The sequence below is a fragment of the Pongo abelii genome, chromosome 6 (genome assembly GCF_028885655.2).
Source record: "Pongo abelii isolate AG06213 chromosome 6, NHGRI_mPonAbe1-v2.0_pri, whole genome shotgun sequence".
Lineage (NCBI taxonomy): Eukaryota > Metazoa > Chordata > Mammalia > Primates > Hominidae > Pongo > Pongo abelii.
In genome coordinates, this window is record NC_071991.2 from 398,195 (window position 1) to 469,122 (window position 70,928).

Here is a 70,928-nt window from a genome sequence, read left to right on the forward strand (position 1 = left end):
TGGTGCAATCATGGCTCACTGCAAGTTGAACTCCCGGACTCAAGCAATCCTCCCATCTCAGCCCCCTGAGTAGCTGGGACTACAGGCACACGCCACCACACCCAGCTAATTTATTTTTTTAATTATGTTGCCCAAGCTGATCTGAAACTCCTGGGCTCAAGTGATCCTCCTGCCTCAGTCTCCCAAAGGGCTGAGATTCTATGCATGAGCCACCATGCCCAGCGGGTTTTACTTTTGATAAAGTTAATTTATCCATTTTTACTGTCTATGGTTTGTGCTTTTGGTGTCGTATCTAAAATATCTGTGCCTAAGTCTATGTCAGGAAACTTTTTCCTCTAGAAGTTTTATGGTTTTAGGTTTTACATTTAGGCCTATAATCTATTTTGAGTTACTTTTTGTATAGGTATGGATGATTGAAGTTCTCTTGCGTCAGTCAATAAACAGATACCGGATTGCTCCGGTGTCCCTGGTTTAAAAAGACTCACCGTGCTTCATGGAATTGCGTTTGCACCTTTGTGGATGATCAGATGCTGCGTACATGGGAGTCTGCTCCTGGGCATTACTCTGCACCACGAATCTATTTGTCTATCTTGACACCTTGTCTTGATTACTGTAACTTTATAATAAGCTTTGAAATCTTGTAATGTCCCCCTTCCAGCTTTGTTTTTCTTTTGTGAAGTTGTTTGAGCTGGTCCAGGGTCTTTGTGATGTTATATGAATTTAAGGATTTTATTTGCAAGTTCAACGTCTTTGACAGATAGACAGTTATTCAGGTTATTTCTTCTTGAGTGAGACTTAGTAGTTTATGTTCTTCAAAGAATTTACTCATTTCTTCTAAGTTATTGAATTTATGACACAAGGTGGTTCTTATTCTTCCTATTATCCCTTTTAATACCTAGGAGGGCGTCACCTAACATTTTTGATATTGGTAATTTGTGTCGTCTCTCTTTTCTCACCAGTCTATCTCAATGTTCATATAAGTGCTCTTAATCTTCTCAAAGAGCCAGCTTTTGTTTCATTTATTTTCTCCATTGCTCTTCTGATTCCCACTTCTTGGCTTCACTCTGATCTTTATTTTGCTCTTTTCCTTTCTTCATGTTTAATTTGCTCTTTTTCTAGTTTCCCCATGTGGAAGCTGAGGCCACTGACTCGACTCCTTTTTTCTCTGCTAACACAGGCATTCACTGCAGGGTCAGCGAACCTTTCTGCAAAGGGCCTGAGAATGAATATTTCAGGCTTTGTTTCTAGTTACAGTTTTTGTCTTGAAGTACACGTTGTTTGATGTCAGTAAAAGCACCATGACTTTCTCGCAGCCACTCTTGACGTGGTACATCATTTTCCATCCTGTTTTACTTTCAATGTATTTGCACCTTTGAACCTAAAGTGTGTCTCCTGTGGACAGCGTAGAGCTGGATCTTTTTCCTTTTAATCCGCTGGGACGATCTCTGCTTTTGATTGGATTGTTTAACCCGTTCACGTTTAGTGTTACTACTGATATGGTTGGATTTATGCCTGCCATTTTACTTTCTGTTTTCTATGTCTCATTAATATTTGCTCCTCTGTTCCTCCTTTACTTTTTCCTTTTGTATTTAGTGGAAATTTTTGACAATGTCATTTTAATTCGTTTGATTACTTTTATCTATCTATATATTTTTATATATGTCAAATATATTGTATTTCTATATGTTACAGTTCCAACAGTAAAATTGTATACAAATTGCTTTATTGCAATTGCTTTTTAAATCAGTTAGGAGAAGAAACATGAAATTATACTATCTTTTACAGTCATTTTCACTTTTGTAGTAGTTTCTCTAGGGCTTATCATTTATATCTTAATAGCACTTTTACTTCAGATTTATAGCCATTTATTTCCAGCAAGATCTAGAAATTTTACTACTATATAAGTCCATTCTATCCCCTTTTTATGCTCTTATTGTTACACCTATGCCCAACATGTTATATAATTATTGTTTTAAATGATTTCATGCCAACCTGGGCAACATAGCAATACCTCATCTCTACAAAAAAAAAATACAAAAATTAGCCAGGTTTAGTGGCACATGCCTGTGATCCCAGCTTCTGAGGAGGCTGAGGTGGGAGGATCACTTGAGCCTGGGAGTTCAAGGCTGCAGTGGGCTGTGATCACACCACTGCACTCCAGCCTGGGTGACAGTGAGACTCGGTCTTTAAAAAAGCAAAATTTTTTTAAAAATTAAAATAATGAGGTATGCCTTTCAAAGAAGCAAAAAGAAGAAAATACATTTACAGAGGTTTTTAAGGCATACATGTTAGTTTCCTTATTTGCCACGTCTGGTTCTCTTTGTTGCATCCTGTGGATTCCAGTCACCTCTGAGCACCATTGCCTCACTCTGATACAGCTTCATATCTGCCAGGATCCTCATGTTGTCATTGTCAAATATATTACATTTCTACATGTTATAGGTCCAACGGTAAACTCGTAGAGATATTGCTTTATTGCAATCATTTTTTAAATCAGTTAGGAGAAGAAATGTGAAATTATTCTATCTTTTACAATCACTTTCACTGTCACACTTTGTGTTTTGGTGTGAATTTGAATTTGAATTTGAAATACTCAAGGGAGTTTCTCAGATGCCCCTCCTTTTCACTTGAGAAGCCTCCTTGACTATTTCTGTTAGTCAGGTCTGCTAGCAATACATTTGCTTGTTGTTTTCTGTTTGTTTGTTTGTTTACTAGGAATATCTTTATTTCACCTCTGTTCTTGAAAAATCATTTCCCTGGCTATAGAATTCTTGGTTAGCAGGGTTTTTTGTTCGTTTGTTTGTTTGTTTTTTCCAGCACTTTGAATTGCCATCCCACTGCCTCTGGCCTCCATTGTTTCAGATGAGAAGTCTGCTGTTAATTTTCTCGAGGTTCCTTTGCACACCAGGAGTCATTTTTCTCTTGCTGCTTTCAGGATTTTTCTCTTAATCTCTGGATTTCAACATTTTGGCTGTGATATGCCTGGGTGTGCATCTGTTTGCATTTATCCTACTTGGAGCTTGTTGAACTTCCTGGAAGTAGACTGTTGTCATCCATCAAATTTGGGAAGTTTTCAGCCATTATTTCTTCAAATATTTTTCTCCTCTCCTTCTATATTTCAATCATGCAAATGCACATGTTGGTGTGCTTAATGGTGTCCCACACTTCCCCTTGGCTCTGTTCATTTTTCTTCATTCTTCTTTCTTTTCTTCAGGTTATATAATCTCTATTGAACTATCTCAAGTTCAATGATTTTTCTAGCCCAAATCTACTGTTGAGCCCCTCGAGCAGATTTTTTATTTAGGCTATTGTACTTTAAACCCCAGAATTTCCATTTGATTCTTTTTATAATTCATCCTTTTTTATAGTCTCTATTTGACAACTCATTATCCTCGTGCCTTTGTTTTACTCTTTCAACATGGCTTCCTTTAGTTCTTTGACATTCTTTTGTTTGGTTTTCTTTAGTTCTTTCATATTTTCAATAGCTTCTTTGAAGTCTTTGTCTGCTAAGCTCAACATCTGGGCCCCTTTGAAGGCAACTTCTATTGCCTGTTGTTGTTTTTTTTTTTTTTTTCCTGTGTATGAAGCACACTTTTCTGTTTCTTTGCACATCTTAATATTTCATTGAAAATTGAACACTTGAGGTAACATGATATTGCAGCAAGTCTGAATCCTCATCTGCTCTGCCAGCCAGGGGCTTATTATCATTGTTATTTGTTTGTTCACCTTTTGTTTAGTGATTTGACTGAAAGAATTCTGTGAAGTCGATATCTCCTGCAGTATGCACCCTACTCACACTTTTCCCCTCATTTTTATCTTTAAGCCGGTCCTAAGTGTCACCCCTTGATTTAACACAATTTAGTGGTCAGCCACTAATTGGTCAGAGTTTGTTCTTAAGCCTATGAGGCCCCCCAACCCTTTGCTGTTGGATCTATCTGTGGTTGGAAACTGCTCACAGACTGTGTATTAATTTACCCCACATTCAGGCAGGGATTAGAGGTTCCAATGTTCCTCCCATCACTCCTCAAAGAGTGCAGTCTTAGGCATGCACACAGTCTAACGGACCGCCAGGGATGATGGTGTTAGCTGGAGTCTCTGCCACTTCCCGTGATAAGCTTCTGGTTGTTCTGCCTCTATTGGCATCGCCCCATGTTGATAATACCTGATTGCTCTATTGTTTTCAACAATGCCCTGGAGCATTGTTGCTCCACAGCCCACAGTCTGATCCAAACAAAGTAGAATCACTTGGCCAGAAAAGGTGTTGCTTTGAAGCTTGCTATGACCCTCCCCTGAGCAGAAGCTCTGTGCTATGGAGCAGGAGCTGGGAAGTGGGGGACCTCACTCTTCACCAGTCACCCCACCTGTATCTCACTATGGAGCAAGGGTTTAGGAAAGGCAGGAGCAGTAACTGATGTACCACCTGGCTGCCTCCACCACCCAAGACATATTTTTAGCAGCAGAGAGCCAAGGAGGATGGGATTCCCAATGTTCACTGGTTGCCAAATACACCCTAAGTAGCTCTTCTACACTAGGACGCTGGAAGATGGGAGCTGCCACATTGCTGCTGAACCCACCAGCATAGCTCTTCTGCAGCACAGAGCCTGGGGGAGGAGGAGTGTTGTGTTATCTTCTCTGCCTAGATCTTTCCTATGGAGCAGTTGCTGGGATGGGGGAAAAAATAATTCCGCCCAGCTGCCTGCTCAGTATAGCTCTTCTGCAGCATGTTGCTGATAGAGACTATTAGGAGAGAAATCTACCAATAGCGTCTGGCCATTGGATACACCCATGGAATGGCTCTTCCATTTCAGGGAGCTGGAAAGGTGGAAGCTTTGCACTCAGCCACCAAGCCTTCTGGAATAGCTCCTTTGCAGCAGAGCCGTAGGGGGATGTGTGCAACCCATGGCTTAGATGCCAAGGCCTTCTACCATGCTTGGCAAATTTCACAGATTTTATTGAATAAATGCTTCTCAATTTTTCTGTGAACCTTTTGATCAGTCTCCAGAGACTTCAAACGATTGTCTTTGTTTATTTTGATTAATCTAACAGATGTCTGTCTGGGGAATTGGTGTTGCCAAACTCCTCACACTGCCATTTCTAAAGCCCAATTATCTTTTAAGGAGACTTAAATAATAAGAGTAAATCTAGAATTCGGTGTGGCGGCTCATGCCTGTAACCCCAGCAACTCAGGAGCCTGAGGCAGGAGGATCACTAGAAACCAGGAGTTTGAGACCAGCTGGTACAACATTATGAGACTCATTTTTAAAAATAAAAATAAAAAACTTAGCCATGTGTGAGGGCACCTGCCTGTAATCCCAGCAACTCAAGAGGCTGAGGCAGGAGGAACACTAGAAACCAGGAGTTCATGGCTGCAGTGAGCCATGATTGTACCACTGCACTCCAGCCTGAGTAACAGAGTGAGATCATGACTCTAAACATAAAAAAAGAGTAAATCTTACAGATTTACCCCGTGTCTACCATTTGTGGTGTTTTGTGTGTGTGTGTGTGTGTAGATAAAGGCTTTCTTATTATACAAGTCTGCTATGGTGATGGATTCTTTCAGCTTTTGCATGTCTGAATAGTCTTTAGTTCACCTTAAAAAAAAAGATATTATTATTGGGTATAAAATTCTAGACTTACAAGATTTTCCTCTATCAATAGTTTAAAGACACCATTCTCCTGTCTTCTAGCTTGTATTGTTTCTGGTGGAAGATCTGCCATCACCCTCACATTGCTGTCCCCGTGGGAGACCTGCCGTCACCCTCACATTTGCTGTCTCGGTGGGAGATCTGCCGTCACCCTCACATTTGCTGTCTCAGTGGGAGATCTGCTGTCACCCTCACATTTGCTGTCTTGGTGGGAGATGTGCCGTCACCCTCACATTGCTGTCTCAGTGGAAGATCTATCGTCACCCTCACATTTGCTGTCTCTGCGCATGGAGCATCAGTGCTTTCTCTCCAGCTGCTTTTAAGATTTTCCATTTATTACTAGTTTTGAGCAATTTATGATGTATGTTGGTGTGCTTTTCTTTGTGTTTCTTGCACTTGTATGTTATTGCGTTCTTGGATCTGTGGATTTCTATCTTTTATCAAATTTGGAAACATTTCAGTCATTATTTTTTCTAATATTTTTTGTCCCCTTCTCCCCATCTATCCATTCTTTCAGGAACTCCACTTACACTTCTATTAAGCCATATATATTATGTATTGTCCCAAAGCTCACTGATGCTTTGTTCATGCTTAAACTTTTTTCTCTGTGTGTTTGATTTTGGATAGTTTCTATTGATACGTCTTCAAGTTTGCTAATCTTTTTTTCAATAACATCTAATCTGCCATTTTTCACTCCAGTGAATTTTTCATCACAGACATTGTGTTTTTTTTTTCATCTCTAAAAGTTTGGTTTGATTGTTTTTCCTATACTTTCTATACCTCTATTTAACTTTGCACATGTGGAATAACATACTAATAACAATTCTAATGTCTTTGTCTACTAATCCTAACAGCCATGTCAGCTCTCAGTCAGTTTCAGTTGATTGATTTTTCTCCTTTCAAGAGTCAGACTTTCCTGCATCTTTATATGGCTGCTATTTTTGTTGGGTGCCACACATTGTAAAATTTGCTTTGTTGACAACATGGTCCACGCTTGAGGCTAGACCTTCTGAATAATCTCCCCCATTCCATGAATCCTGAGATGTTCCAGTATGGCAGATAAAAAACAGCCTCAATTCCTGACTCTGTGTGTGCTACATACTGTTCCCTCTAATAATTTCAGGTAGGTTTTCTTCCCCTTGCCTTGAACACCCAAGCACCAATCAGTCCTCTCTTAAATATTTAAGGACCATACACAATTTTATGGAGTTTCCTTTCATGCAATTATGTGTCCTAAGAACTCAGCCGCTGTGGTCTCCCCACACTCTCTGCTGTATCTCCTCCACACAAGGGGTCTGCTGGGCTCCATCTCATTTCCCGCTCCCTACCTCACAGCCCAGAAAGTGTCCTCAGGCAGTGACTATAGAAGATGAGGATTCTTCAGGGCTTGTCTCATTGCTTCCCTTCTCTCCGGGATCACCACCCTTCACTTTCTGATGCCCAGTTTCTTGAAGACCATGATTTCATATATTTTGTCTGTTTTTAGATTGTTTCTGGTAGGAGGGTAAATCTGGTCCTCTTGTCAATGCATCTTGATGACACAAGTTCTCACATATAGATTTAGTTGTGTAGAAGAAATATGGTTGCTCTAGTTTTCTGTAACTCAATGATCTCAGGGCCAAGCATTACACCTATTCTATTTCCTCCCGTCTTCCCAGCACCTAGAGCAGTACTTGCTACATAGTAGGTGCTCAGTAAATGATCAACCCACTGTGTGATTGAGAGTTTTCTCCCTCATTTAATTTCCCTCCTTTTCTCCTGTTATACGTGTGTAATGGAACGGCCCTCAGGGTGTTGGGACCCTGGCCAGGGGTGACAGACAGAGGTGTTGGGGCCCTGGCCACGGGCAGCAGATAGGACAAGGGAGATAGAAGCGGTGAGATAAGCTCACCCACTGCCAGGGCTGTGGGTACAGATCAGGCAATGGCTGTGAGGACATGGGGAGGGGGGTACGGGGGAAGAGGATAAACCCCACCCAGGTGTATCAGTGGAGGGGGCTTCTCAAGGGAGTCCAGGCCTGCGAGGAGGAGGCAGAGGACTTAGCCAGGGACAAAGGAAGAGGAAAGACAGCAGACCCATCAGCGCGTGGCCCCACGAGAAGCCATCAGGTGAGCCAATGATTCCATATGCTCCAGCCTCATGTGAACGATGACATTTAACAGCACAGACATGGTATGCTCTGCTGTGTTTTTGTGTTTCTTGACATGCAGCTTACATGAAGTGCACAAATCTCAAGTGTGCAGCTCAGGGTGGCACCCAACGTGGCACTGAGGGGCCGTAGGGGTGGGAGATGAGGGGCTTCTGCTCCCAGGGCCAGGGTGGGACACCCAACTCAAAGGAGCAGGAAACAGATGGGCTGACCACAGTGGCATCAGCCCCTGGAGCAGGCACCCAGCCTCTGCAAAGAAGGGGTGGAGGATCCGGAAGTGAGGTCGACCTAGAACCCCCTGTCACAGCCCCACCTAGGCCCAGCAAGGCCACCTCCAGCCCAGCCACACCCCAAGTGCCCCCATCAGCACAGCGAGGATGGCAAGTCCAAGGCCGGGCACACACACAAAAAAAAGCCGAGGGGAGCAGGGCTGGGTGGGCCCCTGGGGATCCTCCCTCTCCTGAGCTCAGCAGAAAGCATGGGCATCAGGCTTCCATCCACACTCCACCCACCCCAGCCTGACCCTCCTGCCAGGGATACAGAGAACTCTGGCCAAGTCCAAGCCAAGGGCTCATGCCTGGGGTGAAGGAGGGTGGGTCAGAGACTCTTCGCCAAAAAAATCCCACAGAATGAGCAAAGCAATGTTGGGGGGGCAGTGGTGGCCTCCCCGAGATGCGTGCAGGGCAAGCAGATGCATTCTGCCACCTCAGTCGCCTGGAGCAAGTCTGGTGGCCTCTCTGGGCCTCAGTTTCCCTCTCTGTAGAGGACGATGGTGAGACAGTTCCATCCATAGGTGCAGGGTGGACAAGGGTGGGCAAGGTTATGGGCCTCACTCTGAATCCTGGAACACCGTCCTCGGGGTCCCGTGCACACTCCCTCCCACCGAGGGACTTAGAAATGTTGACAAGGGAACGTCTGAGCAGTTTAAAGGAGACAGCAGTGGCTGGCAGGGATGGGGGTGGGGAGGGGTGGGGAGGCCCAGCAACGCTCAAGACGTCACAGTGCCACTGGAGGAAGCGGGTCCTCACACCTGCAGAGGAGACAGACACCGTGAGCTTTCGAGGACGCCAGTTCCCTGTGATGCCGGCCTCAGGGCCACGCTGTGCTGGGTGGCTCAGGAAAAAGGCCTCGGGGAGTACAGAACGCACCGTGTGATGGTTCCCTAAAAAGTTCAATAGGCGTCGGCCCCAGCCCATCGATCTCACTCCTGGATATCTGACCGAAACAAACAAAGACAGACAGCCACAAAAACAGCTGCAGGAGAATGTTTATAGGAGCTCTGAGGTAGGAGGTGAGCCTCAGACACTGGACCAGATGGAGGACTAACTAAAACAGGGCCAGAGCAGAAGCAGCTTTCCCTAAGAAACCTCCACTAATGTGCCACATCAATTCACCATTGCAATGGCAACACCTGGGAGTCACCGTGCTTTTCTGTGGCAATGATCCAATGACCCAAAAGTTCCTACCCCTTCCCTAGAAAGGTCTGCATAAATGGCCTTTTCATCTGGGTGACATTAAATGTGGATATAAACATGGCTGCAAAACTGCCCTGAGCTGCTACTCTCTACCTGCGGGGTACCCCTGCTCTGCAGAAGCAGCCACGGAGCTGTAACACTGCCACTTCCATAAAGCTGTTTTCTTCTCTCTACCACCAGCTGACTCTTGAATTCTTTCCTAGGTGGAGCCAAGAACCCTCACAGGCTAAGCCCCACGTTGGGGTTCACCCGTCCTGCATCAGCTTCGCTTACAGGAGCCAAAGCCAGGAAAAAACACACATGTCTGACAACAGGAGAACGCGTTCATACACTAGAGGAGCACAGGAGAAATTACCCAACAGGAGAACGAGTTCATGTACTAGATGAGCACAGGATGAAATTACCCAAGAAGAGAACGAGTTCATACACTAGATGAGCACAGGAGAAATTATCCAACAGGAGAACGAGTTCATACACTAGATGAGCACAGAGTGAAATTATCCAACAGGAGAACGAGTTCATACACTAGATGAGCACAGGAGAAATTACCCAACAGGAGAACAAGTTCATATACTAGATGAGCACAGGATGAAATTACCCAACAGGAGAACGAGTTCATACACTAGATGAGCACGGGAGAAATTATCCAACAGGAGAACGCGTTCATACACTAGAGGAGCACAGGAGAAATTACCCAACAGGAGAACGAGTTCATGTACTAGATGAGCACAGGATGAAATTACCCAAGAAGAGAACGAGTTCATACACTAGATGAGCACAGGAGAAATTATCCAACAGGAGAACGAGTTCATACACTAGATGAGCACAGAGTGAAATTATCCAACAGGAGAACGAGTTCATACACTAGATGAGCACAGGAGAAATTACCCAACAGGAGAACAAGTTCATATACTAGATGAGCACAGGATGAAATTACCCAACAGGAGAACGAGTTCATACACTAGATGAGCACGGGAGAAATTATCCAACAGGAGAACGCGTTCATACACTAGAGGAGCACAGGAGAAATTACCCAACAGGAGAATGAGTTCATACACTAGATGAGCACAGGATGAAATTACCCAACAGGAGAACGAGTTCATACACTAGATGAGCACACGGTGAAATTACCCAACAGGAGAACAAGTTCATACACTAGATGAGCACAGGAGAAATTACCCAACAGAAGAACGAGTTCATACACGGGATGGAGCGCAGGATGGAATCACCACTCAGCGAGAGAAGGAAGCTGGCCGCGACACATCAACAGACAATGAGTCCCAGAAGCAGCACCCTGCGTGAAGAGCCAGGCACACAGACATGAAATCCTAGCACAAGCAAAACCGGCCAAGCTAAAACTCAGCTCAGTGTTGCTTTGGGAGGGCCGGTGCCGGGGACAGGTTGCCGGGAACCTCTGGGGAACATACATGTTCTGCCTTCGTAGGCTTATGTTGAAACCAGCTGAACGGCACAGCTAAGATCTGAACTCTCTGCTGCATCCAAATTCCACTTCCAGAAAAGACTGCCAAGCAAATGAATGAAATCAAAAATCAAAAGCCTCACAAAAGTAATCAATGGGTAGAAGTGGGGATGACAGCCACCCTGAGTCAGGGAAGGGGCAGGCGGGCTCTGGGTGCTGGCTGTGTTCTGTTTCCCGGCGTGGTGCCACCTGCTTGGACAGGCTCACTTTGTAGTGAAAGGATCGTGCTGCGCACCTGAGATGTGTGCGGTTTTCCACATGCGTGCGATATGTGGGTATTCAAAACCACAGAATTTAAAAGCAGGTTCTGCCTAGACTGGGAGCCACGTATGTCCAGGGTGGAGGCCACACAGCCCCCTGGCCCACAGCACCCTCCTGGCCATGGCCATGCCCCTTCACCACCCCAGGACCACACTATTGACCTGAGTGCAGCTACCTGAGCGGTGAGGGGGGAGTCCACCTGCTGAGGGAAGTGAAGGGAGTCTGTGGGACACCCAGCTCTCCAAGGCATGGCAGGAGCTCCGGACTTGCTTTTGCTTCCCACCTTTCAGGCCCTGAGCCTGAACCCCCACACACCTCCATGAAGGGGCTGTTCCCCTCTGAGGCCGAGCCTGGCCCCCCCAGAGCATCTGTCTCTGAGTCTGTGCCTGTCCCTCTGCGAAGCTGAAGTCCAGACAGCTTTGAAGCCCCCATGCCCCCATGCTCGGGGGAGCCCGGGACCAAAGACGAGGCAGGAGCCAGCTGTCAGAGTCTCTGGAACCCAGCAGGAGAGGGTAAGGGCTGGACTACCAGCTGGTGTTTTGAAAGAATGAGGACCTGCAGCTCCAGGGGGAGGGCCTGGCCTGGCCAGCCGCCGAGCCTCCACCCCCTCACCAGAAACCCCTTGGGCTGCGGGCCACCCCCTGACTCTCCCTCCCTCCTCCAGACCACCCTGGTACTCACTCAACCTGCCTTCGCCGACAGCTGGGGACGGGGAAACTTTTGCATGACCGGCCCTGGGCCTGACTCCTCTGGTGCAGGAAGAACCAGACCCAGCACGGGGGTCCTCCCGTCCCCGGTGGGGACAAACCTTCTCCAACAAGCCCTCAGACAGAGCAGTGTACGGAGGCTTCCTTTGAATGTCGAGGTTTTCCAAAGATCAAAACAGAAAGCAAGGTATTTTGGAAACACCTCATGTGCCAACTAATTAAGTGTCTGGCTGTTAGCAAGCCCCTCACGGTGGAGGGAAGAGCCAGCCGGATCCTCAGCCACCCTCCATAGAAGTCAGATAAGGAGAGAGTTTCTCATCAGAAAAGTACAGGCAAGAAAACCAAAAATAGACAAATGGAATCGCATCAAACCTAGGAGTCTCTGCACAGCAACGGAAGCAACCAGCAGAGTGAAAAGGGAAACACACAGAGTGGGAGAAAATATTTGCAAACCATCTATCTGATAAGGGGTTAATCTCCAGAATAAATAAAGAACTCTTACAACTCAGCAACACCAACAAAACCAAACAACCCAATTAAAAACATGGGCCAAGGACTTGGATAGACATTTATCCAAAGAAGACAGACAAATGGCCACCAACATCTGAAAAGATGTTCAACACCTCTCGTCAGTGGGGAAATGAAAATCAAAACCACAGTTAGATATTGAGAGCTCCATAGATAAGATTTCCACATGATCCAGGAATTGCACTGCTGGGGACACACCCAACAGAATCAAAGGCAGGATCTTGGAGAGACGGTTGGACACCCCTGATCTTGGACAGACAGTCGGACAGCCCTGATCTTGGAGAGACTGTTGGACATCTCTGATCTTGGAGAGACGGTCAGACAGCCCTGATCTTGGAGAGTCGATCAGACAGCCCTGATCTTGGAGAGACGGTCAGACAGCCCTCATCTTGGAGAGATGGTCGGACACCCCTGTTGACAGCATCATGATTCACAATGTAACCCCAGCGTCCATCAAGGCATGAGTGGGGAAGCGCAATGTGGTCCGTCCACACAGTGGGAAATTTTTCAGCCTTAAACAGGAAGGAAGTTCCAACCCCTGCTACAGCCTTGGACGGGCCTTGAGGACGTCATACTCAGTGAAATAAGCCAGACACCAAAGGACAAATACCATCTAATTCCACTTATATCAGGTAGTAGAGAAATGCACATAATAGAGACAGAGAGTGGAATGGTGGGTGCCAGAGGCTGGGGTGAGAGGAATGAGGAGTCCATGTTTAATGGGGACAGAGTTCAGTTTTGGAAGGTGAGAAAGTTCTCGAAATCTGTTGCATAATCATGTCGATATATTTAACACTACTCACCCATACGCTTACAATGGCTAAGGTAGTAAATTTTATGATATGTTTTTACCACAAAAATAAAGAGAGGGAGACACAGAGAGAGAAATAGAGAGATTCTCCTCCCACATCCTGAAACCTGAATTTTCACAAAGGGTCCTGACCATCACAAGAATAAGGTTGTACACTCGTGGTACCCACAGCCACCCTACTGACTTGGATGGGTGCAGAGTGGGCACAAGATTGGGGGATTGGGGGATACCGCATCAGGACCACTCCCCACACCCAGGGCTGTAGCTGCCCCTCCCTGAGCCTCTTTGTCTCTCCTCAAAAACCTGACAACTGCACCCTCTGCTTCACGGAGGGCAACCAGTAAGGGCTAATGAGACGAGGACTCACTGTATGAACCGAGGGTGGCAGCTGAAGCAACTGTGGTCAGAGAGAAGAAACGTCCTGACCCCAGTGGCCCAGGGCTTGTTACCAACAGAACCACAGCTGGAGCTCAAGCCTCCTTCCTCCCTGCTAACAGGTCTCAAAAAAACTGCCAAACATTCATCCATCCACGTACTCATCCATCCACCCACCCATCCATCCACCATCCACCCACCCATCTATGCACCCACCCACCCATCCATCTATCCATTCATCCACCCATCTATCCACAACCCATCCATCCACCCATCTATCCACAACCCATCCATCCACCCATCCATCCATCATCCACCATCCATCCACCCATCTATCCAACCACCCACCCATCCATCCATTCACCCACCCACCCATCCATCTATCCATTCACCCACCCACCCATCCATCTATCCATTCATCCACCCATCTATCCATCATCCACCATCCATCCACCCATCTATCAACCCACCCACCCATCCATCCATTCATCCACCCATCTATTCACAACCCATCCATCCACCCATCCACCCACTCATCAGTCCATTTATCAATCTATTCACCCATCCATCCACCCACCTATCCACCCACCCACTCTTCCATCCATTCATCCATCCATCTATCCACCACCCATCCATGCATCTATCCACCCACCCACCCATCCATCCATCTATCCATTCATCCATCCATCTATCCACCACCCATCCATCCACCCATCTATCCACAACCCATCCCTCCACCCATCTATCCATTCATCCACCCATCCATCTATACATTCATCCATCCATCTATTCACAACCCATCCATCCACCCATCTATCCACCCACCCACCCATCTATCCATCCACCCACCCATCCATCTATCCATTCATCCATCCATCTATCCACAACCCATCCATCACCCATCTATCCACCCACCCACCCATCCATCTATCCACCCACCCACCCATCCATCCATCTATCCACCCACCCATCCATCCATCCATCCATCTATCCACCCACCCACCCATCCATCCATCTATCCACCCACCCATCCATCCATCCATCCATCTATCCACCCACCCACCCATCCATCCATCTATCCACCCACCCACCCATCCATCTATCCATTCATCCATCCATCTATCCACAACCCATCCATCCACCCATCTAACAACCCGTCCATCCACCATCCACCCACCATCCACCATCCATCTATCCATCTTTCCATTCACCCATCCATCCATCCACCCATTCATGAAACAAATATTCATCAAATGCTTCTTCTGTGCTGGAAGCATAGAGAGGATGAGACCAAAAATGCCCCTGCCCTTCTGGCACTCACAGCCTAGGTGGGGAAGATGAATACATGGTAGGTAAATAGGCAGGTGACACAAACAATACCAACCAGGTTACTAGGATCTCAGGAGAAGGCAGCAGTCATTTTACAAAAGTAAAATAGGATACACGAGTGGTGACGGGTGGGGACAGCAGTGGGGGTGGGGGAGTCCCCTGTAGGGAGGGGACCCTGGAGCTGCTACCTGCAGCACCGGTGGCTGTGGGGATGGAGGGAGGAAGCTCCCACCTGGGGAAAAGGCTTGGCCGGGGAGGCAGGCAGAGGACAGCACCTGCGGCTGGAACAGGAAAGGCAAGGGAGGCGCTAGGTGGGAAGAAGTGCTGTGGAAGCTCCTGGAGAGTCAGAAGGAGGCACCACCAGGCCCTGCTCTGCGCCACGCATGGGGTGAGGGAGAAGAGCAGCCCCTATCTAGGGTTTGATGCACCACGTGATCTCGGGTTCAGTGGCAGCAGCTCAGGCCAGACTTCGTGTCCTCTGTCGTACTGACTCCTCCCACACCCCTTCCAGGGTCTGTCCACCCGGACATGAGACATGGGGGGTATCCAGGGCCTTCCCTCTGTGCTGGAGGAGGCACGGGGAGACCTGAAGCCTTTGAAGGCCCCAAGATGAATCCCTTTACCTCAACTAATCCGGGCTCAAAGGCAGCCCTGCCCCCAGGAGGGTGGCCCTGGCAGGGTTGTGGGAGCCCTCACCTGGAGAAGGGGCCGCCGGGCTGGCTAATCCCCACCAGACGATTAGGGCCTGACCAGGTTTCCCAACCCACCACTGAGGCCCGGCTTTCCCAGGGCCCGGATGTGTGCGGGACCTCGGAAGACCAAGTTGCTCTCAGGATCATTCAGACCGCGCTAAGTGCAAAGAAAAGGGAGATGGCTCCATCCTCGAGTGTCCAAAGGGTAATGATCTGGGATTAGCACCACAGCCCAGCTGGCTCACTCTGCCTGCCTGCTCCCTGCCCAGCCCACCTTGCCCCGGCCCCACCCAGCCCCGCCAGGACCTTGGCTGGGGGACTCTGCTGTTCTCTGGGCCCCTCCAACCTCCCCCTCCCTAACGGAGCCTCGTCATGGATGAACGCATGAGTGCCTTCCCAGGAGTGGGCGTTTAAGTCGCACACGCTGTTTTCTCAAACGTCAAGCGATCTCCCCTTTGGCATTGGATAAAACGGGAGCGGGGCCTGTCCTCTTTTCCATCTCCGGGGGCTGGTTTCACACTTGGCCGCCTCTGGTTTGGGATTTTCAAGGCACTTGTCTGCAGAGCTGCAGGTGGCGTCCCAGGAGGGCTGGGGGCTGGCGGGAGGCCTGGGGGGACAGAGTTGCAACCGGCTTTCCCCTCCCTGGCCTCCAAAGACTCCTGCCTCTGCCCCCAAGAATGACACCCGGCCCACTCAGCCCACTCCCTTGCTGTGTTTAGTCTTCCAGATTCAGAAATTCTGAGGCGTGCTGCTTTGGTGTGTGTGAGGCATGACTTGGCCATGCAGAAATGCACCCAGAATTCACGTTGAACCAGGCTTGTCCCACGGTTTCCTGCAGGAGCTCCTCAGGCCACCAGAAATTCGTGTTCTGTGAACAGCTGGGGACCTTGGCCCCACTCGGCTCCCGGGGCCTGGGACGCCTGGGCCTGTGGACGCCCAGGGAGAGGGTTGTCAGCAGTGTGACCCCAGGAGCATGGGTGCAAGCCCAGGAGGGAAGTGGGTGAAGAGGAGGGAGGGGAGGGCTGGGGCAGGAAATGAGGGAATGGAGGGAGAGATGGAACTGGGGGGAGGTTGAGGCTGTGGTCAGGCTGCAGCAGCAACGCACTGACCCTCTGGTCCCCGAGGGGACACTTGGGTGGACATTCCCAAGCTCATGCTGGACACTTTACGCAGGCAGCCGCCTCCCCACCTCAGCAAACCCTGCTCTCTGCAGCAGGTGCCGGCAGGACACAGAGCCACCGGATCTGAGGGCGCTGGGCTGTGCCACAGGCCTTCAACACAGCTTTGGCTGCCTAGCAGGGAAAGGACAAGCCGGGTCACGCGGGGTGTGACTCCTGCAGGGGCAGCCGCACACCCCAGGACAGGGCACCATGTATGGAGACGCAGACCTGCGCAGGTGGCAGGGATGCCTGTGGCGTTTCATGTCTCCACCGCCTTGGAGAGCAGGGGGGTGCCGGTGGGCTGGCCGGCACAAGGACAGGGCATCCTGCAAGGAAGACACAGACACAGACCCTGTGAAGGAGACAGCCACGTGGTGTGCGTGGCCTGGCTGCAGCCCGCAGCAGCATTCCTGCGGGGCAGACCCCACCCGGGTCTGTGACTCTGCGCTGTAGACAGCCTGCCATCATCATCACCATTGTGAAGGACTGGAGGGGTCCTCCCCACGGCCCTCCCCACAGCCCCAGCTCCGAACCACACCTTGCAAAGGTCCAGCGAGCAGACCTGCCCCCAGGACCCGCACACCCGGGGCAGCCTCTCCAGCCCCCAGGACCCGCACACCCGGGGCAGCCTCTCCTGCCCCCAGGACCCGCACACCCGGGGCAGCCTCTCCAGCCCCCAGGACCCGCACACCCGGGGCAGCCTCTCCAGCCCCCAGGACCCGCACACCCAGGGCAGCCTCTCCAGCCGCTGAGGGTTCGTCCACCCAGCCATCCGGGACGGGGACCCACAGTGGGTGCTGGGGGACCATAGCGGGCGATCAGGGAGGGACCCCAGCATGGGGTAGGTGGAGAACAATTAAACGAGTATTTGCAGCCGCCTCCGGGAGGAACGAGGCCCGGGGAGCTGCTGCTGCAGCCACCAGACAGACGCCTGCCTAGGTGCGGTCACTGAAAATCATCGCATTCTGCTGCAGGACAGACGCAGAGAGCTTCAGAACAGGAGAACTCCTCAGAGAGCCTTTGGACAAGCCTTTCAGGTGACCAAACGGAGGCTCAGAGAGGTGACAGCTAACCCAGGGCCTGTGTCAGGCTCAGCATGGCAATCCATACCACGTCACACCACACCACACGCTCACACCACACCACAACATGGCAATCCACACCACGTCACACCACACCACACACCATGCCACGCTGCACCCGGTAAGTGAAACTCGGCTGAGGCAGGACACAGATGCCCCAAGGGGTTTCCACACCCCCCGGAGACGCCTGGTTCAGTGAGACGTGACCCTACCTGTCACAGTGGGGTCTTCGCAGGCCAAGCTTTGTCCGTAACCTCCTCTCCTCGCTACCAAAACAGGTCCTGCCACCCCAGAATTCAGCTGGGACTTGGGGGAATATCTGGAACACCTAGGCTGTTTTTAAGTCGAAATCGGAGCTGCTTCCTTCTTTTCTCTCTGACCTTCTCTGTAGCGTGCAAACATACTCTAGATGAATCCATTGGCCTGCATCAGCGGGAAAGTGGTTAACGGCTTCGCTGTAAACCACAGCCAGGCCGGGGGCGGTGGCTCACGCCTATAATCCCTGCACTTTGGGAGGCCGAGGCGGGCAGACCATGAGGTCAGGAGTTTGAGATCAGCTCGGCCAACGTGGTGAAACCCCATCTCTACTAAAAATACAAAACTTAGCGACTTAGCTGGGCGTGGTGGCGCGTACCTGTAATCCCAGCTGCTCTGGAGGCTGAGGCAGGAGAATTGCTTGAACCGGGACCCGCGAGGTGGAGGTTGCAACGCTGAGCCGAGATTGCGCCATTGCACTCCAGCCTGGGCAACAAGAGTGAAACTCTGTCTTGAAAATAAATAAATAAATAATAAACCACAGCCAGATGCTCAAGGCCTGCAGTCTGCCAAGGGGTCTAGGAGGGAGGGGGATTTTGAAGGAGCCCTTGGATGACGGCCCTGACACCTTTTTTTTTTTTTTTTTTGAGACAGAGTCTCTCGCTCTGTCGCCCAGGCTGGAGTGCAGTGGCGCGATCTCGGCTCACTGCAAGCTCCGCCTCCCGGGTTCACGCCATTCTCCTGCCTCAGCCTCCTGAGTAGCTGGGACTACAGGCGCCTGCCACCACGCCCAGCTAATTTTTTGTATTTTTAGTAGAGACAGGGTTTCACCGTGTTAGCCAGGATGGTCTCAATCTCCTGACCTCATGACCCGCCCGCCTCGGCCTCCCAAAGTGCTGGGATTACAGGCGTGAGCCCCTGCGACTAGACCGACACCTTGTTTTGAAAGAGCTGGTCCACAAGCACTCAGAGCTCGTTCCGCAGCATTTTTCATTCACAGCCCATGTTTTGCTCATCAGCGTCTCCAACTGCCAAGCAGTGGCCTTGGCCCCCGTGAGCGTCTCCCACAGCCACGCCACGCCATACTGGAGCAGAGGAGCTCGAAGCCTCAATGGTCGGGCCTTTCCTGACACACCCCGGCCATTCAAGCCCCTGGCAACCTTGAGAACGTGCCCTTGCCGGGTGGCTGAAATGCTCCTCGAACTTGTCTAGCAGCAGTAACGGAGTCCCCAGCCTGGGCGGGGTCCCAGCCCTGACCCCTCTAAGCCACATCAACACGAGCACGTCTGGTCAGCTCTCCACACCTCGGCTTCCTCGGCCGGGGAGTGGAGCCCACAGAGGCTGCCTTTGGGCTCTAGGAGGCCTGTATTTTCAACCACTGAAGACCCCTCCTCCCCTCCTCTTCCCCCTTCCTCCCTGTCCCCCTCCTCCTCCCCCACTCTTCCTTCCTCCTCCCCCTTCCTCCCTCACCCCCTTCTCCTCCCTCCTCCCCCCTCCTCCTGGATCCTCTCCCTCCTTCTCCTCCTTCCCCTCCTCCCCCCTTCCTCTCCTTCCCCTACCCCTTCCCTTCTTCTTTCCCCTCCTCCCCCTCCTCCCTCCTCCCCCTCCTCCTCTCTCCTCCCCCTCCTCCTCTCTCCTCCCCCTCCTCCTCTCTCCTCCCCCTCCTCCTCCCTCTCCCCCTCCTCCCTCCCTCCTCCCCCTCCTCCCTCCTCCCCCTCCTCCCTCCTCCCCCTCCTCCCTCCTCCCCCTCCCCCTCCCTCCTCCCCCTCCCCCTCCTCCTCCCCCTCCTCCTCCCTCCTCCCCCTCCTCCCCCTCCTCCCCCCGCCCCCTCCTCCTCCCCCCACCCCCTCCTCCCCCTCCCCCTCCTCCTCCCCCCTCTCCCTCCTCCTCCCCCCTCCCCCTCCTCCCCCTCCTCTCTCCTCCCCCTCCTCCTCCCTCCTCCCCCTCCTCCTCCCTCCTCCCCCTCCTCCTCCCTCCTCCCCCTCCTCCTCCCTCCTCCCCCTCCTCCTCTCTCCTCCCCCTCCTCTTTCCTCCCCCTCCTCCTCCCTCCTCCCCCTCTTCCTCCCTCCTTCCCCTCGTCCTCTATCCTTCTCCCCATCCCCCTTCTTTCCCCTCCTCCTCCTTTTTTCTTCCCCCTCCCTCTCTTCCCCCTCCTCCCCCTTCTCCTCCCTCCTCTCCATCTCCCTTCCTCCTTCCTCCCCTCCTCCTCCCCCACTCCCCTTCCTCCTCTTCCTCCTACCCCACTGTTGTCACCGTCACCACCATCTCGTCATCACTGTGAAGCACCTGGGCCACCCAGCACCCCGTGTGTGAGACATGGGTGGGGCTCCCACCTGTCACCCCTGGCCAGAGCCGTGGTGTGAAAGGAGCTGATTTGCCACTTTCCACAGACAGAGGGGACCCCAGTCACTTTGTAGCCAGGCAGGCAAAGCAAACGTGACTTGAGTGTTCCTGACCCCATGAGGGTCACTGAGACACTGAGGCTGGGAGGGAGTGAGCACACCCTGAAAACGGGGGTCTCCTCTCCCCCCGGAACAGGCCTCATGCTGGGTAAAGGCTCTGGATTCCTGGGCGCCTGCCGTGTCCTGAGTTCTCGTGTTATATAACCCGGCACTGGCATCTGTTTTCATCCTCACTTCACACAAGGGAAACCAAGGCATGGAGAGGTTGTGCGGCTCACCCTGGGTCACACGGCCAGCTCGTGGGGGACGCAGCCTGCACTGTCCTCCAGGCTCACCCTGGGTCACGCGGCCAGCTCGCGGGGGACGCAGCCTGCACTGTCCTCCAGGCTCACCCTGGGTCACGCGGCTAGCTCGCGGGGGACGCAGCCTGCGGTGTCCTCCAGGCTCACCCTGGGTCACGCGGCCAGCTCGTGGGGGCCATGTCCTGCAGTGTCCTCCAGGCTCACCCTGGGTCACGCGGCCAGCTCGCGGGGGACGCAGCCTGCAGTGTCCCCCAGGCTCACCCTGGGTCACGTGGCCAGTTCACGGGGGACAGCGGCCTGTGATGTCCTCCAGGCTCACCCTGGGTCACACGGCCAGCTTGCGGGGGCCATGTCCTACAGTGTCCTCCAGGCTCACCCTGGGTCACGTGGCCAGTTCGCGGGGGATGCAGCCTGCAGTGCCTTCCAGGGAAGCGGGGCCCTGTGGGTGGGATGGGACGAGACCTTGGGCAATTGTGGGAGGAGGGGAGTGGGGGTCAGAGAGAGGCACCAGCCAGCTGTGAGGGGTGAATTGTGTCCCCCAAAAAGATGCACTGGGTTCTGGCTCCAGCACTGCAGAATCTGGCCTTACCTGGAGACGAGGCCTTCACAGAGGTGATTAAGTTAAGATGAGGTCATCAGAAAGGCCCTAACCTGGCATGACACGTGTCCTCACAAACGGGAGCTTTGGACACAGGCACGCGGGGCGAGCGCTGGGTGAAGACTGCAGCGACGCCGTTGCTAGCCAAGCAGCCGCCGAGCCGCCGGGAGCTCGGAGGACCTGGCGCCTTCCGGAAACTCCTCACGCTGGTGTTGGGGACACAGAGGTGGGTCCCACAGGGTGGGTCTGCTCTCGAGGGGCACCAAGCAGGGGAGAGAAGACACAGCAGAAATCGGTGAGGAACTGCACGCCGACCCCGGGCCAGACCCCAACTTTCACAAGGAGACACACGTCGGGGATGGCGGGAGGCGGGAAAACGTTCCCAGACACTCAGCAGGGCCCACAGGCTGCCCAGGAGCAGAGACTCCAGAGGTTCGCACCACAGAGGCAGATGGGGAGAGGAGGCACTGGGGCCCCCGAGGCTGAGAGGGGCACAGAGAGCAGCCTGCCCACCCCGGGGCTGGGCCTCACCTGCACCTGTGCTCTCAGCATGGAGGCTGAGACTGGGAACCTGTCCAGGGAAAACCAGCAGCTCCCCCAGGAGACCTCACAGTGGCCGCTTGGCAAAGACACCCCTGTCCACCCCTGTGTTCTGGCAAACCCCCCACAGGGTCACCCTAACCCCCTCGAAGCCAAGCACTACAAAACCCACGCCTGCCTGGAGAGTTCTTGCCCTCTTTCTCACGTGATGTTTTATTTTTAAAAAAAAAGAAAAAAAAACGGTGTAAAGGATATTAGAACTATTAGAACTGAGGCCTGACCTCAGAGGGTAGTGAGCACTAAAGGGAAAAGGAAAATGATGGTCAAAATCATTTTAAGGCCAGGACAATATAGTGAGACCCCACCTCTGTAAAAAATAGAAAAATTAGCTGGGCGTGGTGTTGTGCACCTGTAGCCCCAGCTACTCGGGAGGCTGAGGTGGGAAGATCACTCAAGCCCAGGAGGTTGAGGCTGCAGTGAGCCAAGATCACACCACTGCACTCCAGCCTGGGTGGCAGAGCCAGACCCTGTCTCCAAAAAAATCATTTTGGTTGGAAGAAGGTAGCTGATGAAAAGTCCTAGTTTGGGTTGACTGCTGGGAAGATGCTGATCTTAAGCACTGAGATGGCCCAGCTGGGCACCAAGCCAGATTCCCCACCGGAGCCGCCTTCCTCCGCGGTGTGGTGTCCAACGCAGTGGCAGGTCACCACCCGGGGGGGAGCGGACCGCCAAGGCCATCTCCAGGGTTTCCGGGAAACTGCAGAATGGGTTGTTCTCAGGGTGCAAGTCCCTAGGTGGCGCCGGGGGGCGGGAAGAGGAAGGAGTGGGGTCCCGTGGGGCCTGTGGGCTCCCCCGTTGCCCCCCAGCTCCTGGCTTCCTCAGCTGTCTTTGTGGCAAGTCAGAGCCCCTGGGGTTTGCTCCCCGGGCTCCTGAGCCAACCTGAAATCAACAGGAAGACGCTGAGCTGGGCGGGTGCCTCTGGTCTCAGAAGCAGCCAGCGGCCACTGCTGAAATATAATGCTGGAGTGATGCAGGCCTCAGACTGGCTCCAAGGACTGAACCACAACCCAGGCTGCAAAGGTGATTTTGTGAGAACCCATGAAGTCCTCACCCAGCATCCCCTGGGCTTCAGCCTTTACCTGTCTGCCAGGTGCAGGCTGGCCGCGGAGCCCAACCTCGCCCAGCAGGCCCAGTCCCCATCCTGGACCCTCCCCTGCTCCCAGGATCCTCCCAGCAGTCGTCTGACAGGCCACCTATGCCCATTCTACAGATGTGGAAACAGGCCCAGCCACTGAACTCAGCCACAAACCTAGGAGGTGAGCGAGCTGAGCCTCTCGGCCAGGTTAGGGTTAGACACTGACTCAGGAGTGTTACGCCCTCCCCAAGGCACAGTCTTGTAACAACCTGGAGTTCTGATTGACGAGACACTTCCAAAACAGCATCCTGAGGACTGACATGTGAGACAGGCGGTGTCCTCGAGCCAAGAGGGCCTGAGCTCGCTGCCTCCATTCAGCCTCCCCTTTTGGGTCTTTCACCCCCACCCCTGGGCCTCAGTTTTTTCATCTGTAAAAGAGAGCATGTGAGATGCTCTAGACAAACCCTGTGACCCACCTCTACGGAATTAGACTCATCGAATGCCGGTTGATGATCCAGGTGAGCCTGTTTTCACACCTGTGCACTATCTGAGACAGGATAAAAACCCAGAGGTCCAGCTCTCAGTGTGGTTGCAAAGAGACTAAGTGAGATGCCTGGGGAAGGTGTTGAACAAATATCACCAGTGCTTGGAAGGAAGAGGGTCTCCGAGGCCAGGTTGTAACCCACTAGACCATGAGTCCTCAAGTGGAGACCATCTTTGAATCATCTTTAGCTCCCCAAGGCCTATACAAAGCCCAGCATATAAGGGCTCAAAATATATTTGAGGTAAAAAAAAACAGCAGGGAAAAGCACGTTTTCCTAAAGATGATGTCTCCAGCCACACACCAGGGTGCCTGACATTCCACTATTAGAGGTGCTTCCCTTCCCCAAAGGGCTGGCAGGGCAGCAGGGTTTAGTCCATTTACGTTTATTGTAAATATCAAAATAGTTGAATTGAAGTGTGTCATTTTGCTGCTTGTTTCCTATCTGTATCATACATATTTTTGTTCTTCTGGTTTTTCTTCTTCTCCTTTCCCGCCTTCTTTGGTGTTAATCAAATATCTTACATCATCAGTTCTCAAAGTGTAACCTGGGAACCCTTGAGGCATCCCGAGACCCTTTCAGGGGATCCATGGTGTCCAAACCATCAGATGCATATGAATAATACTAAGCTGTCATTTGTCCTTCTGGCTCTCACTTTCTCATTGGTCTAATGCAAACGCAGGTATGAGAACCCAGCTGCTCTCTTGCAACTTCAAACATTAGAGAAATTTGCAAAAATGTAAAACAATGCTATTCATTTTGTACTTTGGAGAATATAGTTCTTTCTTTAGAAATGTTATTTATGTCAATGTGTCATGGGCTTGTTATTGTGAATAATTATTTTACTGAGATTTAGTAAAAAAGACTTAGTTTTCATTCCCATTTCGGGGATGAGCACACAGCAGTTCCCCTCCTTCACCTTGATGTGACCTTGGGCTGAGCTGGCTGTCAGCTTTGGCCTCAATCCTTGATTCCAGGACAGAAGTGCTTTCTCTGCCCACTTGACCTCTTCTGGTCCTGGCAGGAAAGGTCCTTGCTGACACCTTCCCTCCCCACCCTCAGTCTGTAGGAGGCCGTGTGGGCAGTCCAGCCAGGACGGCCAGGAGAGCAGGATGTTTTTTTGGAATCGCATCCCAATTGGCCAGAGGCAACTCCGTTTTGTCCAAGGAACCCTTGGCTCCATCACCCTGGAACCCTGCCCCTCTCTGAAGCTCAAGTCCAGGCCTGGAGGGGCAGCCAGGAGTGAGCGGGAAGGCTCTGGGCCAGGCGCGTGGCCGGGGAGGGGCTGTAGGAGCTGACTCTGGAAGTTGGAGGCCCGGGGGCTCTCTCCACGTCAGTTCCTGTCTTAACTTCCAGTAGCCCCAGGACAGCCCTTCCCATCACCATCCCATGGACAAGCCTGGGGTGTCCGGGGCCCTGGGACTGAAGATGCAGCCCTGCCCAGGGCAGGCAAAACCTTGGCAGCCCTCTCAGTCCCAGCTCCCCCCAGTCACCCCTGAAGCTTCACCCAGGGCAGGCAAAACCTTCGCAGCCCTCTCAGTCCCAGCTCCCCACAGTCACCCCTGAAGCTTCACCCAGGGCAGGCAAAACCTTCGCAGCCCTCTCAGTCCCAGCTCCCCCCAGTCACCCCTGGTGGCCCTAGGCCTGGCCATCTCTGATGGCTTTTAAAGGACAGAGGTGAGAGCTGCAGGAACCCCCAGAGACCCATCCCTGGACCCTCCCTCCAGAAGGCTAGGGCATCTCCTTTAGTGAGACCAGCAATGTCAATCCTGACAAGCACCTGAAGACCCCGGGGCCTGACAAGCGGGCCCGGGCAGCACAGATGGGCTGCCCACCACTGTCTGGGTCTATGATCAGTGTCCCCCGCCCAGGGGCCGCTGCCCACCCCTCACTGCAGCTGTAAAGATGGAGGGTGCTTCCTGTGTCCCTGCCAGTGGCTGGTAGAGGAGGCCCACTATCTCAGCGGCTACTTTCGAGGGCAGGCTGGGCCTCCACCCCTCAAAAACTCGCTGTTTCCCAAGCTCCTGCAGGATACTGTGGAGCCCTTGGTGTTTGTCCTGAGTTTCTGCTTTGGAAGTACTGCCCGACATTGCGAAAAACCCGACACAGAGGAACCCAGGAGCCACGGCCTCCAGCCAGCTCCAGGCTGGCCTGCCCCCTTCAAAAGGGGTGGGAGACACAGCCAGGATGGGGCCCTGAGCAGTTCACAGTGGCAGAAGGCCTGTGCAAGCCTTCTGCACCCAGGCCCTCCTCCAGGAGCACCGGCCCAGGCCCCTGAGGCAGGCGGACAGTGCAGGGGCTTCTCTGCAGGGGCTCCGGGGAGCAGCAGCCCGGGCCACAAGCCCCCTGCCCACTCTCCCCCGTCCCACCCCTCCAACCTCAGTGACTCCACAGTGAAGGTCAAGGGGCCACTTTATGCAGCCTGGCCCAAGAGCAGCTCCCCTGTGCCCATCAAGAAACACCAAGCGGTGGGACCCAGGTGCAAGGGTGTCCTGAAACAGCCACAGAGGGGCCCCCACGGCCTGCAGGAACTTAAGGGCCTCCGAGTGGTGACCAACCTACAACCAGCTCACGAGGAAACGACCCTCCCCACCGGGCACCTGGAAACGACGCTCCCCAACGTGCACCTGGAAACGACGCTCCCCAATGTGCACCTGGAAACGATGCTCTCCACCGTGCACCTGGAAATGACGCTCCCCAATGTGCACCCCAACGTGCACCTAAGAACGATGCTCCCCAATGTGCACCTGGAAACGACGCTCCCCACCGTGCACCTGGAAACGACGCTCCCCAACGTACACCCCAATGTGCACCTGGAAACGACGCTCCCCAATGTGCACCCCAACGTGCACCTGAAAACGATGCTCCCCAACATGCACCTGGAAACGACGCTCCCCAACGTGCGCCTGGAAACGACACTCCCCACCGTGCACCTGGAAACGACGCTCCCCAACGTGCACCTGGAAACGACACTCCCCACCGTGCACCTGGAAACGACGCTCTCCAACGTGCACCTGGAAACGACTCTCCCCACCGTGCACCTGGAAACGACCCTCCCCAACGTGCACCTGGAAACAGCGCTCCCCAACGTGCACCCCATGTGCACCTGCATGACAGCCCACGCATCCCGCCCACCAGCTTACAAGGAAACGATGCTCCCCAACGTGCACCTGGGTGACAGCCTGCGCGTCCCGCCCACCCACCTTCTCTTAAAGGGCCCCGGGAGCCGCTGGCGGCCTCTGCCTGGGAGAAGACGCTACTCCATACTAAGAGAGAGCCAGTCCCCATGAATCCACAGTCCGCAGGCCAGCCTCAGTCTCTGCAGCCCGGGGATGGCCCTCCCTGTCCCGGGACCTGTGGTCATCAGGTGCGGTGCCCAGGATCAGGACAGGGGCAGCCCCAGCCCCCTTTGAACCCTCCTGAGGTCCTGTCTGTCCATCACAGCCAGGGCCCTGCTTGTAGGAGGGGACTCCCAGGCCCATGTACAGGGCCCAGCCATGCCCACCAGAGGCTTCCTGGTGTGGCCAGAGCCACTGCCTCCTCTTTCCCAGTGGACACAGATGCTCCAGGGAGAACGGGCCACCCTGAGTGCTGGGGACCCTAAGCCCTGGATAGGAAGGGTCCCATGCAGCTGCCTTGGAAGCAGGACCCCAGCTGTATACTTTGGGGTCTTTTCAACACAAAGGCTGAAGAAGTGCTGGGGGGCGGTGATGGTGGGAGCCTGAGGCAAGTCGTGGGGAGGGGACCCCATGCCAAAAACAGTTAATTTAGGGAAAGGTGGTCGGAGAAAGGAAAGCTGAGCCCTTGGGGGGGGGGGAATGAGGGAGCTCAGGACCCCACCTCGGGCAAGGGGTTCCCTCCACAGGCTGCAGGGTCCTGCAGGCGGACGGGTGCAGGACAGCGGGTCAGGGCAGGGTCCGGGTGCTGGGCACGCCTCCTTCCCACGGCAGAGGAGTCCTTCTCAGACACTGCGCAGCCTGCAGGGCAGGGGAAGCTCCCACAAGGCGCTGCGTGCCTGACACTCCCCTCACCCTCCGCTCAACTAAGCTCGGGCGTCGGGGAAGGAATAGGAGAGCTTGGAGCTTTGTGAACAGAGGCAGCTCCTTGCCACCTGCCCAGAGGGGAAGGCCTGCCGACTTCGGGGGCCGCATCGTCTGACCCTGTTGGACAAACACCTGCTGGGCTTCAGCCGGGAGCCAGGCCTCTTCCAGCTCTTTATAAATCCGAGCTCATGTGAGGCTCAGGAACCCAGGAACCAGGCACTCTGCATCCTTCCCATGTGACAGATGCAGCTGCTGAGGCTGGAGACCTCCAAGACTCCCCCAATATGCCCAGCATCAGACAGAGACCCCCGAGACTCCCCCAACACTCCCAGCATCAGACGGAGACCCCCAAGACTCCCCCAACAGGCCCAGCATCGGACAGAGACCCCAGAGACTCCCCCAACATGCCCAGCATCGGACGGAGACCCCCGAGACTCCCCTAACATGCCCAGCATCGGAAGGAGACCCCCGACACTCCCCCAACTCCCAGCATCGGACGGAGCCCGGGTGTTGGTTCCAGGGGTTCCCCGTCCTACGCACGGCACCCCCTGCTCAGGCCGGCTTGTCCTCGAGGGAATGAGAAAGCATCATGTCCACCCCAAGACCCCCGCAGACCCAGCGTCCCCAGAGGGCCAGGTGCCCCAGGCCTGGTGAGGAAGGGGCACCCACTGAGGCTGCTGGGAGCTTTCAGGGCGAGGGGTGTGGCGCCGGGGACGGGACGCCCAGCCCAGGTTTCAGGCTGGGATTAAGGGTCCTCCAGACCCTCCTTGAATTTTAGGAGAAGCACGAAGGGGTGCGGGCGTCTCTCTCTTCTCTTAAGAGATCTGGAGGAGACTTCGGGCACCGCACTGGTGGCCTCCATGACAGGCCAAGGAACAAGCCCGTCCACCCCCAAGAAGGGCAGGCGGACCACCCACCGAGGGTCCTAGGGGGCTATGGACTGAATGTTTGTGCCCCAGACTCCTGCTCTGAAATCCTCACTCCAAAGGTGCTGGTGTTCGGAGCAGGGCCTTGGGGAGGCGATGGGGTGAAGCCCCGTGGATGGGTTAGTGCCCTTAGAAAAGAGAGCTCCAAAAGCTTCCTCACCCTTGTCCCATGTGAGGACGCAGCCAGAAGGCACCGTCTATGACCCAGGAAGCCCTCAGCAGACGCTGAACCTGCCACCGCCTGGTCTCCACTTCCAGCCTCTGGAGCTGTGAGTGGTGAATTTCTGCTGCTTATGACCTGCCTAGTGTAGAGTTTTCTGTTCCAGCAGCCAGGAGGGACTAAGATAAGGTCCCACGAACTCCATGTGGAGATGGCCTCATGGGGGCTGTGTGGCCACTCTGGGCCCTGAACGCACCCCCTGCCTGGTCCCCAGCTTCTGTCTGGGACCCTCCTCGACCTCTCATTCTTGTGTCTGGGGGGACCAACCCTGCTCCATCTCAGGTGGGCACCTTCACAGATCCGGCCTACGAGAGGACCAGCGATGGCCAACAGTGAGCAGGAGGCCCTGGGGACCCCCAAACACTGCCCAGGCTGTCCTCGAGAAACACTGGGAGAGCTGTGCCTCTTTAAGCCCAGCAGGGGTGAAGGAGGTCACACCTCCTTTGCACGTGGAATGTGGTTGCCTCCCTGCAGCAGAAACCATCCCAGAGGGCAGCAGGACAGAGAGGGAGGCAGGTGCAACCGTGGCTGAGCGTCCAAGTCCCTGGATCAGGCCGGACCTGAAGCCGTGCATTCCCCCAGACTTTGCAGCCCTGTGACCCATGCGTTCTCATGGAGATGGAGCGAGTTTCCATCACTCGACCCAGCGTCAGTAGCCGCCCACCCCTGTCCATCCCGCCCTGCAGATGCCCCTCAGCCTCCTCCTGGTATGCGTGGTGGCCAGTGATGCCATGCCCACACTGCACCCCCCAGAGAACACACTTCCTTTCTCGCTGTCTACACCGCCCTTAGGATCAGGCATCGGAGGGCCCTGGGGAAGGAGCCCTGGGGAAGGAGCCCAGGAATGTGCTCTGCCCTACCCGGGCCCATGGGACTCAGGCTGAGCTCTCTCCAGCACAGCTGCAAGACCCCGAGTTCCAGGAGAAGCAGCCCAGACCTGCAGCCCCATGGGCAGCCGGCACTGGACATCCTACCCCAGGGGCCTCAGAAGGAGGGGGTTGGGCCGGGGTGGACACACGGGCTGGAGACACCAAGGCCTCTGCCCCACCGAGGCTCTGCTCCAGCCGGGAGTCACCCCAGGAAGTGGAGGTCAGCCTTCTCCCTCCTCCCTCCTTCCTGGTGGGCTCATGGGCTCGGGGCTGGGAGAGGAGAAGGGGGGCCTCGGAGGAGGAAAGCTGTCTGTGCCAGAGCCTGGTCTTTGCACCGAGGCCGCTGACAGGCGGTGTCAGGGAACCTGGGCGCACGTCAGCACCTGCTGTCAGCAGAAGGCAATTCTGCCGAGGGCGTTCAGCTGCCAAGTGGGCAGGGACTGTCCGTTCCCGCGTGGACCCCGTGTATCTGGATGCTGCTCCTTGACTTTGAGGAAGGGGGTCAGGGATGGGGAACACCCTTGGGGCGTGGAAGCAGCCCCCCTACACACATCAGGCCTCCTGCCTGGTGGAAAATATCCCCACAGTGGGTACATCCGGTTGGAGGGTGTTTGGCAGGGCAGGCCCCAGGGGACGTCTCTCAGGGCACGTGAGCCAGCCTGACCCCAGGGCAATGGACGGGAACCTGCCCACTGGGAAACTGAGGCCCCGCAAGGGTAGGCACGCTGGCCAGCGAGGCCATCCATGGGACGGGAGCGGCCCCTTGGACCTTCCCCTGCCCCGTGACTCAGTGTGCCCTGGCACATCAGCGTGCCCTGGCACAGAGCCCCCGGCCCGGTCCCCACTCCCCAGGGGTGGCTGCTGCTTTCTTCTCGGCCCTGGCTCGGTTCACAAACCCCTTTCACTGTGTGCCCAGCCCTGGCCAACAAGGGCTTATTCAGCACCGGCCTGTGTCCCGTTGCTGGGGAGGGCAGGGCCAGAGCGGGAAGAACATTTGTGTAACGTGGAAGGCATGCTTCTCTCAAAGGGCGGGAGCAGGCGAATCCCAGAGAAGGACACGCAGGGAGGCCGTCCGTCGGTGACCAGACGCCCGACCTCATACACCGGCAATGATACACACGTCAGACCCAGCTCGAAGCCGCTCAGCCCACCCGGCGGACGGCACCAGTGCCCAGCGGCAGCCAGCCCTGTGCAGACACAAGAAAAAGGCCTCAGCCCAGGGCGGGGGCTCTGCGGATGCTTCTGAGGTGCAGGTGCCTGTCTGTCATCCGGCAGGAGCCCGAAGGTGCACAGCACCTGGGGACCGGGCGAGGGGTGTGGAGCGCCGTGGGGGCACCCTGCGGCAGAGGACACGGCGCCGGGCACATCTGCGTGTGGACAGCAGGACAGCAAGAGTCAAAATGGTGCGATTAACAAGTTGCAGAACAGAACGGCCATGAACCCATTTTATCTAAACATGGAGCGTGCTGTGTGCGTGTGTGTGCGTGTTCCAGGGTGTGCATGTGTGTGAGAGGGTGCGTGTGCGTGTGCGAGGGGGTGCGTGTGTGTGTGTGTGTTCCAGGGTGTGCATGTGTGTGAGAGGGTGTGTGTGTGAGAGGGTGTGTGTGCGTGTGTATGTGCGTGTTCCAGGGTGTGCATGTGTGTGAGAGGGTGTGTGTGTGTGTGTGAGAGAGGGTGTGTGTGCGTGTGCGAGGGGGTGCGTGTGTGTGTGAGAGTGTGCGTGTGATAGTGTGGACAGAAGCCACTGGGCCTCTGGTCAAGGCAGATGGGGCCACTCCCCTCCAAGCCTGCTCGGGAACTAAGCCCAGGGATGCATTCCCACGCCCAGGGCTTGTTCTAAATGCTCCTCGGGAGGGAGGTCGGTCCCTGGAGGCAGAGATCGTCCTGCTGCTGCTCATGTGAGGACACGGGGAGGGGCTGGGCCCTCAGACCAGGTGGGGAGGGCCCCTCACGGGGCCGGAGTTTGGCCACCTGCCTCTGTACCTGTGTAGCCAAGGAACGCCCTTGCTGGGCCTGCTGAGGAGGAGACAAACTCTAGAGGGTGGCGACCTGATTTGCGAATGGCCCTGAGCTGTCTGATGAATGACCGGCCCTTCGTGGGCCGTCCAGCCGATGGGTTTGGGGCTCAGAAGCCACAGTGAGCTGCCCCAGGAACAAGCACGGCCCCTGTAGGGGTGGAGAAGACAGAAGGAGGGGCACCTCAGTTCCAGGCTTGGAAATATAAGAGGTGTCCGGACCCGCCCTCTCCTCCCCTCCCCTCCCCTCCACCCTCCACTCCCCTCCACCCTGCACCAACACTCACTGTCCTGCACCCATCCTGTTCCCACAGCAAGTCCACACACGAAGGCCAGGCACTCACTCTGGGCCAGGACTTGTGCTGGGTGCAGGCGGCACAGCCGAGTTGAGGCCGCCCTGTCCTCAGAGACTCTCCCTGGGCGCAGGCGGCACAGCCGAGTCGATGCCACCCTGTCCTCAGAGACGCTCCCTGGGCGCAGGCGGCACAGCCGAGTCGATGCCACCCTGTCCTCAGAGACTCTCCCTGGGCGCAGGCGGCACAGCCGAGTCGATGCCACCCTGTCCTCAGAGACTCTCCCTGGGCGCAGGCGGCACAGCCGAGTCGATGCCACCCTGTCCTCAGAGACTCTCCCTGGGTGCAGGTGGCACAGCTAAGTCGATGTCACCCTGTCCTCAGGGACGCTCCCTGGGTGCAGGCTGCACAGCCCAGTCGAGGCCGCCCTGTCCTCAGAGACTTTCCCTGGGTGCAGGTGGCACAGCTAAGTCGATGTTGCCCTGTCCTCAGGGATTCTCCCTGGGGGATAAGGCAGTGCCTCCCTGCCACTCGCCGTGCTGTGCTGGCAAACGTCTAACAATCGGCAACCCAGGAAGACTGTGACTCGCAGCGGCTGCCAATTTCCGAGGTGTAAACGCTGCTGCCACAGCCATCTTCGCGCTGCCCCTGTGATGTCACTGAACATGGTACTGGCGGAAGAGAGAGTGGTGGCCCCCAGGAGCTGGCGAGAGGCAGCCCCACTCCCCACCACCCCCTCCCATTGCTTTCTGATTCTCCTAATGGGGGAAACTTACACCATGACCCGCCCAGAGTAATAAGAGAGCACTCCATCCCTGACTGTATTTGGAGCTTCTTCAGCATTTTATCGTGAAGCCCGGCGCCTCCGCCTGGACTCTACAATCAACGTTGGCTCATTTCTTCACCATAGACCCATTCACCGCTCTGTCCCTCCACCCCTCCATCAACCCATCTTATTTTATTGGATGCATTTCACAGGAAGTTGTAGACAACATTATATTTCAATACAAATATTTCAGAAGTATTAACTGGAGTCCAATATCTGTCAACAGTTCTCATGTTTTAGGTAAAATTTACAGTGGAATTCATAGATCTTAACAGTTCCATGAGATGAGTTCTGAGACGTGCACACACCTGCGTCTCCCAAACCCTCACTGGGAATATTGTCAGCCCCTTGGAGCCCAGTAGGAAGATTTATCAAAGAACTGAAAACAGAACTCATCCAGCAATCCCACTGCTGGGCAGCTACTCAAAGGAAATGATTACATCAAAAAGACACCGGCACGTGCACATTCATCACAGCGCACCGTTCACAATAGCAAAGACACGGAATCAGCCTAGGGCTCCACCAACAGACGGCTGGAGGAAGAGAATGTGGCGCATATACACGATGGAGTACTATTCAGCTGTGAAAAAGCATAAAATCGTGCCTTTTGCAGGAACATGGATGGAACGGGAGAACACAGTGCTGAGTCAAACAATTCAGAAACAGAAGGACAAAGAGCACGTGTCCTCACTTACAGGTGGGAGCCAAATGATGAGTGCACGTGGACACAGAGTGGGGAACACTCACCCGTGGAGACTCGGGAGGGTGGAGCGAGGGATGAGAAAGTTCCCGGTGGGTTCGATGTACAGTCTCTGGTGATGGCTACGCTGACAGCCCCGGCTTCACCACTACACAGTGTTTCCATGTAACTGCACTTGTACCCCTTATATTTACAAATGAAAAATAGGCCAGGCACAGGTGGCTCACGCCTGCAACCCCAACACTTCAAGAAACCAAGACAGGAAGATTAATTGAGCCTAGGAGTTCAAGAGCAGCCTGGGCAACATAGTGAGACCTCATGTCTACAAAAAATAAAAGATTAGCCACGCGTGGTGGCACGTGCCTGTAGTCCCAGGTACTTGGGAGGCTGAGGCGGGAGGATGGCTTGAGCATGGGAAGTTGAGGCTGCAGTGAGCTGTGATTGCCCCACTGCACTGCAGCCTGGGCGACAGAGCAAGACCCTGTCTCAAAAATTAATTAATTAATTTAATTTAATAATAATAACGATACAACCACTTTAAAAAGCCAAAAAAAGAGACAATATTGTCATCAACCTAGACATGGTCCGATATGGTAGCTATTTACATTTACATTTAAATTCATTAAAATTAAATAAAACTTAAAAGCTGGCTCCTCGATTGCACAGGCCACACTTCCTCAATTGCATGAGCCACATTTCAAGGGCTCAGCAGCCACATGTGACCAGTGACCAGCACGTGGCTCACACAGACACGGGCATTCCCATCACCACAGACACTCCCACTGGACAGGCTGCCCTAGGAAGTTCCTGCAGACCACACTTGGTGTTTAAAACTGGGCTTTCTTTCTCCCTGTTACCCAAAGCCTTTTTAAAAGGCTCTTGGTGGTGCGCTGAGCCCCCTGCCCCGGGTGGTTTCCCCGTGGCCTGTGGGTGAAGGTGGAGCTGAGGAGGAACTCGTGGGTCCCAGGGGAAGACCATTCCCTCACTCCCTGGCGAGAGGCGCGGTGTCTGCTGGATCTCCAAGGCACCTTGCACGAGGGACGTTTGGCTCATCCATTGGCAACACGGGCGGCAGGACCGGGGCGCTGACAGCCAGTCGGCTGTGCGAGGACCCCTGCACGGGCGTCGCAAAACTTCCCAGCGGCTTCCCGACGCCATCGTGCATTTTTCATGCAAGGCAAATGGTTTGCGCGCATTATGCTTCCTACGTGGGCCCAATCCTGACACAGCAGCACGGGACCCCTGCAGTATTTCAACCCCATATAAATAAATCACAGGGTGCAGATTGCAAGCCGTCGGTCATGCGTTCCAGGCAGCCCTGGAGAGCCGCCTTCCCGCAGGGAGGCTGCTGCCCTGGGAAGGAAGCACCTTCTGTCCTCAGGCACAACAGGGCCCTGCTCTGCACCCCCTCCCGCACACTTGTGTGGCCTCAGCCACGCTGCCTGGCTCCTCTGAGCACCCGGATCACAGCGAGGAGGTAGGAGGTAGCTGCTGCTTGTTGGCTCCCATCACCCCTGGGGCAGAGTCCGAATTCCTCAACGAAACCTACTGAACCCTGCACAACCTGGGATCCGCTGAGCCCAGGGGCCTCCCATCCTGCACCCTCAACACTCAGTCTGGACCCCTCGGAGACTCCCAGGCAGGGAGAGCTCACTCTTCCCTCCTCCAGCCTTCACCGGGTGTGTTTCCACCCAGAACACGCCTGCACCGTCTTGGGTGGGGCCTAGAGCTCTGTGTGTTTCCACCCAGAACACGCCTGCACCGTCTTGGGTGGGGCCTAGAGCTCTGTGTGTTTCCACCTGGAACAGGCCTGCACCGTCTTGGGCGGGGCCTGGAGCTCTGTGGAGGCCCAGGCACTACATGGGCAAGCATTTAAATACGGCCAACTCAGCTGATGCCCTAACGCAGGCAGGGCCTGGAGACCAAGAGAGGCCCACACACTGCGCGTCCTGGCATTAAATACCCGCCCCGGCTGATGCCCCGTGGAACATGCAGAATAGGCTCCGTGCTCCTGCCGTGACAGACTTCACACCAGCCTGGACGTTCAGACTCAAGGTTAGAAATCTCAGCTTCCTGATGACACACAGCCGTGCCCCCTGCCTCCCTCCATCGCCTCCGGCTTCACTCTCACGGGAAGGGGGCTTCGGGCTCGTGCCGGGCCCGCACTCTGAGTGGACATGCTGGGTCCAGATCCTGCACTGAGTGCCCTTGGCTGCCCCCACACCAGGCCCAGCACCGCAGGCAGAGGACTTGGAAGAGGAAGACACGTGGTGCTCATGGGACCTTTGGGGCAGGAGCCTCAGTAACCCCAGGCCCTTGGGGTACTCAGCAGCTCAGGCCTCAGCGGGGCTGGAGGGGAACACAGGACCCCTCTTGTCTGGGGCTAAGGATGGTGCCGTCTTCGCTGGGGCCTTCACACTCAGACCAAAGCATCGGTCTTGTTGGGATCCGGTGTGAATTGGAGCCGTCCCACAGGTGGTGTGCGGAGCCAGCTCGTAAGAGCTGAGCCTTCATGTCCTGGAATCGGGCGAGCTGGCCGTCATACACAGAACTATTAAAATTAAATCAGCCCGGCGTGGGGACTCATGCTGTAATCCCAGCACGCCAGGAGTCCGAGGAGGGAGGATGGCTTGAGGACAGGAGAGACCAGCCTGGGCAACACAGCAAGACCTCATCTCTACAGATAAAAAAGTAAATAGGTCGGGCACAGTGATTCCCACCTGTAATCCCAGCACTTTGGGAGGCCAAGGCGGGTGGATCACGAGGTCAGGAGATCGAGGCCATCCTGGCTAACACGGTGAAACCCCGTCTCTACTAAAAATACAAAAAAATTAGCTGGGTGTGGTGGCGGGCGCCTGTAGTCCCAGCTACTCAGGAGGCTGAGGCAGGAGAATGGCCTGAACCCGGGAGGCGGAGCTTTCAGTGAGCCGAGATCGCGCCACTGCACTCCAGCCTGGGTGACAGAGCGAGACTCCGTCTCAAAAATAAATAAATAAGCTGGATGCGGTGGCATGTACCTGTGGTCCCAGCTCCTCGGGAGGCTGAGACAGGAGGATCACTTGAGCCCAGGGGGTTGAGGCTGCAGTGAGCTGTGGTTGCGCCACTGCCCTCCAGCCTGAGTGATGGAGCAAAACCATCTCTCAGAAACAAATTAAATCATAAGAACTTACAAATAAAGAAGTCACTAAAAACAGAAGCGCTGAACACAGCACTTGCCACTGCCTCTCGAGCTGCAGCCCTGTGCGCTCCTCCAGGTTCCCGAGGTTGGTCGTGGGTCGTGTCTGTCTGAGGCCGGGTCACGTGGGTGTCACCGCAGGGTGCCCACCCCTGCCTGCAGTGTGTCCCCTTGGCAGCTCGAAGCCAGCCCCGGTGGGAGCATTTGCACCACTGGTATTGGCAGACACTCCCCATCTGGGCCCTTTCTTCCTCGGAGCCAGTGGTCACGGTTGCCAGCCCACCCCGAGCCGCACAGGCCCCAGCAATGTCAGCCTGACCACGTTCCCCCATTCCAGGCTGCCCTCCGTGGAGACGGAGATGCTCCTCGCTGAAAAGCGCTGCTGGGGTGGAGGAAATACTCGCTCTTAGGAAACCCACTCAGCCAGCAGCGGGGAAAAGCTGAGCTTCTTTTCTATAGGATGTTTTCTTTTTTAAGTTCTTATCTGAAAGCAAAGAAGAGGCTGGACACGGGCTGTCCAAGGGCTTCAGCTTGCCTGGGTCCTGGGGGCCTCTGGGCTCGGTACCTCTGACCCTCTGCTCCCTGTAGCCACCCACCTTGGACTGAAAAGGCCACGGTCAGCAAATGCCCCAAACAAAGGAAGAGGAGGTGGGGCCGGGCAGCTGCTGTGAGGTTGGGTGAGGCCTTGGGGCCACAATGGATGTTCTCCTCCAGCCTAGAGCTGGCCGGAGAGTGCTGCCGAGAAGGCCGGCCCCATGGCCGGGGCTGTGGGGGGCAGGGGCTGGAACAAAGGAGCAGCTGGGCCGGACAGGCTTGGCCCTGTCCCCAGCGGCTTCCAGACACATCTCTGGCCCTGAGCTCCAGTGCCTTGTGGCCTTCCAGGGAGGCCGGCGCCCGCTTCCCCAGACTGGGCAGCCTCGCCTGGTCCCGTGGTCCTGGGGAAAGAAAGGCCTGGGCAGGAGACCGGGAGAGAGCTGCGGAGTTGAAAAGGGATGCAGGCCCCTGGGAGCAGCTGTGGGGTGGAGGCGGGGGGTGGGGACCGTGGCCAGCACTCGGTGGGATGGGAGACGGGGGCTAGGGCTGGGGTTCTGGGTTCAGGGCTGGAAGATGGATAGAGGGACCAGCGTTGGCTTGAGAGCAAGGCCCCGCCGTCCTGGGGCTGGGCTGCTGTGAGCCCTCAGGCTGTGCATCTGGGAAGCTGGAGGTGGGGGTGTCCGAAGGACAGGGGACAGTGGGCTGGGCCTACATCAGGAGACTGGCCGGGGCAGCCATCATAGGCAGGTGTGTGTGGGTGGCGGTGAGGCTCAGCCTCGGGACACAGGAGGCCACACATGAGCTGTGACCTGCACAGGCACCCAGACCAAGCTGCCTGGGAGCTGTGGGTCCTCCCAGACAGGCACGAAGGCCCAAGACCATCTTCTTCCTGCATTTCCCAGAGCTCCTCCCACCCAGGGCCCGGGGAGTTCTTGGGGCTGGGAAGCATCATCCGTTCTGCAGGACAGGGCTGAGCACAGACTGCCGGGCTTGCAAAAGGAGTGAGCGCCAGCCGCCCCTACAGGCCACGGGGTGGCCATCACCCTTCTGGGGCTCCATGAACAAGTTTCCTCGGACGTGATGAGCTCCCTGTCACGGGAGGTAAGCAAGAGGGGTCCTCGGACGTGATGAGCTCCCTGTCATGGGAGGTAAGCAAGAGGGGTCCTCGGACGTGATGAGCTCCCTGTCATGGGAGGTAAGCAAGAGGGGTCCTCGAATGTGATGACCTCCCCATCACGGGAGGTAAGCAAGAGGGGGGTACTCAGCCCTCTGTGGTGTTTGCTGGCCAAACTTCAATTTTCCCTTCCAGCTAAGACTCTGATTTTCCTTTGGGAAAGTGCTCGATCTCAGTCAGTGTGGCTGGGGGCTCCCCCACCCCTAGGCTCCCAGTGGCCCCTCCACCCAGGGCTGGCCCAGACCCCGGTGATTGTCTCAGAGGTGAGCAGGGACCCAGGCTGAGTCACTCAGACTCTGAGACTGGGACACTCAGAAAGAGGCCCCTCCCTGCAGGGCCACCAGAGTGTGGGGAGCCTGTCTGGGAATGCAGCCAGGTGGAGAAAAGCAGAGCCAGAGGTGGGAGAGTCCACGCCCTGATCGTGCTGTGGGAGCACCTGAATCCAGCCGTGCCTGAAGCCCACCACCCCGCACTTTCTGGTAGGAACCAGAAATATCCACCTTGTAAATACCCACCTTGGCCTGGATCTATTTGAGCGGGTTTCCGTCACTCGGACCTGAAGAGTCCTTGCTAACGCCCTCTGCTAGGATGCAGCCGGCCCAGTCTGTCTGTGGCTTTGCCGGCTTCCCGAGCACCTCTGCAGCTGTGCCTGACGACAGCCTCCTGGGGTTGCCATCTCTCCCTGCCCCTTTGCCCCCCTTATCTTGCATCCTGGGGCGAAGGCTCTTCTCTTCTCTCTCAGAATCTTCAGGCCCTCCGGAGCCCCACCCAAGGCCGCAGTGCCCCCACCCTCATTCCAAAGACACAAACCGAAGCAGCCACACAGGGAACCCAGAGGAAGGTCTCTGAGGGGCAGAGTCTGTCACCCCACGGAAGCCGGCTCTTCCTCAGCCTGACTTGCCAGCACAGGGCGGGGTGGGACGTGGGGAGAAGACCCCACGCAGACCCCACGTCAGATCCCCACTCCCCGCCCCCTGTCATTTCCAGCTGTGTGACCCCAGGCAAGCCATGTAATCACTCCAAGCCTCGCAGGTTAAAAATGGGGCCAATAACTCCAGCTGCCTCCTCCTGAAGTGTGGAGAACACGCCCGCCCAGGCCGCCCAGCCACGGCTGCCCTGCTCCCAGGCAGGGGCACAGGGCGGGGTCCCAGGGGCTCCTTGGGCCGGGGGTGGGGCTCGGCTGGATCCTGCAGTGCTGGGGCATCCACCTGACAACCGCTATCCTTCTCACCGACTCCATAAAACCCCCTAAGAAAAGCTGTGCAGGACGTCCCCGCACACGGCACTTCACGGTTACTCAGATGCTGCTGCATCCAGCTCAGGGAGTGAAGGAAAGGAAGGGAAAAAGGAAGGAAGGGGGTGCCCGCAGTGGCTCACGCCTGCGAGGTCAACACTTTGGGAGGCTGAGGCAGGAGGACCGCTTGAGCCCAGAAGTTCAAGACCAGCATGGACAACTTAGGGAAACGCCGTCTCTACAAAAAATAAAAGAATTAGCCGGGTGTAGTGGCAGGCCCTGTAGTCCCGGCTACTTGGGAGGCTGAGGCAGGAGGATCCCTTGAGGCAGGGAGGTCGAGGCTGTAGTGAGCTATGATCGCACCACTGCACTCCAGCCTGAGTGACAGAGCAAGACACTGTGTCAAAAAACATTTTTTTATTTTAAATTTTTTTTTTTTGAGACAGAGTCTCGCTGTCACCCAGGCTGGAGTGCAGTGGCATGATCTGGGCTCACTGCAAGCTCCGCCTCCCGGGGTCACGCCATTCTCCTGCCTCAGCCTCCCGAGTAGCTGGGACTACAGGCGCCCGCCACCACGCCCGGCTAATTTTTTGTATTTTTAGTAGAGACGGCGTTTCACCGTGTTAGCCAGGATGGTCTCGATCTCCTGACCTCGTGATCCGCCCGCCTCGGCCTCCCAAAGTGCTGGGATTACAGGCATGAGCCACTGCGCCTGGCCTATTTTAATTTTGAAAAGGAAGGAAGGGCCTGGGCTGGGTGCAGTGGGGAAGAAGGGGGTCCTGGCAGGGGTGACAGGATGTGGGTGCCTGCCTGGAGCCAGCCCGCCTGGAGGACCCCAGTGCCCTCCTCTCAGTGAAACACTAGGTGCTCCTTCCTCCCGGGTCACCCAGTCCTGGGCACATAAATCATCCACACCGCGACGGAGGGAACGCCTGGGTCAGCAGGAGCCACAGTTATGGTACCTCCCTGGTGGGTTTCTCGGCATCCTTGGGGAGTGGCAAGGAACTGGGAAGGGGTGGCCCCTCTGCAAGAGGCCGTGGGCACGTCGGGCGTGGAGCCCCAAATCTGAACACGGCCTTGGTGGTTCTGGGCAAATCGGTGCCCTGTTTCCCAGCTGGGCAAACCGAGGGGCGTTTCAGCTCTGCTGTGCCTGCGTGGTGGGCACAGGGCCTCAACCACAGTCGGCCCCCCAAGCGCTGCTTCCCTCCCCCTGCCCAGGAACCTGGCTCAGAGCCAGCGGCTGCAACCCTCGCACCTGGCTCCCCGGGGATCTGTGTTGAGTGACACCCGCAGGTGACGCAGCAGCTCCCAGACCAGGCTGCGCCGATGGCTGAGGGCCGATGGCTGAGGAACAGGCCGGACCCTGCTCAGTGGAACCTCCGGGGTGGCCTAGACCCTCCCTTCCAGAGAAGGCACCTGGGTCCCCGTTTCCAGGAGCTTAACCCGACCGGAGGAATGACCCCGGAGAGCAGAGCGGCCGCCCTGGCCCGGGCACACAGGCCCCGACTCCAGGCCTCAGGTTGCCTTGTCACATAGTTTCCAAATGACAGCTGCTGCCGGTGCCGGCCAGCCAGGTAGGAGAGCCGGGCCCTGCACTGGGCTGGGAGAGGCCCCCCCAGACGCCCTGGGACCACCCTGACCTGTCTATTCCCCTCGGCCCAGGTCGACAAGGTGTGAGGCACAGAGAACGTCCAAGTTCATTCAACAAACCAGAGCAGCCTACCCCGTGGGGGCTCCGTGTGCGGGAGAGGGGCCCAGAGCAGCCTACCCCGTGGGAGCTCCGTGTGCGGGAGCACGGGCCAGAGCAGCCTACCCCGTGGGGGCTCCGTGTGCGGGAGCGGGGGCCAGAGCAGCCTACCCCGTGGGGGCTCCGTGTGCGGGAGCGGGGGCCAGAGCAGCCTACCCCGTGGGAGCTCCGTGTGGGGGAGCACGGCCAGAGCAGCCTACCCCATGGGGGCTCCTTGTGCGGGAGCGGGGGCATACAGCCTGGTGCAAGCAACTTTCCCGAGTTACCTGTAAAACAGCGCTGTGGATCCGACCGGCAGGGTCTGGCACGGCACCCTCTGACGCCCACAGCCCTGGCACCGGCTGCTAAGGGGCTCTTTCCCCAGTCCCACGAGTGGAACCACAGGTCCCCGGAGGCCTCCACGGCTGTTTGCTGGAGGGGGCGGGGGAAGAGTCTCTCCCCCACCCTCCTGACATGAAAATCTGTAAAATTCTCTGCTCCTGGAGCTCTGGGCGCCCAGCAGGCCTTGGCCAGCCTGTGAGCAGACCCTACAGCCGCATCGTCCTCCCACACAGAGAACCTCAGACCCAGTGACCCGCCTCAGGAGGCCTCACACGGCCCCGGTGCCCGGCGTCTCCCCATTGACTTTTTATTTAAATGGATTTCCAAATCTCTCCTCCCCAAAGAAGCACTCTCCTCACCCCCTGCACGACCGAGGGGCCAATCTTCTGAATAGGAAACTGGATGTCGGGCTTAGTCGAGAGGCATCTTGGGCCAGGCCACGTCTAAGAAAACTATTTCCAAGCCTCCTGTACCCCTGGCCAGGGTGCAGCTCAGGCCGGCTGTCCTCTCCCCAGGCACTTCTATGGGACAATGAGACCTACTCCCTGAGATGGCAAGACTCGAATGTGGTTTCCCTCAAAGCTCAGCCAGGGGCTCACCCACCAAAGGCCATCTGCCACTGTTATGCTCCTCATTTTTTAATTTAATTTTATTTTATTTTTAAACGGTGCCTCGCTCTGTCGTCCAGGCTGGAGTGCAGTGGAGCAATCTCGGCTCACTGCAACCTCCGCCTCCCGGGTTCCAGCAATTCTCCTACCTCAGCCTCCCGAGTAGCTGGGACTACAGGTGCCCGCCACCACGCCCGGCTGATTTTGTTTTTTGTATTTTTAGTAGAGACGGGGTTTCACCGTGTTAGCCAGGATGGTCTCGATCTCCTGACCTCGTGATTCGCCCGCCTCGGCCTCCGAAAGTGCTGGGATTACAGGCGTGAGTCACCACGCCCAACCCCTGTTATGCTCCTTACGATTATTATTGTATCTTTATGAGCTCAAGCTGCTGTCCCCTCCAAGTCTGGCACATGCTGGCTGGAGACCGGCAGCACCCGGATGGGGAAGAGCAGCCGTTTGGAGTCAGCGTCGAGGAATCAGAAGCTGCCCTTCTGAGCTCTGCTGGGCACGCTGTGGGCTCCAGAGAGATTGGCCGGGTCATCCCCCACCTTCCTGGGGCGAGGGACCTGCCGAAGACAGCCGGGAAGAATGTCAACATTGTTAGGAAAACAAGCTTCAGACAGAAGCTCTGCGCGGCAGCCACCGGGAGGCAGGTGGAATTTTGCAATGGGCCACCCGTGCAGGGCGAGTGGCCCCAGGGCACACGAAGGCCCTGGCTGCCGGGGAGTTGATTTAAAGCTCGGCTGCCTATCTCCGGTGACAGGTTATTTGTGTAACCTACAGTTTTCTATGCACATAGTAATTTCCACCTCCCTCCATGTCACACAGAAGACACGTTTTTACCCTGCGTCGGAGCAGGAGAAGTGTCTAAACGAAAGGGACTTCACAAAGAGCTTGACTGACAGGCGGGCGCGGGGAGAGCTGGGATAATGTCCAGGTTATCAAAGCAGACGCAGGTGGGCAGGCGAGAACGGGCATGCTCCCCAGCTCAGAATGGCCTGTTTGGCTTGCAGGAGGTCCCAAAGCAGGAACTAACAGGCACAGGGATCGCTGGCCCCGTGCGTTTCCCTTTAAACACTGTCTAAGCTGTAACGAAGTCTGATTACAGTTTAGCTGAGATGGAAACTGAGAGGAAGGAACTATAATATTCAGCAATTACAAGCACCTTCCTCTTTGGACAATCCCATTTCACTCCTCAGCTTATGCCTGTTCCCCGTGGATCCTGACTACACACCCTAACCTCATGCTTGGCAGTTCGTAAACAAGATGCCGCTCTGTGGTGACGGCATACGCACAATGAGAAGCACGACTCTGGGGGCCAGAGAGGCCTGATCTCGGTAGCTCCCAGGCTTAGTCTCTGCGCTACCTGGGCCGAAAGAGCCGAATTCTCCGAAGCTCTGTGTCCTTGCCTGTAAAAACGGGGAAGAACGGAACTTACTTGGAAGACTTGTGTGACTCGGGTGAGGATTCAGCTGTGCACACACAAAGGGACATGAGTGAGCAAGTGTCTGGCACGGACACGGCCCGGGGTGGAACAGCAGCCCTGCCCGGTTGGCTCAGAGGCAGCCGCACACACAGAGGAGCCGTCTCAGCTCAGAGCCTGGCCTGGCCCCTCCACCTGGCCCTCTGGGAGGGGCCCCCCCGTTGCTTCTCTGGCCAAATTCCTGCATCTGGGGTCTCGAGGGGAAGAGGCCGGGATGAGTTGCTGGGTGGCCCAGCAATAAACGTTGAACAATGAGGGGGCTCAGTCTCCCTCCTACCAAATGGACCAAGTTACCTCCGAGGCCGTGGGAGGTGAATGAGTCAGTGTTTGTGAAACACTCTGAGGATCAGATGAAAGGGCTCCAGGAGGGGCTGCCCATTAGAGGTAATCACAGGGAGCTTGGCCCACACCCCCCCAGAATGAGGGCCAAGGGGCCGGGGCGGCCCCCCCGTGCGGCCGGGGGGAGGCCTGGACGCAGAGGAGGCCACAGCCAGGCCCCACTAAGCCACCTGTTCCCGGCACAGGCATCCCAGGGCCAAGGCTGCAGGGACCGTCTCTGCTGGTCACGTCCGGAGTGTGAGGCCCTGGAGGCCCTGTGCATGTCCGTGCGATGATGCCGCCCACAACGACCGAGATCGGCCGGAGGGAAATAAGGCTGGAGGCAGCAGCACCCAGGGGTGGGGCCCGGCGTGGCCCGGACCACGTAACCTCCTGCGCTTGGACGACTTCTCCCACCTACCCGGGTCTCAGCACCCTCAGTGGTCTGTGGGGAGCCTGCTGCCATGCAAGTCCCTATAATCCGAGGGCGTGGACGCCCTTTTCTGCCACCCTGGCCTGCTCCCTTCGGGGGCCGTGCCTGAGAGTGGGTGAGGGGGACCTCCCCAGCCCCTGGAGACCCTGGCTTGCCCAGGCCACATGTCCCAGTGGACACGACAGAACCAGAGGCCAGATCCACCCCGGTGCCCACCTCCAGGCCTCAGGCAGCCCAGGGTGCACGGACCGAGGGCCCCACACTGCACCATGGCAACCCCTCCCCACGGCCCCGCCCGGCCCCATCCAGGCCCTCCCATCTCTATCTCCAGCCTGGGGGTCTCCGCCTCTCTCTGACCTGGGGCCTCCACTGCACCCGCTCGGAGCCTGAGCCAGGCCCATTAAAGGTGCAAGGATTATCACAGAAGGTGGAGAGCTGTGCCAGCCACAGCAGCCCCCAGCCCCCTGCATCCACGGAGCACCTGGAGCGCGTCCCGGTGAGACCAGCCACAGGTGGGAGGGAGTCAGCGCCGACTCATGACCGCACTCTCACCAGCAGTTTCTACACTGACTGCACGTTGCAATGACAATGTTTGGGTGGTGGAGTTAAAATATAGGCTCAAACTAAATATTACTTTTTTTACATGTTTTCAGGCAGCACAAGCAGATTTAAAACCAGGCGTGAGGCTGCCAGGCAGCTCTGACCTAGAACGGCTACCTCATTTTGCGGCTGAGGACAGGAGGGCTGAGAAGGAAAGCCCTGTCCCTGCAGGGGCTAATGAATGAGAGGAGGGAGAATGAGCTACCCCCGGGAAGAATCAAATTCGGGAGGCAGGTGACCTCTGGGGCAGGCTGCAAGGACACGGGAGTAGGGAAGGGCCGCCTTCTTCTCTGGGTTTTTCTTTAAACTGCACTGCTCAGCCCAGCCATTTCCAGGAGGCCTCACGATGGGCACACCCTGAGGCCGGTGGCGGCAGCCGCCTGGCCATTGGCAGACGCGGCTGTGCTAGGCGCCTTTTCTTTCTCAGCAGGACCTGGGGTCGCTCACTGAAATAACCACGGAAACGCCGGATTCAGCGGAGGCGTCCACCTGCCCAGCCGCTCCCCCCCGGAACTTCCTCCTTCAGTCCAGGGACCGCGTCCAGCTTCTCTGGGCCCGCGTGAAGCAGGCTCGCCCCTCACCCGGCAGTGACCCAGAGTCCCGGCTTATCCATCACTGTCAGGCTCTGAGAGCAGCTCTGTTCTGAATGCCCGGCCGCTTCTGCCACACACAGGAGGGAATGGGGGTCCACGTGAGACTGGCCACTGGCAGAGGCCTGGGTCAGGCTGAAAGGTGCCTTGCGAGATGGGCACTCGCCAGCCTGCTCCAGCCAGAGCCCAGCTCCTTCTGAGAATCACACGGCCAGACAGAGGCTTGTGGAGAAGTGGGTGTCTCCCTCTCTGTCCAGCCCCAGCTGCACGGAAGCAAAGCCGGCCCCAGCGTGACTGAGTCCAGAGCCCAGCCCTGAGCACTCACCAAGGGCCAGGATGAGTCAGTGCATGGGGCAGGTGCCGCCCCCACGACCTCATTCCCAAGTTCCCTCTGTGTCCCCGCAGCCTGTGCTGGCCAGGGCGGCAGGAGGGCATGGCAGGTGCTCCCAGAGCTCGCTTCTCTGCGTGTTCCCGCCACCCTCCCTCCCTGGTCCTGCGGGCTGCCGGCCTCAGGATCCAGGTCGCCTTAGGTGGCAAAGTTGGGGCCGTGCCCCACCTGCCTTCACTGGCTCATGTTGATTCCTTCATCTATGAGATAGTCTGAGCTTGAGGCTTGGAAACTCTCCTCTGCCAGACCTAGCTCTGGGCCGTGGATGCACAGAGCCCTGAGCTCAGAGACCAGGAGAGGCCGGCACCATGCTCCACCTGGCCGGCGGCTCCAGGTCATCTGGAGTGTCCCAAAGCTGCAAGGCTAAGGGAGGCTCCCCCTCCCTGGAGGGGCCCAGGCAGCCCTTGTGATGGAGCCAGGGATGGTCCCTGACCCCAGGAGCTCCCTCTCCTCCCACAGACCCGTCTCCCTCAGGGCTGTCTTAACTTGGGATCACCTGGAAATAGGTTTATGGGGAGGCCATCCCAGGGAACTTTCGCAGGAATGAGGGCTGAGGCGGGGAAGGGCTGTTGTCACCACCATAGGGGACTGCCCCAGTGAGGGGCCGGCACGGGACCCTCAGAGTCTTCCCACCCAAGGGTCATGAGAGCCGGGTCAGAGGTCGCAGGCTGCTCCTAGGGCCTCTAGATCTCTGGAGAGCCCTTGGCTGCAGTTTGCAGATGCCAATGGCTGGAGGTCAGCTGGCACTCCCACCACAATAGCCAGCGGACAACAACAGCGTGAGCACAGAGATGGGCACCCCCCCGTGTCCACTCGGCCGGGCCACAGTGCCCAGCGGTACGGTCAAGCCCCGTCCAGGTGCCAGTGTGGCTGTGCTGCAGATATGATCGACACGCACAATTGGCTAATTGTAAGTGCTGCAGATCACCCTCCGAGATGTGGCTGGGCCTCAGCTGCAGTTGAAGATGAACACTGAGGCTTCCTGGAGAAGGGCCTCTGCCCCAAGACTGCAACATAAAATCCTGCCCGGGCTCCCAGCCTGCTCTCCTGAGGGCCTGCTGCAGATTTCAGATTCATCAGCCTGGACCATCACGTGGGCCAGTGCATTAAATCAATCTCCCTGTGTCTGTGTCTCTGTCTCTCTCCCTCTGAAGGGCGCTGACTGATACAGGACCCTCTGTGTCTCTGCCTCAGGGCCAGGCTCCAGCCCCCGAGAGCCCCTGGTGGCTCAGCTTCTTTCCCACAGCCCTGCTTTCCATGAGGATGCTTTCGGCCCTTGGTGCTCTCTGTGTTATGGATTTATAGGGCTGTGTCCTGGGCCTGGACCTAAGGGGGTCAGGAGCAATGTCTGGACTTCCTGCCACCCTCAAGGTGCGTAGGTATGTGTGTGCTCAGGATGATTTATGTGGAGGAAACTTGGGGGAAACTCCTTGCAAATAAACCTCTGAGATCCTACAGACCTCAGGGGGATGGCAGCAATGGTCGGAGCCCACTGCTCAGTCTACAGATGGAGAAACTGAGGCCCAAAGAATGCTTTGGCCTCTAGGTATGCCCTTGATTTCTGACCCTTAAGAGAAGCTGAGGAGTATGAGCATTTACTGTGCACCGTGTGGGCTGTCCACCTCCCTGAGATGTGGAGGACAGAGGCCCCTGTAACCAAGGCAAGGGTGACTGTCCTGGGGACTCCCGGCAGGCGGGCTGGAATCTGGTGGTACTGAGAGTGTCCTCTGCACACTCCAGGGACAGTGGTCATGCAGGGGTAACCCTCATTCAAGCCAAGTGGGCATTCTCTATGGGTCCCTGTGCCCCCAAGCCCCAGGAATGGACTGGAGCCCTGGGTGTTGGCCACGATCACTGCAGAACGGAAGGTGAAGAGGAGGCAGAGGTCAATGTTCCTTCTTCCGGGTCCAGGGCCCAGCTCACACACCAGGCCTTGTTCTGGGCCCTCAGAGTATACTGCTGCCCTTACCAAGACCAAGCCCTCCCTGCACTGAGCAGTGGCCCCAGACCCAAGACGCCAGAGAGCTTCTGGTGTGGAGAATCGTGTAGAGACCATTGGGCCCAAGGTCCCCTTCTTACAGTGGGGAGACAAAAGAGACCTGTCCAAAGTCAGCTAGGACCCCAGTATCCCAGAACGCCCATCCCCGGCCCCTGCCAGCCCTCTTTTTTTGTTCTCCTGCTCCTAAGCGGTAACGGGAGATGGGGTCCATATTGTCGTGGAGTTTGGAAAGTATTTTAGGGTACTGCAGCTGTCGTCACAAAAACCACAAGCTGAGGGTCTTAAACAACACGCATTTATTTCTCACAACTCTGAAGGCTGGACGTCTAAGATCAAGGAACCAGCACAGCTGGTTTCTCCACAGGCCTCTCTCCTCAACTTCTAGACGGCAGCCTTCCCCCAGATCCTCACACAGCCTCTCCTCTGTGCACAGACAGCGGGGATCCCTGGTGTCTCTTCCTCCTCCCATAAGAACACTGGTCCTACAGGATTAGGATTAGGGCCCCAACCTTATGGGATCGTTCAATCTTATTACCTCCTGAAATGACTTGTCTCCAAATATAGTCACGTGGGGGATACAGCTTCCACCTATAAATTTGGAGGATGCCATTCCATTCGTAACAGAATCAAATGCTAGAGTGGAACTACTCTATTTAAAAGCTCCAGCGTATCCAGGCCGCAGCACATAATGAGGTAGGAAGAGCCGGAGGAGGCCTGGCTGGCCATGGGAGACACGTCCATCTCACTGCTGGTTCATAAACACGTGGGCACCCGGGAAGCTGGAGTGTGGCCCACGTGACGTGGGCGCCCACCACCACAATGGGGCCAGTTAATAAACACGTGGGCACCCGGGAAGCTGGAGCATGGCCAATGTGACGTGGACGCCCACCACCACGATGGGGCCAGTTCATAAACACGTGGGCACCCGGGAAGCTGGAGCGTGGCCTGTGTGACGTGGGTGCCCACCACCACTATGGGGCCAGTTCATAAACACGTGGGCACCCGGGAAGCTGGAGCGTGGCCTGTGTGACATGGGTGCCCACCACCACTACGGGGCCAGTTCATAAATACGTGGGCACCCGGGAAGCTGGAGCATGGCCTGTGTGACGTGGGCGCCCACCACCACGATGGGGCCGGTTCATAAACACGTGGGCACCCGGGAAGCTGGAGCGTGGCCTGTGTGACGTGGGCGCCCACCACCACCATGGGGCCGGTTCATAAACACGTGGGTACCCGGGAAGCTGGAGCGTGGCCTGTGTGACGTGGGCGCCCACCACCACAATGGGGCCGGTTCATAAACACGTGGGCACCCGGGAAGCTGGAGCGTGGCCTGTGTGACGTGGACGCCCACCACCACGATGGGGCCAGTTCATAAACACGTGGGCACCCGGGAAGCTGGAGCGTGGCCTGTGTGATGTGGGTGCCCACCACCACTATGGGGCCAGTTCATAAACATGTGGGCACCTGGGAAGCTGGAGCATGGCCTGTGTGACGTGGGCGCCCACCACCACGATGGGGCCGGTTCATAATCACGTGGGCACCCGGGAAGCTGGAGCATGGCCAATGTGACGTGGACGCCCACCACCACTATGGGGCCAGTTCATAAACACGTGGGCACCCGGGAAGCTGGAGCGTGGCCTGTGTGACGTGGGTGCCCACCACCACGATGGGGCCAGTTCATAAACACGTGGGCACCCGGGAAGCTGGAGCATGGCCTGTGTGACGTGGGCGCCCACCACCACGATGGGGCCGGTTCATAAACACGTGGGCACCCGGGAAGCTGGAGCATGGCCTGTGTGACGTGGGCGCCCACCACCAGGATGAGGCTGGTTGTGTCACCATCAGGCGAGGAAGCCATCACACCTTGCACTGCCAAGGGGGAAGGAAGGAGGAAGAAGATGAGAAAATGCCAGTGATGCCACTGCTCCCACCCGAGTCACCTCATTGGACCCTCACGGTGACCATGCTGAGCCCTCGTTGGCCAATTTTTAAAGAAAGGGTCATTGGTTTGCCTCAAGTCATACTGACTTCCTTGGGGTGAAGTCGATTTGCACCCAGGGCCCTCAGACTCCAGGTCCAGTGCTCCTTCCACCCCCCACCCTCGCCACACCCACACACAGCCAGCTGTGCGGAGGAGAGGCAGGCTTTTTCCGGAACTGGCCGGGCAGCGAGAGGTCCCTGGCTGCCGATGCTGGCTGTTCCCGCGGCTGATACTTGAGCCCTGGACATGGTTATTTTTTATCCATTAAGTAATTCCAGTGGAGACCAGAAAGAAATTGAGACCCACCTTGGCCAGGGCCAGCAAGACTGCCGAGATAAAAGGTCACACTGAGGGTGCCTGTCCGGCCTCCTCTTGTTCCAACCCAGCTTCTGAATGAAAGCCGAACTCCAGGAAACTCACAGGTGTCCACCCACAGTACCCGGCCACCACCCAGCCCTTGGGGCAACTCCCTGCTGAGAAACAGCAGCAGGGAGACTGACCGCCTGGGTTCAGATCACCGGTGGCTTCTCCCCAGCATGTGGGCTCCTCCCCCAGCTCTTCTCCTGTCTGCAAATTGAAATCTCCCCTATAGGAGTTCATGTGAGCTCATTGCTGTGTGAGGAGCCCAAAGTGTGCTCGGTGCACAGCAGGTGCTCAATAAATGTGGCTCCCAGCCTGTTGCCCGCCACAGGCTCAAGGGCTCTGTGGAACAATGCCTGGCACTCAGAAATGCCCCCACAGGGCCCCCAGCCCTGAGGGCAAAAGACATTGTGAGTCCCTTTGGTTTCTGTGCTTTATTTCCCCCGTGCCTTAAAGCACTGGAGTATCAGCCTCATAGGGTGGGGCTGTATCTTGTCACTGCATCCCCTTGCCTAGAGCCACATCTGACTCAGAGGAGGTAACAATAGCTAATGGATGGATGGATGGCAGATAAAGGATGGATGGAGGATGGATGGATGGATGGATGGATGGATGGATGGTGGATGGAGGATAAAAGATAGATGGTGGAAGGACGGATGGTAGATGGTGAATGAATGGATGGTGGATGAATGGATGGTGGATGAAGGATAAATGGTGGATGGATGGTGAATGGTGGATGGATGGATGGTGGATGGTGGATGGATGAGAATGGAGGATGAATGGTGGATGGATGGTGGGTGGATGGATGGATGGAGGGATGGATGGACAGATGGATTCATGGATGCATGGATGGATGGATGGATGGATGATGAATGGTGGACGGATGGATGGAGGATGAATGGTGGATGGATGGATGGATGGATGGATGGATGGATGGATGGATGATGAATGGTGGATGGAAGGATGGATGCATGGATGGTGGATGGATGGATGGATGGATGGTGGATGGATGGATGGATGAATGAATGGATGGATGGATGGATGGATGATGAATGGTGGATGGAAGGATGGATGCATGGATGGTGGATGGATGGATGGATGGATGGTGGATGGATGGATAGATGAATGAATGGTGGATGGATGGTGGATGGATGGATGAGAATGGGGGATGAATGGTGGATGGATGGATGATGGATGGATGGATGCATGAATGGATAGATGGATGGATGGAGGATGAATGGTGGATGGAGGATGGATGGAGGATGGATGGTAGATGGATGGATGGATGAGAATAGAGGATGAATGTTGGATGGATGGATGGATGGTGGACGGATGGATGCATGAATGGATAGATGGATGGATGGAGGATGAATGGTGGATGGATGGATGGATGGATGGATGGATGATGAATGGTGGATGGATGGTGGATGGATGGATGGATGGATGGATGGTGGATGGATGGATGCATGAATGGATAGATGGATGGATGGAGGATGAATGGTGGATGGAGGATGGATGGAGGATGGATGGTAGATGGATGGATGGATGAGAATAGAGGATGAATGTTGGATGGATGGATGGATGGTGGACGGATGGATGCATGAATGGATAGATGGATGGATGGAGGATGAATGGTGGATGGATGGATGGATGGATGGATGGATGGATGGATGGATGGATGATGAATGGTGGATGGATGGTGGATGGATGGATGGATGGATGGATGGTGGATGGATGGATGAGAATGGAGGATGAATGGTGGATGGATGGATGGATGGTGGATGGATGGATGGTGGATGTATGGATGGATGGTGGATGGATGGATGGATGGATGGTGGATGGATGGATGAGAATGGAGGATGAATGGTGGGTGGATGGATGGATGGATGGTGGATGCATGGATGCATGAATGGATAGATGGATGGAGGATGAATGGTGGATGGAGGATGGATGGAGGATGGATGGTGGATGGATGGATGGACGAGAATGGAGGATGGATGGTGGATAGATGGATGGATGAGAATGGAGGATGGATGGTGAATGGATGGATGGATGGATGAGAATGGAGGATGGATGGTGGATGGATGGATGGTGGATGGATGGATGGATGGTGGATGGAGGATGGATGGAGGATGGATGGTGGATGGATGGATGGATGAGAATGGAGGATGGATGGTGAATGGATGGATGGATGGATGAGAATGGAGGATGGATGGTGGATGGATGGATGGTGGATGGATGGATGGATGGTGGATGGATGGATGAGAATGGAGGATGAATGGTGGATGGAGGATGGATGGTGGATGGATGGATGGATGAGAATAGAGGATGAATGTTGGATGGATGGTTGGATGGTGGATGGATGGATGCATGAATGGATAGATGGATGGATGGAGGATGAATGGTGGATGGATGGATGGATGGATGGATGGATGGATGATGAATGGTGGATGAATGGTGGATGGATGGATGGATGGATGGTGGATGGATGGATGAGAATGGAGGATAAATGGTGGATGGATGGATGGATGGTGGATGGATGCATGAATGGATAGATGGATGGATGGAGGATGAATGGTGGATGGAGGATGGATGGAGGATGGATGGTGGATGGATGGATGAGAATGGAGGATGGATGGTGGATGGATGGATGGATGGATGCATGGATGGATGGATGAGAATGGAGGATGAATAGTGGATGGATGGTGGATGGATGGTGGGTGGATGGATGGATGGATGAGAATGGAGGATGAATGGTGGATGGATGGTGGATGGATGGATGGTGGATGGTGGATGGATGAGAATGCAGGATGAATGGTGGATGGATGGTGAATGGTGGAGGTATCGTGGATGGTGGATGGACGCATGGGCGGATGGATGGATGGATGGATGCATGTATGGATGGATGAACAGTGGATGGGTGGTGGATGGATGGTGGATGGATGGATGCATGGATGCATGGATGCATGGATGGATGGATGGATGGATGAATGGTGGACGGATGGTGGATGGAGGGATGCAGAATGGAGGATGAATGGTGGATGGATGGATGGTGGATGGAGGATGAGTGATGGATGGATGGATGGATGATAGAGGATAGATGGTGAATAGATGGATGGTGGATGGAGAATGGTAGATGGGTGAATGGATGAGTATGTGGATGTATAGATGGATGGGTGGGTGAATAGATGCATGGGGGGTTGGATGGATGGATGGATGGGAAGGTGGGTGGGTGAATGGATGAGTGGGTGGGTGGGTGGATGGATGGATGGATGGGTGTGTGGACGAATGTGGACAGACTGGCATAGCCCACACGGGTTCTAGCCCTTCAGCTGGGCAGCTGGAGGAGGTTTCTCAGCCTGGGGCTCTTAGCCTCTGTTTCTGAGGAGTAGTCCCAGGCCCTTCTTTGCAGTTGGGAAAGTCAATTCCCCAAATCCCTCCCCTTTCAGTATCTAAACTGAGCAGATTCTACTTGAGGGAAAGGAGCCCCAGGTGAACTGGACATCTCCCATCCCTCCACACTCTCCTAGTGGCTGCAGGGACAGGGGAGACCCCTAGGCACCCACTGGGTGCTCCCTGTGCCACAGGAGTCGACGCACAGCACCCTGCAGGGGCTCTGCTGGGGACTCTCATCCTGTTTACACGGCAGAGCCCGTGGTCTATCCCACAGCCACTGCCTACCTCGTCCATCCTGCAGCTACCACATACCTTCCTGGCCACTGAGTTAGGATCTGGGGTAACCCCGAGGCAGCCCTTACCCTCCCTTGACCTTTGAAACAGGGTCTTTGACCCCACTGGTGGGCTCTGAGAAATATCTCCCCTTTCCTTCCACCCACTTCCCCACCAGGAAGCTGCACCTGCCAAAGCCCTGTGACGTTCTAGGGACATTCGCTACCCTTTGCATGAGACAGAGGCACACGCAGAGACGCAGAGCCCCCTGAGGCCTGGGCCATCAGCTAAGGGTCAGCTCAAAGCTTCCCAGGTCCCAGATACCAAAGGGTCCTGGGGCCTCCACTCTGACGCAGGGGCTGGAGCCCCGCCCCAAGCTTCCCTGCACTCACAGAGCCAGAGCCAGAACCATCCATCCTGACCCAGGAGGGCCTCCCCGGCCTCACAGCCTCCGAGCCCAGCTCTGCAGAGGTGGCGCGGCCAACAGGAGCTATAAACGGGATGTGTCTTTAGCCTTGCTGCCAACTCTTGAGAAGCACGCCCCAGAGGCACAGACCCTTCCAAGTTTCTCCCTTTTCTTTCTTCAAAATGCAGTCGCTGGCTCCCCATCAAGAGGCCTCCTCTGAGTTCTGAGTGTTTCTCCCTCTGCGAGCTCAGCCTTGTGTCTTGACCCCCAGAAATGGTCTCAGTGCTTCTTCCTGAGAACCCCGGAATCCAAGGGGCATGGCCCCCAGCCAGGGTCCCCGGGGTCCTGACTCCACCCAATCACACACAGACTCCACTTCCAGCAGGGAGCGAGGCCCCTTGCCTCCGGGGCAGCAGCCACTTGTGTGGGGAGAGGTTGGGGTCAGCTGATGTGGGCTGGGGGCACCCCAATCTCCAGCTGGCCTAGAGTCTCCAAGAGCAAAGCAAGCCGGAACTGGAGCCGCGCGAAAGTCCGGCAGTGGTGGTGGTTCTCCTGCTGCCCTGCACGCGCCATGGCCAGAGTGGCCAGTGCACCCATGATGTGCTGCAGGGGCGAGGCGGGGCGAGGCGGGCCTGTACCAGGGAGAGATGACCTGGCCCCACCAGCCAGCACCCCGTCACCAGCACCCCATCACCCTTCATGCCTCACCCTGTCTCCTTGGGTCCCTCTCCCTACTCAGCACACACAGTGACCTTTCATGTTCTCCAGTGGGTCCTTTTAGACTCAGAGTAAGACCCTCACCCCTCCCTGGCCTGCCAGACGCTCTAACATCTGGTCCCCATTCCCCCAACCCCTGCCTGGCGTGCTGTCCTGGTCGCCCCCCTAGACCCCATCCTCATCCTCCAGCTCTTGGCTCAGATGTCCCCTCAAGAGGCCCCTGAGGCCCCACCCCACTCTCTGCAGCCCCCAGCCTGCCCCTTCCCCACTGCGGGCTCGGGCCCAGGTCCGGACTTGTTGAGGCCCCACCTCCTTCACAGCCACAGCGGCAGCCCAGGGCCTAACAGAGCACGCAGCAGGCGCCTGCAATCTGCCCGGAGACGAACTGCCCTGAGCATTTGCTGCAATCTGCCCACGGATGCAGGAATGAGTGCCCTGAGCATTTGGGAAGGAAGAGAAAGGGAGGGAGGGGGAGGGGAAAGCAGTGGGGAGGGAGAGGGAAGAGGAAAAGATGGAGGTGGGGAGAAGGGAGAGAGGAGGGAGGATGGAGAGATGGAGAAAAGAAGGAGGAGGGAGAGAGGGAGGAGGGAGAGAAGAGGGAGGAAGGAGAAAAGAGAGAGAAGAGAGAGGGAGGCGAAGGAAAGGAAGAAGGAGGGAGGAGGGAGTGGGGAGGGAGAGGAATGAGGGACGACGGAGACGGAGGAGGGAGAGGGAGGGGGAGGAGGGAGAGATGGAGGGAGGGAGGGAGGACTACTCCGATAGAGGGGGCGCCTCTTGTCCGAGGGGAGCGAAGGGACACCCTGGCCAGGGGAACCGGAAGTGGTTGGATTCCACAGGCAGAGGGGGAGGCCCCAGGATGACAGGAATGGCCCCGGCACAGGAGCAGAGCAGGGACCCTGCAGGACGTGTTCAGGGTGCCCAGCCTCCCATCTCCCTCTGCCTCGTGGGCCTGGATGTGCAGGAAGGTAAGTCAGAGCCTGGCTCAGCCCAGGCTGCCGAAGCTTTGTAAGAAAAATAAACCCCACGCTCCGGGGTTTCCCTGGCCTCCCGGTCAACAGCGCCCTCCAATGTGAGCCCTGACGGGGGCTCAGGATCAGCCTCCACCTGCCTCTCCCCCTCCCAGGACCCTGCATGGCTCCCTGTGGCCCATGGTGAGGCAGGGAGGGCTCCACGTGTAGCCCCGGGCCATGCCAACTCTCTTGTTCTCCGCCCCTGGTGCCCTAGGCTGGAACCCCCTCTGTCTGCAGCACCCAGCCCGATTGCTCCTTTGGGCAGTTTCAGGTGGATCTCGCCTTCCTCAAGACCCTCCCAATCCTACCTGCCCCACCCTGCACCAGCCGAGGGCCCAGGCTCCCCGGGCCCAGCAGTGACAAGTGCCTTGCCCGGCGCCAGCAGTGTGTGAGCCCGCGCAGCCGGCGTGGTTCCCTGGACGTCAGCAAGGGCCCCACATCACCCTGCAGGGGCTGGGCACTGAGGAGCTGCCTCCCGAGGACTGGGTGCTGCCGCTGGGGAGCCCAGGTCCAGGCTCCTTCCCCGACTCTCTGCTGCCCCAGCCCGTGTGGCCTACTGGGCTTGTTTATGTTGCTATTGTGTTTGTGGCTGTTTTGGGGGGTTTTTTGAGACAGGGCCTCGCTCAGTCACCCAGGCTGAAATGCAGTGGCAAGATCACGGCTCACCGCAGGGTTGACCTCCCGGGCCCCCTGGATCTTCCCACCTCAGCCTCCTGAGTAGCTAAGATGACAGGTGCACGTCACCACACCCAGCTGATTTTTTAATTTTTTTTTATTTTTTGTAGAGATGGAGTCTTGCTATGTTGCTGGTCTCAAACTCCTGGCCCTAAGCGATCCTCCCACCTCAACCTCAAAAGCTCCGGGATGACAGGCGTGAGCCACTGCACCTGGCCTGACCTTGATTTCAGGGATGGTTTCACAGCGTCCACTTACGTCAAAACATATCGGATTATATTCTTTAAGTATGGGCAGCTTGTTGTTTGACAATTTCAACTCAATAAAGCTGTTTTACAAAATATATATATATATTAAAAAGAAAGAAATGTGATATCGAAATGAGACAGCAGTCATAGGAAGAAAGGTTAACATGGATTCCTTTCCTACACTTTACACCGGAAATATATGTGAATTGTCAGAGATCTAATGTGAATGGATCACAGATAGAATCACAAAATGACATAAAACCACAACAAGGGGTCGTCTGTGCTGGGGGCAGCTCCGTGTCTGGATTCCGTGGTGAAAAGGGACGCAGAACTGTGCAGTCACCCCCGTGACACGTTCCCAGCTGTGACTGAGCCTCTAGTTCCCAAGACGCCACCACTGGGGGAAGAGGGACTTCCTGTGCCATTTTCACAACTTCCTGGGGATCGCTAACCATTTCCAAATAAAAAGCGTTTGAAATGGATGAGCAAAGCCTGAAGGCCTGGAAGGAAACACGAATGGGCTTTGCTGTATTCTCTGTATTTAAAAAACAACTTTTGCTGGGCGCGGTGGCTCACGCTGGTAATCCCAGCACTTTGGGAGGGCGAGGCGGGTGGATCACTTGAGGTCAGGAGTTTGAAGCCAGCCTGGCCAACATGGAGAAACCCCGTCTCTACTAAAAATACAAAAATTAGCTGGGCGTGGTGGCTCACGCCTGTAATCCCAGCCACTCAGGAGGCTGAGGCACAAGAATCGCTTGAACCCGGGAGGCGGAGGTTGCGGTGAGCCGAGATCACGCCACTGCACTCCAGCCTGGGCGAAAGAGTGAGACCCATCTCAACATTAATTAATTAATTAAATAAAATTAAAAACAACTTTTGCTTTTACAAAAAAAGACAAGAAATTAAACAGATGAATGCAAAATGGGAAAACATTTTCAGGTCGTATCATGGCCAAACTTGGGTTTGGGTTAATAGCTCTGATGCATTAATAGCTTCTACAAATAAAGAAAAAGGCAAACATTATTTTTTAAAATGGCCCAAAGAAATGAATAAATAACAGAAAAGGAAAATTCCAGTGTCCTTTAATTATATGAAAACATTCTAAAAAAAATAGCAAGTAGAAAAATTGTAAACTGAAGCAGTTTTACCAATGGAACATTAATTTTTTTTATGTTGGTATTCTAATCTGCTAGTAAATTTTTTAAGTATAATTCAGGCAACTCAGCTAAGTGATCCACTATAAGTTTTATGAAATCTTAATGTAGGAAGAGTATTTCCAATGAGAATGTCGTGTGCAAATTCAGATGTTCTGTAAGTGTGACATACACACCAAATTTTGAAAACTTTGTATTAAAAAAGAATGACAATATCTCATTACTAGATTTTTTTTATCAATTACATGTTGAAATGATAACATTCTGGCTATATTGGGTTTGATAAATAAATACATTACTAAAACTGATTTCACCTGTTTCTTTTTACTTTTATTGCAGCTACTAGAAAATGTAAAATTATGCCTGAGACTCAGATTTTATTTTCATCAGACAGCACCAACCTGGACTTTCTCATTTTCCAGACGAGAAGACTATGGAAGGGGCTGGGCATGGTGGCTCACACCTGTAATCCCAGCACTCTGGGAGGCCGACAGGGGGTTAGATCATTTGAGGTCAGGAGTTTAAGACCAGCCTGTCCAATATGCAGAAACCCCATCTCTACTAAAAATACAAAATTATCTGGATGTGGTGATGTGGCCCTGTAATCCCAGCTACTCAGGAAGCTGAGGAAGGAGAATTGTTTGAACCCAAAAGGCAGAGGTTGCCATGAGCTGAGATTGCACTACTGCACTCCAGCCTGGGCAACAGAGTGAGACTCCATCTCAAAAAGAAAGAGAGATAGATAGAGACAGAGAGAGAAAGAGAGAGAGAGAAAGAGAGAAAGAAACTACAGAAGGAAGAAAGCACAGCCCTCTCTCCAAGCCTGGCCAGAAGCTTCCTGTCACCCTCTCATTTTCTGTGTCCCCCAAACTGGCACACTGGGGACCAAGCAGCTACTTCTGCACCTGCAGGCATCTGCCCTTCTGAGAAGGAGCGTTTGCTCGCCACTCACTCACTCCCAGGTGCCCATAGGCCTCCTGTGCGCTCCCCGGGGTCCCCCCTCCTGCCGTGAGCTCCCAGGGTCCCCCCTCCTGCCGTGAGCTCCCAGGGTCCCCCCTCCTGCCGTGAGCTCCCAGGGTCCCCCCTCCTGCCGTGAGCTCCCAGGGTCCCCCCTCCTGCCGTGAGCTCCCAGGGTCCCCCCTCCTGCCGTGAGCTCCCAGGGTCCCCCCTCCTGCCGTGAGCTCCCCGGGGTCCCTGCCCTCTCACATTCTCCTTCCTTACTTAACAGTGTTCTTTATTTTGTGTCCAATGAGCTCACGTTTTGCTTCCTGACATCGAAGCCTTATCTCTGCTCCCCCTGCAATTCCCGAAACGGGAGACAAACGTGTTGGGGTTGAGAGATGGTTTTAGGAGATATGAGGACAGTTCGAGAGTGAGGAAGTTCTTATTCAAGGAGAATGCACCCGTTTGGTGCTACTCCGCCCCTTTGACACTCACAAGCTAAGGGCCCTGCCCCCAGGAGCACCAGCCAGAAGCTGGCACCAGTGCTTCATTTTGTCCGTGTGTGTTGCTCAAATTAACCTCAATTCATGGCAGGAGATGCTAGGTTTTTACTGGAGATATTGCATTTCTCTTTAATTATTTAAGTTTTTTTAAGTGACCTAATTTTATATCAGAGGGAGAATGCAATTTTTTAAAAAAGGAGGAAAAAGTAAGTTAATTTTTTAAAACACACTGAGTAAACAGCAAACAACACTGTGGCAGGTCAGGGAACGAAAGTCAGAAGGGTGCCGGGCAGTGGCTGAAATTTAGGGACCCGAATTGGGCCACACCCTCACGGCACAGTGGGATAAACTGAGGCCCAGTTGGACACAGTGGCTCACGTCTGTCATCTCAGCCACTCAGGAGGCTGAGGCAAGAGGATCACTTGAGCCCAGGAGTTGGAGGCTGCAATGAGCTATGATCACACCACTGTACTCCAGCCTGGATGACAGAATGAGACTCTGTCTATAAAGAAATTTTAAAATTAGCTGGACATGGTGGTGAGCACCTGTAGTCCCAGCTCTTCTGGAGTCTGAGGCAGGAGGATGACTTGAGCCCAGGAGGTTGAGGCTGCGGTCAGCTATGATTGTGCCACCGCACTCCAGCCTGTTCGACAGACTGAGACCCTCTCTATAAAAGAAAATTTAAAAGCAAATAAAATATAAAAGATAAAACAAAACTGAAGCCCCCCTCCCTTCCTTCTAAACCCTTGTTCTCCCTAAAGCACCTCTGCCCGGGCCCTGTGGCCAGACCCCAGAACCCCCATGTGGTCCCTCCTCGGGCCCCTCCCACCTTCCTGCTCTGAGACCCTGCTCGGCCCACCCCGCTACCTGCCCTGCGTGGAGCCCACAGGGTGGCCACCCCCAGCCCCTCCCGCAGGGCCCAGCTGGGGAGCGGAGCCCACATAGCACGGCTGTGCCACCGGCCGACGAGGTTTCCTGCCCCCACCCTCCCACCCACGCACATGCAGGGGCCTGGCAAGGGCAGCTTCCTGCTGGACCCGGCACCAGCGGCTGAGCTGATGGTGACAGGAGCTTCTGCACCTCGGCCCCACAGCATGGAGCGGGATCCACAGCCCACGGGAGGCTCAGAGTGGGCGCCCAGGGGTGTTTGTCGAATGAATGAGTGAACACAGTGAGCCTCCCCAACACCCTGGAAGTCGGCTTTAGTCCCCTTCCTGCCTCCGCTGAGTCTGGACGGCCTCCCATTGGGGCTCCCTGGGGCTACAGGACCACCCCCCCTCTTCATGTCCAGGAGGGCCCTGAGGCCACAGAGCCCTGGGTCCCACCCACCACTGCCTCAGAGGGGCCTCTGCTCCCTCCCGTGCTCCTGCCCTCCTGCTCCCTCTCAAGCTCTCTCCATCTTTCACTTCCCCTCCGTCTCTTCCCGTCCATCTGTCTCTCCCCCTCCCTCCGTCTATCTCTCCCCCTCCATCTGTCTCTCCCCGTCCATCTGTCTCTCCCCCTCCCTCCGTCTATCTCTCCCCCTCCCTCCGTCTATCTCTCCCCCTCCATCTGTCTCTCCCCCTCCCTCCGTCTCTCCCCCTCCCTCCGTCTATCTCTCCCCCTCCCTCCGTCTATCTCTCCCCCTCCCTCCGTCTCTCCCCCTCCCTCCGTCTCTCCCCCTCTGTCCGTCTCTCCCCCTCCCTCCGTCTATCTCTCCCCCTCCCTCCGTCTATCTCTCCCCGTCCATCTGTCTCTCCCCCTCCATCTGTCTCTCCCCCTCCCTCCGTCTATCTCTCCCCCTCCCTCCGTCTATCTCTCCCCCTCCATCTGTCTCTCCCCGTCCATCTGTCTCTCCCCCTCCCTCCGTCTATCTCTCCCCCTCCCTCCGTCTATCTCTCCCCCTCCATCTGTCTCTCCCCCTCCCTCCGTCTCTCCCCCTCCCTCCGTCTATCTCTCCCCCTCCCTCCGTCTATCTCTCCCCCTCCCTCCGTCTCTCCCCCTCCCTCCGTCTCTCCCCCTCTGTCCGTCTCTCCCCCTCCCTCCGTCTATCTCTCCCCCTCCCTCCGTCTATCTCTCCCCGTCCATCTGTCTCTCCCCCTCCATCTGTCTCTCCCCCTCCCTCCGTCTATCTCTCCCCCTCCCTCCGTCTATCTCTCCCCCTCCATCTGTCTCTCCCCCTCCCTCTGTCTCTCCCCCTCCCTCCGTCTATCTCTCCCCCTCCATCTGTCTCTCCCCCTCCCTCTGTCTCTCCCCCTCCCTCCGTCTATCTCTCCCCCTCCATCTGTCTCTCCCCCTCCCTCTGTCTCTCCCCCTCCCTCCGTCTATCTCTCCCCCTCCATCTGTCTCTCCCCCTCCATCTGTCTCTCCCCCTCCCTCCGTCTATCTCTCCCCCTCCATCTGTCTCTCCCCGTCCATCTGTCTCTCCCCCTCCCTCCGTCTCTCCCCCTCCCTCCGTCTATCTCTCCCCCCTCCATCTGTCTCTCCCCCTCCATCTGTCTCTCCCCCTCCCTCCGTCTCTCCCCCTCCCTCCGTCTATCTCTCCCCCTCCCTCCGTCTATCTCTCCCCCTCCATCTGTCTCTCCCCCTCCCTCTGTCTCTCCCCCTCCCTCCGTCTATCTCTCCCCCTCCATCTGTCTCTCCTCCTCCATCTGTCTCTCCCCCCGTCTATCTCTCCCCCTCCATCTGTCTCTCCCCCTCCCTCTGTCTCTCCCCCTCCCTCCGTCTATCTCTCCCCCTCCATCTGTCTCTCCCCCTCCATCTGTCTCTCCCCCCGTCTATCTCTCCCCCTCCATCTGTCTCTCCCCCTCCCTCTGTCTCTCCCCCTCCCTCCGTCTATCTCTCCCCCTCCATCTGTCTCTCCCCCTCCCTCTGTCTCTCCCCCTCCCTCCGTCTATCTCTCCCCCTCCATCTGTCTCTCCCCCTCCATCTGTCTCTCCCCCTCCCTCCGTCTATCTCTCCCCCTCCATCTGTCTCTCCCCGTCCATCTGTCTCTCCCCCTCCCTCCGTCTCTCCCCCTCCCTCCGTCTATCTCTCCCCCCTCCATCTGTCTCTCCCCCTCCATCTGTCTCTCCCCCTCCCTCCGTCTATCTCTCCCCCTCCATCTGTCTTTCCCCCTCTCTGTCTCTCCCCCTCCCTCCATCTCTCCCCCCTCCATCTGTCTCTCCCCCTCCATCTGTCTCTCCCCCTCCCTCCGTCTATCTCTCCCCCTCCATCTGTCTCTCCCCCCTCCCTCCGTCTCTCCCCCTCCCGTCTATCTCTCCCCCCCATCTGTCTCTCCCCCTCCATCTGTCTCTCCCCCTCCCTCCGTCTATCTCTCCCCCTCCATCTGTCTTTCCCCCTCTCTGTCTCTCCCCTCCCTCCGTCTATCCCCCGCCTCCTTCTTTCCCCTCCCTCCATCTCCCCATCCCTCCATCTATCCCCCTCCCTCTGTCTCTCCCCCTCCCTCCGTCTATCCCCCTCCCTCTGTCTCTCCCCCTCCCTCTGTCTATCTCTCCCCCTCCATCTGTCTTTCCCCCTCCCTCCGTCTCTCCCCCTCCCTCTGTGTATCCCCCTCCCTCTGTCTCTCCCCTTCTCTGTCTCTCCCCTTCCATCTGTCTATCCCCCGCCTCCATCTCCCCCCTCCCTCCGTCTCTCCCCCTCCCTCTCTGTATCCCCCCCCTCTGTCTCTCCCCTTCTCTGTCTCTCCCCTTCCATCTGTCTATCCCCCGCCTCCATCTCCCCCCTCCCTCCGTCTATCCCCCTCCCTCCATCTCCCCCCTCCCTCCATCTCTCCCCTCCCTCCGTCTCTCCCCTCCCTCCATCTCTTCCCCTCCCTCCATCTCTCCCCTCACTCCATCTCTCCCCTCCCTCCATCTCTCCCCATCCCTCTGTCTCTCCCCTCTATCCCTCTGCGTCTGTCTCTCTCATGCTCTCTCCTCTCTGTCTTTCCCCTCCCTCTCTCTCTCTGTCTCTTTCTCACTCCTCTGTCTCTCTCTGTCTCTGTCTCTCTGTCTCTGTTTGTCTCTCTCTCACCCTCTCTCCCCTCTCTCCCTCTCTCTCCCCTCCCTCTATCTGTCTCTCTCTCTTTCTCTCCTGCTCCCTCTGTCTCCATCTCTTTCCCTCTCTCTCTTGTCTCCTCTCTATTCCCAGCGGGGCGTGGCTGCCCCAGGAGAGCTGAATGAGGTCTCTGAGCGCTTTGTTCTGCCCTGGGGGAGGGTCAGTTGGGCCGGAGGTGCCTTTACAGCATCACTCAGCAGCCAGAGGACTAATTAAGAGTTTGAGTTACCCTAGTGGGGCTGGAAATGGGACCTGCCTCTGCCCCTCTGCCCCTCCCCCGGGGGCCGCTGAATCCCCTTCACGCTGGACTGTTGGGCGACGGTGGCTGGGGCCTCCCTGGAAGTGACCAGGGCTGGTTCGGTCATTTCGGTCATTTCCCTGGAATCAGAGCTGCATCCAGCTGCCCCCCTCACCCCCCAGCAAAGAAACGAACAAACATTCCGCCCAGTTTCTGATTTTCCCAGATGCGCACTGACGCCTGAGCGGCCTGGAGGTCTCTGGGGGCAGCGTCCTGCGCAGAGCCCAGCACAGGTGACCGCCCTCCTGAGACCTCCCACCCCAAGAGCAGACAGCAGGGTCACACCCTTCCCCACCCGGCCCCACTCCCTTGTAATTTGGGAGTGACGTCACCCCCTCTTCAGCCACGTTTGAGGAAAAGTCCCCATTCATAGGAAGGCGAGATTTGTGGTGATCCTGAAATAGCCCCAAAGAGCCGCCTGCCACCCCGCTCAACCCCCGTCATGCCCAGAAACCACACCAGGCCAAGGATGGAGGGCAACGGCTCCGGGGCCTTTGAAGCCCACGGGAGACTTGAAGAAACCTCCGGAAGACCAGGCTCCGCTGTGGGCCAGCCCCCGGAGCCGTGTGTGAGAATCGCCGGGGGAAGGAGCGTGTGAAGCAGAGGGGAGGGGAGGGAGGGACAGGCCCTGCCCGGAAACCCGAGGGATGCAGCCCTGCGCACTCTGAAACCCGGCTTCTGGCCTCTGACGGGGGAGAGTGCATTCCTGTGGCTCCCGGCCCCACGCCCCAGCGAGGGAGGGACCATCCTCACTCTTGGCAGCCAGGACCCCGAATGCAGAGCTTCCAGGACTTGTCCCAGGCCACGCAGCCACCCCGAGGCAGCCGGGACGCAGAGCCTGGCCCCAGCTCTGCCGCGCACAGTGTGGCCTCCGACAGCAGCCCCATGCCTCTGCACCTCAGTGTTTGTATCTGTAAAACGGGACTGGTCCTCAGCCTCCACCTCGAAGGGTTGTGTGGGGTTGCATGGAATTCTCCAAGGGAGCGAAGAGTCTGCGGAGATCACTGCTAATAACCCCAGGGCCTGAGCCAGGAGGGCCCACCCCCTGAGGCCATTCAAGGCTCAGCAAGAGGGAGAAGCCTGGCAGCTCCGTCCGCCCCCTCGGTCCTTCCTTGCTGAGCCGGCCCTCCCTGGGCCCCAGAAAGACGACAGGGGTGTCAGAGGTCCCTCCTGCAGGCCGGCCCAGGGCCCTAGTGAGCTGGGGGTTGGAGGGGAATTCCCATCCGCAGGGAGGCCCTGGCTTCAGGAAATGTCTGGGCAGAGGGAAGAGGGCAGGCCAGGCGGGGGTCCCTGCTCTCACCCCTCTCCAGGTGTGCTTCTGGCTGTGGCTTGGAAACATGAGGACCTGAGGAGGGGCTGGGGCCCAGGTGGGCATCGTTCCGTAGAGAAGCTGCGTTTGAGGCACGCAGGGGAAGCCCCAGCCCCCTGAAGAGGAGGAGCCTCCACACCCAGGACAGGCCGTGGTCCCTGGAGACACTGGGAGCCGGTGCCTCAGGCCCGGACAAGTGCCATGGAGAGGGGGGCCCTGCACCGGCCATGCTCTCTTGGCAGGATGGGGTGGCTCAGTCGTCCCCATGCTCTGGGTAGAAGGTCTTCCTGCCACACTGAGGCCGGCCAGCACCCTCTGCCCCTGTGCCATGTCCACCATCGTCCGGCTGGAGCCCTGGGGAAAGGCCCCAGAGGCCTGGACTGTCCAGATCCACAGGCACAAAGTGAACTCAGGAGCAGCCCAAACCGGGAACGAACCTGCTTTCATTCCAGCAGACACGGGCTCCATGTGTCACGTTCAATGATAACACCTGATTATTGATCACTTTCTCTAATGCCGGACATCGTTCTAAGGGTTTGTATCTATGAACACACTCACAGGGACCTTGAAAGAGGTTCTGTGATCTCCCCATTTCACAGATAGAGAAATCGAGGACAGGGAGATGTACGCAGCGTCCCCAAGGTCGTGCGGCTGGTAAGGAAAGGCCCGGAATCCGACCCCGGGCAGCCCGCCCCTTCAGCCCACGTTAGGCTCCCCCGCTGTTAAAATTGCATGTTTTTATCGTATGGTTTGGTCCTGTTTTCATTTTGAGTTGGTTATGGAAGGTGAGGGCCTGGGGGTGGGCTAGGCACACACTCCAGGGGCCTCTGAGGTCCTGACCTGGCAGGAGGACCGGGAACCACGTCGAGTCTCCAGCATCTTCCCATGGATGGGCGCTCCCGGCCGGCATTGCTGTTCCCTGGAGTCAAATGATGCTTGTCCCGCATCTCCAGGCCCCGGAGGCAAGTGCTCCTCAGGCTCTTGTGGGGAAGAGAGGAGAATGCCACCCCCTCAGCACCTCCACCCAGCACAGGAGCGCCCACCACCCTCGTGGTCCTGAGCTGCTGTGACAGGTCTGGGGAGACCCCTGGATCCTCCAGCCCTCCCCCGCCGGGGGGCGAGGGGACTCTTGCCCACAACAGCTGAGCAAACAAGCCCAGGTCGGGGAAGAGGCTCCCCGAGTGGGTGGCAGAGCCTGGTTCTGACTCTATGCAAACTCCAAGTCAGAATTATCCCCAGGGGTCCACACGGCCACCTGAGGAAGGGGTAAGAATTCCTGCATCTGATTGGGCTTTGGGCCTGCGGAGCCGATGAAGTGGGAGCTCACCAGCTGGGGTGGCCAGGCCCCCACCTTCATGCACGGGTTCCTCTACAGCCCTTCTTGTCACAGCTGCAGGCAGGCCTCAGTTTCCCTGTCTGTAAGAGGGAGGCGGACGTCCTGGGCAGGGTGTCCATTCCCAGGGGCTGCCCTGGGACACAGCAGCACCAGGCATCTCCCCCTAGACGGCACCCACAGCACCCACAAAAATCTGCCGGGGGCCACTGAGCCGGGGCCGCACAGCCAGAGCAAGGATGCCTTCCTGGTGAAGGGGCCTCGTCACCCGGCCCTCAGTGAGGTGTGGGTCTGCCGACGTCTATCCTGACTGCATCCGAGTGCTGGCGTCTATCCTGAGTCTGTCCGAGCGCCGAGGTTACAGCCCCTGTGCTGGGGCAGAACAGTATTTCCCTTGGGCTGCAGATGGGACGGTGCCCTGGGGACCCAGGAGGGGTGGACACCTCCACCAGGGCCTTCTCCACTGGCCCAGCCTGGGCAAGACGCGGGCCCAGGTCAGCATCCACCCTGTCCTCCGTGTGACCTCGGGGGCCCAGTCGGCCAAGCTCTGCCTGTCCTGACCTCCACTGGCCCATGCAGACCCTGCCCGGACAGGTGGGAAGCTCAGGAGTCAGGAGCGGTCTCAGCCCAGAGCCAGGTTCCCACCCTCGAGCATCACTGGGGCCCATGTCCACATGGATACGATGGGGCAGCATCCACCTGAACCCGAGGCCATGGGCAGCTTCACAACACAGAGTTCTCACAGCGCCTGGCCCTTCCCTCCTCCCTGTGCCAGGCCTGGGCTGGACTCGGGACGTGGGGACGGCTGTGTCCCTGTCCTCGGGAGCACAGGGGCCATTGTGAGTATCACATGCAGTCGTTACTCCCTGCTGAGCCTCAGTTTCCCCACCTCTGAGTGGGGGTCCCTCTGCCCCTCGCCCCACGCCCACACGTGCACGGCCGGGCTGGGGTCTAAGGGTGACCTTGCTTCCCGGTGGGCTCCCCTGGAAGGGGCCTGTTCCCTGGGCTGCCCGCCCGCCCGGCCGCCCACACGCCCACCAGGCAGCCATAGGGACACTTCCTGGCCGCCCACCAGCTCCCCGACTCGCCTGTGGTGATTCCTGGCGCCCGGCCAGCCGCTGTCACTGGCCCCGGGGGCCCCTCAGCATTCTTGGCTTTTGTTTCCGATGACGCTGGGTCCACTGGGAAGGGAGAGACCAGACCAGGAGGGGGTTCAGGGAGAATCAGCGATGCAACAGCAGGACCCCCAGGCCTCCCACCCCAGCGCCGGGACCCCCAGATCTCCCCCCCAGACCTCTCACTCCAATGCTGGGAACCCTGGGCCTCCCACCCCAGCACCGGGACCCCCAGATCTCCCCCCCGGACCTCCCACTCCAATGCTGGGAACCCTGGTCCTCCCACCCCAGCACCGGGACCCCCAGATCTCCCCCCCGGACCTCTCACTCCAATGCTGGGACCCCCGGGCCTCCCACCCCAAAGCCGGGACCCCCAGATCTCCCCCCCGGACCTCTCACTCCAATGCTGGGAACCCTGGTCCTCCCACCCCAGCACTGGGACCCCCAGATCTCCCCCTCAGACCTCTCACTCCAATGCTGGGAACCCTGGGCCTCCCACCCCAGCACCGGGACCCCCAGATCTCCCCCCCGGACCTCCCACTCCAATGCTGGGAACCCTGGTCCTCCCACCCCAGCACCGGGACCCCCAGATCTCCCCCCCGGACCTCTCACTCCAATGCTGGGACCCCCGGGCCTCCCACCCCAAAGCCGGGACCCCCAGATCTCCCCCCCAGACCTCTCACTCCAACGCTGGGACCCCTGGGCCTCCCACCCCAGCGCCGGGACCCCCAGGCCTCTGGGGCCCACAGAGGAGGGGTGGCAGGGAGGGTGGGGGGCTGTGTTTATGTGCGACTTCCAGTGTGGGGTGGGAGTCGTCTCCCCGAAGAGGCAGAGGGAGCACAAGGGGCCTTGGGTGTTGCTGGCACTCCCGAGCTGAAGGCAGGCAGAATGGACTTAGCACCAGCCCTCCGGTGAGGGACTGGGGACAGCAGCGGGGCCTTGTCCTCCCACCGACTCCCAGGGGTGTGAGGGTGAGGTCGACGGGGCCACAGGTCGGGGTCTGACCCTGCCCCACGGGGCCATCGCTGCCTGTAGGGCCCTCCCCTAGGCCCCACCGTCCACGGGGGCCCCTCTGGGTTAAGAGCAGCGACAACTGTTCCTATTTATAACGCCTGGCTTCAGGTCCACGGCTGCGGCCACAGAGCCCATCCAGGAATTCTGCTGCTCTCAGTTTACATTTAAAATAAATGTTTCCTTAACTCACATCTCATGGCCGGCAGTGAACAGACACTAAGGATGGGGGTCCCCCGGGCTGAGCCTGGACAGTAGGGATGGGGGTCCCCTGGACACTAAGGATGGGGGTCCGCTGGACCGAGCCTGGACAGTAGGGATGGGGGTCCCCTGGGCCGAGCCCGGACAGTAGGAGCAGGGCTCCCGTGGGCCGAGCATAGGGGTCCCCTGGACCGAGCCTGGACAGTAAGGGCAAGGCTCCCATGGGCCGAGCCTGGACAGTGGGGACGGGGGTCCCGTGGGCTGAGCCTGGACAGTAGGGATGGGGCTTCCGTGGGCCGAGCCTGGACAGTGGGGACGGGGGTCCTGTGGGCTGAGCCTGGACAGTGGGGACGGGGGTCCCATGGCTGAGCCTGGACAGTGGGGACGGGGGTCCCGTGGGCCGAGCCTGGACAGTGGGGACGGGGGTCCCGTGGGCTGAGCCTGGACAGTGGGGACGGGGGTCCCGTGGCTGAGCCTGGACAGTGGGGACGGGGGTCCCGTGGGCCGAGCCTGGACAGTGGGGACGGGGGTCCCGTGGCTGAGCCTGGACAGTGGGGACGGGGGTCCCGTGGCTGAGCCTGGACAGTGGGGACGGGGGTCCCGTGGGCTGAGCCTGGACAGTGGGGACGGGGCTTCCGTGGCTGAGCCTGGACAGTGGGGACGGGGGTCCTGTGGGCTGAGCCTGGACAGTAGGGATGGGGCTTCCGTGGGCCGAGCCTGGACAGTGGGGACGGGGGTCCTGTGGGCTGAGCCTGGACAGTAAGGATGGGGCTTCCCTGGGCTGAGCCTGGACAGTAGGTATGGGACTCCCACGGGCCTATCTGCCCCCAGACACTGGAGAACGGGCTATCAGGAGCAGAGCCTGTGTGTGTGAGGGGCCGCCCCCCCCCAATCACAACCCGGAGGCTTCCTGTGGGCTTCCTGTGCTGTGCCTCGGTTTCTCACCTGGCCAGGCACCCCATCCCCAGACGCTGCACCCAGGGTTCCAACCAGGGCATCACCTGGTGTGGCCCAGGCCTGGCAGGGAGCAGAGGCTGGCTCAGCTGGGGTGGGGGAGTTTACAGAAGAGACTTGACGCTGCCTGGGCAGCTCGGGGAGCACCCAGGAGTGACAAGCCCAGGGCCCTGCAGCAGCAGGAAGCCATGCCCTTAGTAAGAGCATCCTAGGAGAAGCATCCTGGAGACACAGGGCTACTGTGGGAAACCGAGGTGCAGAGAAAGCAGAGGAAGAAATACCCTCACCTCTCTTCCTCCCGCCTTCCAGTCTCTGACTCACTGCTGCCATTGGCTAGTCTCAACAGGATCAGTGCTTCTCATTGGCTACTCTCAGCAGGATCAGTGCTTCTCATTGGCTACTCTCAGCAGGATCAGTGCTTCTCATTGGCTACTCTCAACAGGATCAGTGATTCCTATTGGCCAGCTTCAACAGGAGCAGTGCATCCCACTGGCCAGCCCCAACAGGATCAATGCCTCCCATTGGCCAGTCTCAACAGGATCAGTGATTCCCATTGGCCAGCCTCAACAGGAGCAATGCATCCCACTGGCCAGCCTCAACAGGAGCAGTGCATCCCACTGGCCAGCCTCAACAGGATCAGTGCATTCCACTGGCCAGCCTTAACAGGATCAATGCATCCCATTGGCCGACCTCAACAGGATCAGTGCAGCTATTGGCCAGCCTCAATAAGATCAGTGCATCCCATTGGCCAATCTCAACAGGATCAGTGCCTCCCACTGGCCAGCCTCAACAGAATCAGTGCATCCCATTGGCCAGCCTCAACAGGATCAGTGCATGCCATTGGCCATCCTCAACAGGACTGGTGCCTCCCATTGGATTAAACAGGACTAGTGCCTCTCATTGGCCTCAACAGGATCAGTGCCTCCCCTTCGCTGGCCTCAACAGGAACCCAGCCCCTGTGCACACCAGCACAGGACAATGGATCCAGGATGGCCCGAGGAGAGAAGCTGGCTCACCTGCTGGCTGACAGGTGACCCCCGACCATACTAAGCCTGCCTGTC

General features: G+C 56.7%; 1 protein-coding gene and 2 pseudogenes across 1 annotated transcript; all 3 read right to left on the reverse strand.

Moving 5' to 3' along the window:
* Positions 1-30,459: 30,459 nt before the first annotated feature.
* Positions 30,460-35,874, reverse strand: LOC100435641 (uncharacterized; annotated as a pseudogene).
* A 15,629-nt stretch (positions 35,875-51,503) lies between these two features.
* Positions 51,504-52,308, reverse strand: LOC129053679 (splicing factor 3A subunit 2-like; annotated as a pseudogene).
* Positions 52,309-52,438: 130 nt separating this feature from the next.
* LOC129053678 (guanine nucleotide exchange factor subunit RIC1-like) lies at positions 52,439-53,020 on the reverse strand (the record flags this gene model as incomplete). Its single annotated transcript, XM_054545629.2, has 1 exon — positions 52,439-53,020. A coding segment is annotated over exon 1 (531 nt), but the record flags the coding sequence as incomplete, so codon positions are not given.
* Positions 53,021-70,928: the final 17,908 nt, after the last annotated feature.